The sequence below is a fragment of the Nicotiana tomentosiformis genome, chromosome 1 (genome assembly GCF_000390325.3).
Source record: "Nicotiana tomentosiformis chromosome 1, ASM39032v3, whole genome shotgun sequence".
In the NCBI taxonomy this organism is placed as follows: Eukaryota; Viridiplantae; Streptophyta; class Magnoliopsida; order Solanales; family Solanaceae; genus Nicotiana; species Nicotiana tomentosiformis.
This window is the reverse complement of record NC_090812.1, coordinates 31,900,703-31,972,629: the sequence shown is the minus strand read 5'-3', so window position 1 is coordinate 31,972,629 and position 71,927 is coordinate 31,900,703. Positions and strand designations below refer to the sequence as shown.

Here is a 71,927-nt window from a genome sequence, read left to right as displayed (position 1 = left end):
AGTCGCTGAAGATGCATTTCAGCCGCATATCAAATTATGTGGCTGCAGAATCCTAGTCCCTGCAAGCTGAAGCAATCTGCGAACCGCATATGGAATTGTGCGGCCGCAGAACCTCCCGTGGGGCATTTTTGTCACCGAATTTTGGGCCACTAAAAATAGACGAGAATCACATTTTTAGGTCAAGCTTCAAAGTTTGAGATGCTGTAGCCGTTGTATTTTGCTATTTTAGGAAGTTTGTGACTATTTTGGGATTTAAACATCATATTTTATCATTTTAATCTTAGATTATGAGTTTAATTAGTATTTCTTTTTTGTTTTCTTCACTTTTCACTATTAGTAGCTAGGCTCTTACTAGGGTTGTGGCCCAATCCTAGCGTGTAAACCTTATGGGTATTTAATTTAATGTTTGATTATGATTGGGTGTGATTATTTAGCCTTTTTTATGCTTTAATTTTAGAATTAATGGTTGCAAACATTGTTTCAAGCCTTTTTGACTTGGTCTTTACTTGAGAAAGAGGGACCTAGTCTAGGATAACTTGGCAAACAAGAAATAGGGCTAATTAAGGTTTTGATTAGACTAATTAAAGGGTTTAAACTAGATATAGTGAGAACCCGGCTTGAGCTCATATCAACTTTTTAGCTTGATACCCATTTGGGCTTGAGAAAGCCAAATAGGGCAAAATTACTCTATGACCGAGAGGTATTGAGTGGGTAACTTTGAGTTGAGAGATATAATTCATCCCTATCAATAAAATAAGTATTAACGTATTTAACCCATTAGGAGAACACCTAGGTTAAGGTCGCATCCCTAGGATTTTTAACCAATTGGAAAAACAACAAAAATAATCTTTCGCTTTCTAGTTTCTTCTCTTTAGCTTTAAATTGTTAGAGTTAATTTAGAAGTAGAAATCAAAACCCTTTGTTTATAAGTGCAATTTAGTTGTTCTATTTGCTCTCGTCAAGTGTGTACCCCTAACACCCATATTAAACTCCCTGTGGAAATCGACTCAAACTCTTGTTGGGTACTATCTTCCAACGACCGTTTCCACTCACTATTGAGTGCGGATTGGACGTGGATCAATTTTTGGCACCATTGTCGGGGAGTTAAAACGGTGTTAGCTATATATTTGAGATTGTTTTTGGAATGTATTCTTTCCCTTTCATGTTACTAACTTGTGTGAGAAATTATAGGTACAAACATGGCGAACAATGATCTCGGAAATTTGCCCTTGGGGGGAATTTGACGGCGAGAAGGAGCAAGTAGAAGAGGTACCTCTTGAGACTCAAGCCAGCCGGAGAGGCCGATTACCTCATGACAACGTGCCCGTTCCACCCCTACCTCCACCACGAGTGGCTCCACACCAGATATTGCCTAACGAAGGTTATGCTAGTGCAATAGTCCCTCCCTGTATTAGCACGGGCAACTTCCAAATAACCAATGTGATGCTCACTTTAAAATGCTTACAAACATTTGAAGGGCTTTGTGGATACATGTTTGGGGGGGGGGGGGGGAGGGAAAGCAAACTAATGTTTCCGAGGATGCAATGAGGCTAAGGCTCTTTCCCTTCTTTTTATAGGGGAATGCTTTAGATTGGTTGGAACGATTGTCGAACCATTCAATTCACACTTGGGATGAGTTGGCGGAAAAGTTCATTGTAAAGTTTTTCTCTCCCGGGCACTTGGCTACACTTCGGGATGAGATCTTTGCATTCAAGCATGAGTCTAATGAGCCACGACACGAAATATGGGAGAGCTATAGAACAATGGTTAAAGAATGTCCCAACAATGAAATGACAGAAAACATGAATCAACAAACCTTCTATCGTGGGATTAACACAACCAACCAATGTGTAGTGAATCAACTAGCCCGTGGAAATTTTATGGCTACGCCTTATGCGGAGGCGTGTGAAAGTTTGGATGAGATGGCGGAAACGTCGTCGTCTTAGCAATCCCGGGCCAATGTTCCACAAGGGAAAGCCATTGCCAAATTGACCACTACCATGACTAGAATCCACCTTCATAAAAAATTGCAAGACCATGGCCAAGCCGTTGCCAAATTGACCACTACCATGACTAAACTAGCAAAGGCCCAACTAAATCAAGTGCAAGCTCCTAAGCAAGTCAATGCTATGGAGGGAGTGAATATGATGGTGAACAAAAGGAGGACCAAGGGTCCACAAGTGCAAACTCGAGTGGATAACTATGTGCAAGATGATGGTGTTTTTGAGCAAGATAATTCTTATAATGAACAAGAGGAGGAAGTGCAATATGTGAACAATTGTTAAGGGCAAAGAAACAACTTCCAAGGCCCAAAACAACAACAATGGCGACCACAAAACAATCATGGCAATTGGAATTCTAACAATCAAGGGAGTTGGCATAACAACAACAATCAAGGAAATTGGAGTGGAAACAACCAAGGAAATTGGGGAGGCAACAATCACTGTGGATAGAGTAACAATCAAGGCAACCAAGGGTCGGATTTTCAAAGTCCCCCGATGTACCAACCACCGAGCAATCCACCTTCTTATCTTTCCCATGGTTCGAGTTCTTTAAACAATGAGATAAGACGTATTGAAAGTATGTTCAAGTAAATGATGGAAAAGAATGCTGTTTTGGATGCCCAACTTGCCTCTCACAACACATCAATACGCAACTTAGAAATTCAAATGGGGCAAATCTCTCAAGCTTTAAATTCTTGTCCTAAGGGGGCACTACCAAGTGACACAGTGGTAAACCCAAAGGGTGGTAACAATACGAGGACTGCCATGGTGGTTATCACAAGAAGTGGAAGAGGCGGGAATGCACCCACCTCAAGTGGAAGGCGACTTGTTGATGATAAGAAAGTGATGCAAGAAGAAGAGATCCCGAACAATGTTGTTCAACCTAATGAGGAAGTTCAGATTGATATTGATGATAGTGTGGAAGAGACTCAAGAGGAGGTGAACCCATTTAGGGAACATATTATTGACATATCGGAGCCGATAATACAAAAAGCTAAGGCATCATTGCCTAAGCCTCCACCTCCAAACCCTCAAAGACTTGCCAAGAAAAATGGTGAGAATCAATTCAAGAAGTTCATTCAAATGATGAAGAGTCTTTAAATTAATGTGCCATTGGTCGAAGCTTTGGAACAAATGTCCGGTTATGCAAAGTTTATGAAGGATCTTGTGACAAAGAAGCGGTCAATGAATTTTGAGACCATCAAAGTCACTCATCAAGTGAGTGCAATTGTGCATTTAATGGCTCCTAAGTTGGAGGATCCCGGCGCTTTCACGATTCCTTGTACAATTGAACTGTCGAGTTTTCTAAAGCTCTTTATGATCTTGGGGCAAGTATAAATTTGATGCCCTATTCGGTTTTCAAGACTCTATGAATTGGGAAACCAAGACCCACCTATATGAGATTGCAAATGGCTGATCGTACAATGAAATGGCCGTTGGGTGTGATTGAAGATGTTTTGGTCTGGGTTGATAAATTCATTCTTCCAGTGGATTTTGTCATTCTAGATTGTGAGGTCGATTATGAAGTGCCAATTATTCTTCGGAGTTTCCTTGATATGGGTAAGGCTCTTTGTGATATTGAAGCTGGAGAACTCACTTTTCGGGTTGGTGATGAAAAAATGGTATTCCATGTGTGCAAATCCATGTGACAAACAAATAGCAATGGGGTATGTTCTTTTGTTTATTTGGTGACTGATGTTATTGTTGATGAAACAAGTGCTATAATCAATGTTGGTGATATGTTAGAGGCCGTTTTGCTCAACTTTGATGATGACGAGATGGATGGCTTTATGGAATGTGTGTACTCTTTGCAAGGAATGGGGTCGTACAACTATGCACCCCGAAAATTATCCTTGGATCTTGAAAATATGAAGACTCCTCCTACAAAGCCTTCTATTGAAGAGCCACCTACCTTGGAGTTGAAGCCATTGCCTCCACATCTTCGGTATGAATTTCTTGGCCCTTATTCTACTTTAACGGTTATTCTATCCTCCTGTTTGACTAATGTGCAGGTAGATTCCACATTGGCGGTGCTACAAAAGAGGAAGAAAGCTATTGGGTGGACCTTAGCTAATATTCGGGGGATAAGCCCCACCTTTTGCATGCATAAGATCAAATTGGAGGATGGAGCTAAACCATCTATTAAACATCAAAGGAGACTCAATGAGGCTATGCAAAAAGTTGTCAAGAAGGAGATTATCAAGTGGTTGGATGCCGGGATGTCTACCCTATCTCTGATAGTTCATGGACTTCTCCGGTTCAATGTGTACCAAAGAAGGGGGCATGACGGTGGTCACCAATGGAAACAATGAATTGATTCCTACAAGAATGGTGACCGGTTGGAGCGTGTGTATGGACTATCACAAGATCAACAAAGTCATACGGAAGGATCATTTTCCACTTCACTTCTTAGATCAAATGCTTGATAGATTGACCGTCCGTGCTTTCTATTGCTTTCTTGATGGGTACTCGGGCTACAACCAAATTCTCATTGCTCCAAAAGATCAAGAGAAAATAACCTTTACATGTCCCTATGTTACTTTTGCTTCAAGCAGATGCCATTTGGTTTGTGCAATGCACCGACGACTTTTCAAAGATGTATGATGGCTATTTTTACGGACATGGTGTAGGACTACCTTGAAGTTTTTATGGATAACTTCTCGGTGGTTGGAGATTCTTTTGATGATTGTCTTGACAATTTGGACAAAGTGTTGGCTAGACGTGAAGAAACTAATTTGGTGCTAATATGCTAAAAAGACCATGAATAGTGCCAAAGTCAATTATACCGTTACAGAGAAATAGCTCATTGCTATTGTGTTTGCAATTAAGAAGTTTCGCCCGTACTTGATGGGTGCAAAAGTATACTGAATATCCCTATACAACAATATCTATTAAAGGGAAAACGAAATAAAACTAGATAGAGGGTGACTCCTAGGCCTGCGGACGTCGGCAGGTATACCTTGAAGTCTTTAAATTCGAGCTCGACTCACTGGTGTCTAGGCTGGTAAGGGGTACCTGGATCTACACAAAAAGATGTGCAGAAGCGTAGTATGAGTATACCACAACGGTACCCAGTAAGTGTCAAGTCTATCCTCGGTAGCGTATTGACGAGGTTAGGTCAAGACTCTATTGGAATAAATAAGAAAATTGAACAGATATATGACAATGTAATAATGATAAACAATGGAAATGAAACAATGAAGAAATATACCAAGAATAGCAACACTGAACTAAGGCAATTAAGGCATCACAGAAGAAAACAAGGAATAATATGCCAAGGAAACAATGCAACCAAAATACGAGTGATGTAAGAGAAAGGTATCAACAAGAATCACTATCGAGGTACCGCCTCGTAGTCTCATTTAACAAAAATAAATCACAATCTTTCCTTATATCACCGCGGGAGCCTTGCATTTAGCTTTGAAAATTATTTTTTCGAAATAGCTACCCGCATTTTAGCCTACCTTATCACACCGCGTGGCTTCAAGTAGTTTCCCTACTAGCAACACACGTATCAAGCCCACCTTATCTCACCGCATGTGTTTCAACCCCAATCTTTATACCACCGAATGTGTATCAATATCACAATATATCACAAATCGTACCTCAAATGCCCAATATCACAACTTGCCAAAGAATTCAACAATAATAGTGTTTCCACAATAAATAGCTCATGATTCAACCTCAATATGCACAAGAGTCTCAACAATAGCAACCGAAAGTGAATAACTCAACAAAAGGGTATTTTAACAACTTTACAACTTTGTCTCAATATAAATCACGGCCTTTATAACTTCAACACCAAATTTTAACAATAAGATATTTCAAGAAATAACAACTTCAAGTGAAAGAACTCAACGGTTAAACAATGAATAAGAAATGGAGAGAACAATAACTTCAACTAAACATGTAAAGACAATTAGCAAGTAGGAGATAGGATAAGTATTAACGATGTCAAGTAAAGCATGTGAAGATAGATTTATGACGATGAATATAACATATTATGGCAACTTAATTAAAGGCATGAAAGGAAACTACATAGCTAAAATCGGTCAATTACCACATTTATCCTGTGTACATACTCGTCGCCTTGCGTGCAAGCTTCCACATATCACAATTTACACAAAACAACACCAATCCTAAGGGGTGATTCCCCCACACAAAGTTAGGCAAGACACTTACCTCAAAACATGCTAACTCAATCCACTAGTAAGCCTTTTTCGCGATTATCCAACTCTGAACGGCTCGAATCTAGCCAAAACAACTTCATACCATAAATACAAACTATAGGAAGCTATTCCAAACAATAAAGTTGCAATCTTTAAAGAGAAACAAAAAGTCAACTCAAAAGGTTAACCCCGATCTTACGTCTCGGAACCTGACCAAAATTACAAAAGCCGAACACTCATTCGATAACGAGTCCAACCATACAAGAATTACACAAATCCAACTTTGAATCGCCTTTCAAATCCCCAAACTTTAGTCTAAGAAGTTTCACAATTTTCCCCCAAATTTTCCAACTCAAATCACTAATTAGATGACAAAAATGAAGATGGATTCTTGTATAATAGTCAAATCAGAGTTAGAATCACTTATCCCGATGATTTCGTAGAAAATTCCTCGAAACATCACCACAAACCGAGCTCTTTAGGTCCAAAAGATGAAAAATGAGATAAAACCCTCGTTTTGAAATTTTAATATTGCTGCCCAGTTGTCCTCTATCGCGATCGCGGACAAAGATTCGTGATCGCGTAGAATAATTCTCCCCAGCTCAATAAAACCTTATTCGCGATCGCGTGAAGCCAGTCGCGAACGCTATGACCAGCTTCCTCCACCTACGCAACCACATCCCAGGCCACGCAAACGCGATGAACAAAGCATGCCTCAGCCCTAGCCCCACCTTCCTTATACGCGAACGCGATATACCTCACGCGTTCGTGATGACCAAGCTCAGCAAACTTCGCGATCGCACCCTTGCCTTCGCGAACGCGAAGAGAAAAATCCTAACAGTCCCTGAGGACTCTACGCGATCGCATGAGAACCTTCGTGAATGCGTAGAAGGAAACCGGAACAGAAAAGCAGTAGCTTCAGCAATCAACCAAGTCCAAAAATGATCCGATTCACACCCGAGGCCCCCGGGACCCCATCCGAATATACCAACAAGTTCCAAAACACATAATGGACCTACCCAAGGCCTAAAATCACATCAAACAACATCGATTCTACGAATAGCAACCCAAATCAAGCCTATTAAAACTATGAACATCCGACTTCCAAAACCAACGTCGATTCATACCAAAACACGATTGACCTCAAATTTTGCATACAGATCATAAAATGATGTGACAGACCTATTCCAACTTCCTAAATCAGAATCTAACCCCGATATCAACAAAGTCAACTCCCAGTCAAACTTCGCAACCCTTCAAACTTTCAACTTCCTAACTTTCATCAATTCAAGCCGAAACGACCTACGGACCACCAAAATCAATATCCGGACACGCTCCTAAGTCCAAAATCACCATACGGAGCTATTGGAACCGTCAAAACTCCATTCCCAAGTCGTCTACACAAAAGTCAAAGAGTTATCCTGGTGTCTATTAACCTTTTCCAAGACATCCTAAACCAAGTCAGTACCCAATAGCCTCGCCTCACCCGGCTCAAGCCAACCTACTGGAGTCCAACACCGCCTCCCATACAAGGGCTCATACGGAGCCATCTGATTACTCGATTGGTAGTTGTTATTGTAGGCAAACTCCGCAAGTGGCAAGAATTGATCTCAAGAACCGATCCCAAGAACCCCTGAACTCCATAACACAGGCACGAAGCATATCTTCCAATATCTTAATAGTGCGCTTGGACTGTCCGTCCGTCTAAGTGTGGAATGATGTACTCAACTCAATGCCTAACTCACACTATATGGCCTTCTAGAATCGCGATGAAAACTACGTACCCCGGTCAGAGATAATGGATACTGGCACGCCATGAAGTCGGACAATCTCGCGGATATAGACCTAAGCTAGCTGCTTTGAAGAATAAGTAGTCACTATTGGAATGAAATGAGCTGACTTGGTCAACTTATCCACAATCACCCATACTGTGTCAAACTTCTTCCGAGTCCGTGGGAGCCCAACAACGAAATCCATGGTAACCCGCTCCCATTTCCACTCGGGAATCTCAAGCCTCTGAAGCAACCCACCTAGTCGTTGATGCTCATACTTCACCTGCTGACACTTTAGACATCGAGCTACATACTCCACTATGTCTTTCTTTATCCTCCTCCACCAATAGTGATGCATCAAGTCCTGATACATCTTAGCGGCACCCGGAAGAATGGAGTACCACAAACTGTGGCCTCCTGAAGAATCAAATCACGCAAACTATCCACATTGGGCATACATAGCCGGCCTTGCATCCGTAATACACTGTCATCCCTAATAGTAACCTCCTTGGCATCGCCGTGCTGAACCGTGTCCTTGAGGACAAGCAAATGGGGGTCGTCATACTGACGCTCTCTGATACGATCATATAGAGAATAACGAGAAACCACGCAGGACAAAACTCAACTTGGCTCTGAAACAACCAATCTAACAAATTGGTTGGCCAAGGCCTAAACATTCAATGCTAATGGCCTCTCTGCTGCCGGTAGATATGCTAAATTTTCCAAGCTCTCCGCCTTTCGAGTCAAGGCATCGACCACCATATTGGCCTTTCTGGGATGATATAGAATAGTGATATCATAGTCCTTAAGAAACTCTAACCATCTTCATTGCCGCAAGTTAAGATCTTTCTGTTTGAACAGATGATGCAGGCTCCGGTGGTCGGTGTAGACTTCACAAGGGACACCGTATAAATAGTGCCACCAAATTCTCAAGGCATGAACAATAGCTGCTAATTCCAAGTCATGGACAGGATAATTCTTCTAATGTACCTTTAGTTGTCTAGACGCATAGGCAATCACCCTACTATCTTGCATCAACACCGCGCCGAGGTACGCATCACAATACACCGTGTAAGACCCCGAACCCCTAGGCAACACTAATACTGGGGTTGTAGTCAAAGCAGTATTGAGATTTTGAAAGCTCTCCTCACACTTCTCGGTCCATCTGAACGGAGCACCTTCTGGGTCAATCTAGTCATATGCGCAGCAATAGATGAGAAGCCCTCTACGAAACGATGGTAATACAATGCCAAACAAAGAAAACTCCGAATCTCAGTAGTTGATGATGGTTTGGGCCAACTCTGAACTGCTTCAATCTTCTTCAGATATACCTTAATCCCCTCACTCGACACCACATGACCCAAAACACCACGGAATCAAGCTAGAATTCACACTTTGAAAATTTTTCATACAACTTCTTTTCTCTCAAGGTATGAAGCACAATCCTCAAATGCTCCCGGCTATGGGAGTACACCAGGATGTCATCAATAAATACAATGATAAATGAGTCAAGATAGGGCTGGAATACATTATTCATTAAGTGCATGAATGTTGTTGGGGCATTGGTCAGCCCGAATAACATCACAAGAAACTCGTAGTGACCATACTGAGTCCTAAAAGCAGTCTTCAGAATATCTGGATCCCGAATCTTTAGTTGATGATAGCCTGACTACAAATCAATCTTTGAGAACACTCTGGAACCCTGTAGTTGATAAAATAGGTCATCAATGCATGAAAATGGATACATGTTCTTCATTGTAACCTTGTTCAACTGCCGATTATCAATACACATGGGCATAGAACCATCATTCTTCTTTACAAACAAGACCGGAGCACCCCAAAGGTGACACACTAGGCCGAATGAAACCCTTATCAAGCAACTCTTGCAAGTTCTCCTTTAACTCATTTAACTCCGTTGGGGCCATACGATATGGTAAAATAGAAATGGGCTGAGTGTTTGATAACATGTCAATACCAAAATCAATATCCTTATCGGGCGGCGTGCCCGTAAGATCCTCCCGAAATACATCTGGATAGTCTCTCACTACTGGAACTGACTCAACGGTAGGGGTATCAACACTGACATCTCCCACAAAGACTAGATATACATCATACCCCTTCTCAACCATCTGATGTGCCTTAAGGAAGGACACAACCCTGCTAGGAACATAATCCAAAGTACCCCTCCACTCCAACCGCAGCAAACCTGGCATAGCCAAAGTCACCATCTTGGCATGACAATCAAGAATAGCATGATAGGGTGACCCACGTCCAATCTGCACTCAATAGTGAGTGGAAACGATCGTTGGAAGAATAGTACCCAACAAGAGTTAAGGTTGATTTCCACAGAGAGTTTAATATGGGTGTTACGGGTACACACTTGACGAGGGCAAATGGAACAACTAAATTTCACTTCCAAACAAAGGGTTTTTATTTCTACTTCTAAATTAACAAAGGGCTTTTTTTTAATTCTTGCTTCCAATACGTAGTTGTACAGATCTCCTCCTCCTTTTTTCCCTTCATTTTCTTCTCTTATTCTGGATTGGCGTCTCTCTTGCTCTCTCCTCTGTGCTTTCGTAGGTTGCTTAATTTTCAACAAAGGTTCTCTATATTTTTTTCAATTAATATTTGCTCTTCATTTTATTTTTGGATTCTGGTGAGTATTTTTCTCTTCTTCCTTTTGTTACTTCATAGTAATAAGTCTTTGATGAATGTGTTAATCTTTCTATTTGTTTTTCTGTTCTTTTGAATTATTTCTTGCTGGGGTTGTATCTGATTCTGTCCTTTCCTTCTCCGGACTCTCTATCTTCCTCTCCAATTCCGACTTATTCTCATTTCAAAATTTGGGGAAATGCCCAAATAAAAGGTATTTATATGTTAGGGTGCTTGCAATTCTTGTGATCAGATGATCTGTTTGCTCTTTTGCTATTCGTTAATCTTTCGTATTCCCCAAAATTGCCAGAATCAAGAACATCCATTATTGTACTTTTCTGAAATCCCGTTATTCGTTTTTTCTCTCTTGATTTCTCTGTTTTTTTTTTAAAGAAAAAGAGGGTTTATGTTCTTCCGATAAAAATAATTTGCGGATTTGGGATTTCTTGTTCAATTTTAAATTCTTTGAACCAATTTTTGATTGATTTAATTAACTTAATTTTTGATCGAAGAGCTTTTCTTGAACTGTTTTTCTTGGAAAATTTTTCTGGGTATTATTGATTTGGTTCAAAGATCTGATCTTTAATCAAGAATTCAACATCTCCACCAATAATTTTCCACTTACCATTTTTGCCCCTACATATTCCTCCCTCCTCACTTTCCCTTCTTGTTCCCTTCTCCTGCTTCTTCAAGAACATTTTGTCTTTGGTCTCTACTATTTCCACTTCCTCCGTAACCTAGCTTTTGGTACAAAGATTAAAACTTTAGCCCTTTCAGCCAGTCGTCGCAATTCATTACTGCTGGCCAGATTTCAGTTAACTTCAAGGGTTGCAATCCAGGTTCTATTGTTCCTCTCATGTCTTGATATTTTGATAGTTTGATATTTTAGCGTAATTGTATCTCCTTGCCTGCCTATTTTGTTCTTGAATATTTAGTTAGTATTTGCCCTAGCATTGTCAAATTAATTGCATTAGTGATAGCTTTGCCTACTTATTTATATTGTTATCTACTTGTTTACATCTTTATTTTGATCTTTATTTCATATATCCCCTAGTAGTTCTGCTCTAGTTTTGCACATTTTCTTTTTGAACTTTAGTTGTTGATTATAGTCCCCTTTAGCTCTTTTATTGTATTTCTTCACCTATTTCTATGTCCTTTAGTTGTAGATTATAGTTTCCTTTAGTTCCTTTAGTTTATTTCTTCACCTATTTTTCTGACCTTTAGTTGTAGATTATAGTTCCCATTAGTTTTTTTATTTTATTTCTTCACCTGTTTTGCGATTTTTAGTGATAGATTATATTTTGGAATTTATTTTATTTTTGTCGCTTGTTTTCGGGATATAGTGGCTTTGATGAACGGCGATAGGGTAAGGTCTTGTCCTCGGGGGTGTCAGCGAGGGGGGGGGTGTGGGGGGTAAGAGGGCTAAGGGAGCTACTAGGTTGAGAGTGGGGTCTTGGAACATAGGGACTTTGACTGGAAAATCTGTAGAGTTAGTAAAGATTCTCGAAAAAAAGAAGATTAATATAGCTTGTGTACAGGAGACTAGGTGGGTAGGAGATAAGGTGCAGGATGTGGACAAGTTCAAACTATGGTATTCTGGGAGGGTGGGGGGCAAAAACGGGGTAGGTATCTTGGTTGATAAGAACTTCGGGAACTAGTGGTGGAGGTTAGGAGGGTGAATGATAGACTGATGACTATTAAGCCAGTTGTTAGAGGTTTTATTTTGAACATAATCAGTGCGTACACACCCCAAGCAGGCTTGGATGAGGAAGTCAAGAGGCATTTCTGGGAGGATTTGGATGAGATGGTGCGTGGTATCTCGCATACCGAGAAGCTTTTCATAGGATATTTCAAAGGCCACATCGGAGCGACGTCTGGGGGGTATGATGATGTCCATGTTGGCTTTGGTTTTGGAGATAAAAACGGAGGAGGAATGTCTTTGCTGGAATTTGCTAGAGCATTTGATTTGGTGATAGCAAACTCGAGTTTCCTGAAAAAGAGGGAGCACTTGGTCACCTTTCGGAGTTCGGTGGCCGAGACTCAGATTGATTATTTACTCTGCAGAAAGTCCGATAGAGGTCTTTGCACGGATTATAAGGTCTTTCCGAGTGAGAACCTCTCGACCCTTCATAGGCTCCTCGTCATGGACCTTGAGATCATGAGGAAGAGGAGGAAGAGGGCAATGTATAGCCAATATAGGATCAAGTGGGAAGCCTTGACGGAAGCTAAAGCACAGGAGTTGAGGGTCAAGTTGTTGACTATGGGGGCTTGGAGGAGTAGTGGGGACGCAATAGCTATGTGCACCATGACTGCGCAGTGAATTAGGGAAGCCGCGAGAGAGGTATTAGGGGTTTCAAAGGGTTACTCTGGTGGTCACAGGGGAGACTGGTAGTGGAATGGAGAGGTTCAAGAAAAAGTGGAAACCAAGAAAGCAACGTATCTAAAGCTGGTAAAAAGTGTAGACGAGAAGGAGAAGAGGGCGAATAGGGAGAATTATAAGTTGGCTAAGAAAGAGGCAAAGCTAGCAGTTACAGCGGCCAAGACTGCAGCTTTTAGTCGTTTATATGAGGAACTCGAGGGACGAGGTGGGGATAAGAGGTTGTTCAGGTTAGCCAAGGCACGAGAAAGGAAGGCGCGTGACTTGGACCAAGTGAAGTGCATTAAGGACGAAGAATGTAAAGTTTTGTTGGATGAGAGGCTTATTCGTCGGAGATGGCAAACCTACTTCTATAGTCTCTTGAACGAGGAGGGGGACAAGAGTATTGTACTGGGTGATATGGAACTCTTCGGGAGTCATTGTGACTTTGGGTATTGTAGGCGAATTAGAGTTGATGAAGTTGGGGGGCTATGTGTAAGATGTGCAGGGGCAAAGTGCTTGGGCCGGATGAAATCCTGGGGGAGTTTTGGAAGAGTGCGGGCAAGGCAGACTTGGAGTGGCTGACTAGGTTATTTACTATCATTTTTAGAACGAAGAAGATTCACAAAAAGTGGAGGTGGAGCACGATAGTTCCTGTATACAAGAACAAAGGTGATATCCAAAATTGCAATAACTATCGGGGTATCAAGCTGCTTAGCCATACTATAAAAGTCTGGGAGAGAGTGGTAGATCTAAGGGTGAGGAGGAGTGTGTCTATTTTTGAGAACCAGTTTGGGTTTATGCCGAGGTGCTCAACTACAGAAGCCATCCACCTTGTTAGAAGATTGATGGAGCAGTATAGGGAGAGAAAGAAGGACTTGCATATGGTGTTCATCGACTTAGAAAAGGTGTACGATAAAGTTCCAAGAGAGGTATTATGGAGATGTTTAGAGGCTAGAGGTGTACCTAGTGCCTATGTTAGGCTGATAAAGGACATGTATGATGGAGCAAAAACTCGAGTGAGGACAGTGGGTGGGGACTCGGACCATTTTTTGATTATGATAGGGTTGCATCAACGGTCGACACTCAGCCCTTTTTTATTTGCTCTAGTGATGGACGTACTGACGCGCTACATCCAAGGGGAGGTGTCGTGCTGCATGCCATTTGCAGATGATATTATATTGATTGACGAGACGCGAGATGGTGTGAACGCGCAACTAGAGGTGTGGAGGCAGACCCTAGAGTCTAAAGATTTCAAGTTGAACAGGATCAAGACAGAATACTTGGAGTGTAAATTCAATGGCGAGACTCAAGGTGAGGAAGGGAATGAGAGGCTGAACTCGTAGGTCATCCCTAGGAAAGGAAGTTTTAAGCACCTTGGGTCTATTATTCAGGGGGATGGGGAGATTGATGAAGATGTCACACATCGTATTGGGGCAGGATGGATGAAATAGAAACTCGCTTCCGGTGTTTTGTGTGACAAGAAAGTGCCACCAAAACTTAAAGGTAAGTTCTACAGAGTGGTGGTCAGGCCAACGATGTTGTATGGGGTTGAATGTTGGCCAGTCAAGATCGCTCATGTCCAAAAGATGAAGGTAGCAGAGATAAGGATGTTGATATGGATGTGCGGGCACACTAGGTTAGATAGGATCAGAAATGAGGTTATTCGCGACAAGGTGGGTGTGGCCCCTATTGAGGACAAGATGCGGGAAGCGTGGCTTAGGTGGTTTGGTCATGTGAGGAGGAGGAGCACATACGCCCCGGTGAGGAGGTGTGAGAGGTTGACATTGGAGGGCCTATGGAGAGGTAGAGGTAGGCCAAATAAGAGGTGGGGAGAGGTGATTAGGCAAGACATGGCGCAGCTTAAGCTGACCGAGGACATGACCCTTGATAGGAAGGTATGAAGGTCGAGAATTAGGGTAGTTGAGTAGGTAGTCTAGAGTGTTTATAACAGTAGTATTGGCATGTAGTCTCGTTTTTTATTGGTAGTAGGGTTTTTATGACTAGCCATTGTTTCCTTTCATTGTTGATCACCTTACTATCTTGTTATTTTTATTCTGCTTTTATATGGATTTTTGATATTGTTCCTTCTTGTCTATATTTTCATTAATGTGGTGCTTATTCTTTCCTGAGCCGATGGTCTATTGGAAACAACCTTTCTATCCTCACAGGGTAGGGGTAAGGTCTGTGTATACACTACCCTCTCCAGACCTTACGGTGTGGGATAATACTAGGTATGTTGTTGTTGTTGTTGTTGTAAATTAACTCTAACAATTATAAGCTAAAGAGAAGAAACTAGAAAGCGAATGATTGTTTTTGTTGTTTTTCCAATTGGTTAAAAGCCTGGGGATGTGACCTTAACCTAGGTGTTCACCTAATGGGTTATATACATTAACGCTTGTTTTATTGATCGGGGTGAATTATAGCTCTCAACTCTAATTACCCGCTCAATACCTCTCGGTCATAGAGTGATTTTGTCCAATTTGGCTTTTTCAAGCCCAAATGGGTATCAAGCTAAATAGTTGATAAGAGCTCAATTCGGGTTCTCACTATATCTAGTTTAAACCCTTTAATTAGGCTAATCAAACCTTTAATTAGCCCAATTTTTTGTTTGCCAAGTTATCCTAGACTAGGTCCCTCTTTCTCAAGTAAATACCAAGTCAAAAAGGCTTGAACCAATATTTGCAATCATTAATTCTAAAATTAAAGCATACACAAGGCTAAATAATCAACACCCAATCATAAACAAATATTAAATTAAATACCTATAAGGTTTACACACTAAGGTTGGGTCACAACCCTAGTAAGAGCCTAGCTACTCATAGTGAAAAATGAAGAAAATAAAGAAGAAATACTAATTAAACTCATAATCTAAGATTAAAATGATAAAATATGATGTTCAAATCCCAAAATAGTCACAAACTTCCTAAATAGCAAAATACAACGGCTACAACAGCTCAAACTTCGAAACTTGACCTAAAAATGTGATTCTCGTCTATTTATAGTGGCCCAAAATGCGCTGACAAAAATGCCTCTCGGGATGTTCTGCGGCTGCACAATTCTATGTGCGGTCCGCAGATTGCTTCAGCTTGCAAGAACTAGGATTCTGCAATTGCATAATTTGATCTGCGGCTGCAATGCATCTTCTACGATCGCACAATTCTTGTGCGGTCTGCACTTCAGGCAAGGCTTCAAGTCTTGGTCATTTGCACACTCTCTGAACTTTGAATTCTTTGTTAGTGCAGACCTTGTTCTGCGACCGCACAATTCAAGTGCGGTCTGCATATTAGCTTAAAGTCTGTTGGGCTTCTCCACTTGTTCTGCGGCCGTAGAGGGAATTCAGCGGTCCACACTTTCTTCTGCGGCTGCAGAAATACCTCTGCGGACCGCACTTCTTACGTCCTACGCCCATTCTTGCCTTGTGAGTCAAAACACTCCTTTTTTAATCGAATTTCATCATGGGAGCCCAAATTTCCATCATTCCTGCAATTTGCACACTTTCATTAGTGTTGGGAACATAAATAAATACTTTTGGACTAAAACAGAAGCAAAAAGGTGCTAATAAGTTGTCAAAATTCACACTTATTAACTCTCCCAAACTCAAGTCTTTGCTTGTCCTTAAGCAAATAAATTAGTTCCCACCTCCTCAAAGTTAAAGGTCATTTCAGCGATTCAATGGTGAGCCATTCATACTCAGTTGGGACCAACAATTACCCACACTACTCATGCATTATCAACAAGGTGACAAGTCAACTATTCATTCACAAATAGTTCTAATTTGATATTTGAGCATCAAGAATTGACTTTACTCATCAAGGATTCTTGTTCTATCATATAGGTCATGGTAGACTCCAAACTCTTCCTCCCCTACCCTCCATTTTCCAAGCTCACTTAATAAGTTAGCACTCAATCTTAAGATTCATGAAAGGTTCACTCTTCTCTCACAAGAGAATGTCACAAGTACGGCTTCAAGTACTATAGGATTGCCCCTCATGTAGATCACCACTAATGTAAGCTCACTCGGTTTGAAATCAAGTAGGATTTCTTTCGAGTTGTGATGAAGGCTTTTGGATTAGGGTAGGATACCATATGGGTAAGTGGTTACACCTTTCCTTAAGCACTCTACATTTTCATTTCTCGGCTCATAATTACCAATTCTTAGAGGTATTTGCTTTTCATTGAGGGCTAGAGAAACTTGACATTACTCTTTCTTGTTCATTTCATTCTTTTTTCTCCCTTTTTGATGCTCATGTTAGGGATCGTTACCTCTTTTTGAATCCATCAACCCTTCTACTTATTCTTTTTTTTTTGCATTTTTCTTTTTAGTTCTTTTCTTTTCTTACCTTCTCTTTTCATAGAGATTATTTCTTTTCTCTTTTTGTGCCTTGATACCTTTTTCAAATTCCTCATCTCTCCCCCAAACTTATGCTTTAGCCACTTATTTCACAAGAGTGTTAAGGAAAGTTCGGGTGCCAAGAGAGGGTCACGACAAAACGGGTAAAGGCTTATAACATGGTTATCAAATGAGAAAGGTTAGAGGCTCAAAGGGGTTGACTAGGGATAACGACATTGGTTGGCAATAGAAATCTCAAACGGGCCAAGGAAAGCCTACAATCACTTCTCAAACCAAGCAAAACTTAAGATTTTGCCTTGAAACATATTCGGGGTAAGTTCTAGACCATTCGCACGGATATTTGGACTAGCAACAATTCATCTCACCCCTCACGCAACTAGATTGTAAAAGAGGATAGAGTCGAGAGCCTACAACGACCACATTCAAGTTTAAAGATTACTGTGGTCCAATAAACCACTCGATGATCACCAAAGTCAACTCAAGAGTCACAAGGTCACTAACTAGAGCTATTGCTTTTAAAAATCTTGTCTCTAACCATAAGCACGTAGTTACGTATGTTAGTACCAAATAAGGCATGATTAACTCTTCGACAATGACTTGATTAGGCCTTTTTATTCACTACAACTACTACTACTACTACTACTACTACTACTACTACTACTACTACTACTACTACTACTACTATTACTATTACCTAAACATAAAAAACGGACTCATTCCCTTAAGAAGATTGTAACGCTATCCATCGTTGGGACGATTCACCCGGTTTATACAAAAACTACCTTTAGAAAGAACCGTGGCGTTAAAAAAATCAAAGGCTTATTATCTACGAAAGAATAAAAAAGAAGCTACTTAACAAACCAAAAACTAAGATGGAAAAAATAAAGAAGCTAATGAACAATAACTACTAAATATAGATAAATACAAACACAAAAAGAAAGAGACCAAATGTATCCAAAGTATATCAAATTATTACAGACCAAATATATCCAAAGTGTGTCAATGTATCAAATAAACTCCACCCCTGAATAAAAGCAAGCATTATCCCCAATTCTTGGCAAAATAAGAGTAAAATAAGAGAGGGTGAAGAAAACTCTCTAAGGATCCTTGGATATCTCAGTGTCCCCAGCAATGTCATCTCCCTCAGGATCAGCCAACTGTATCTCATCATCATCAAATCTAGGCGTGGCTAGGTTTTCGAACATTACACGCACTGCCTCAGCAGTGTCGACAGCAAGGTCTGGCTCCTCAGATTGGCCAGCTGGTGCTACCGGTGCAGATGGTGCTGAAGGATCCGGGGCGGACTGATGCGGGTCAATGAGCATATCAAAAGGAAGGTCTCCAGCTATGGCAAGTCTAGTCACCTCCTTTCGGATCTTGTCCACTGATTTCTTGCTTGCCTGGGACTTCCTCATCTTCTTCACTTCCTTTTCCAGCTCCTCAATAACTGACATGTGATGTACCAAGGTGTCCATGATTGTCTTCTGGTTCTCTAGAATCTTCTTCAGTGTCTCATCAATTTCAGAAGGAGCCTATGGTGCTTGAGTAGTGAACCGCACTGCAATAATACTAGACAAGTCAGACAACTTAGAAGTAGATGTCTACATCGAGTTGTTGAGACTCGCCAATGTCTGGGAGACTCATAGAGCAGATAGTGGAATTGTGGTCAAAGACACTGGCTTTAGAGCTGCTCTCGGAGTTGTGGTAGGAGCTGAGGATGATGGTATAGGCATAGTAGTGGCACTGGTAGAAGGCTCAACAGGGGTGGATGGAAGATCAGCTGTCTTAGAAACTACCACTGCTTGCTCATCAGACTGGTATGTGGTGGTAGAAGGATGAACTTTCTTCTTTGGGTTGCTCGCATCCATCAGTGAATACCAGTCGAATGGCTTCTTCGCCTTCACCTTGGTGTCAAAATCTCTTGGCTCTAACTTTGCATCAGTAAGGCACTCTATGATAGAGGTGAGATAAGGGTAGGCCGAGATATCCTTCCGTGCAATCACGAAAATGTTGGCCGACATCACAGCACCCACATTGAGTGAAATAGGAATGTGAGTCTCGTTCTTGCACGGATCCAATCTACCACAAACAAAGGTGTGCTACCCCTTCGCCTCAAAACTCAAAGTGCTCCACTGAATGGGAACCCCAGCGATAATCTATGGTGGTGGTGGCCCTGGTGGTGTTAATATCTCAACCAGCCAAGGTCAGACTCCTTCCTTCATTGCGTATTTTTCTAGATACTCCTATGGCTCTACATCCTAGAAGCCCAGGTATGCGTTTAGCGTATGCTGATCAAACCTCACCTTGATGTTGCGTGCTTTGGTCACTTTTTCCCCTTTTTTTATATGAGAAACATTGGCATAGAATTCTCGGACGAGGTATTCTTTGGCATCCTCCACTCTCTCGGTGAACCACAACCCTTTCATGCTCTGAATTGCCTCAAGATCATCGTGTTGTATGTCTCTAAATCTTTCAAAAGAAACTGTCTCTCAAGGGTCAATGACCTCACTGGCCACCACATACGAAAACTAGTAAAAGTGGCCAAGCTAACAAATCTATCCTCCCAAACCTCCTTCTTCTTTGATCTCTCCAGACCTGTAGTTGTACCATCTTCCCCTCTACCATCATTGCGGATCTCATGTATAGGTTGTGCCTCTGTGACTGGTATAGTTGATGTCTCAGAAGCCTGGCTAGCACTCTCCGATCCCTTAGAGGTGCTGTGAGATGAAGAAGGCTCATCCCTGAGCTGGTATCTCCCCTGTGGCCACGACTGTGTGGCCGTCTGCTTCTCCTAAACAGAGGTTGAGTTGCCCTCTGACACCTCCCTAGACAGGACATAGGAGCTAGACTTGGAGAGGTCTACACCTCTCCCTCTGTAGGCTGTGGTTTTCTTCCTGAATATCTTAGGCTGGCCAAGGAGCAAGGTAATTCTACCTCGACCCCGAGAAGATTCACCTCTACCCTTTGAAGTGTAGCCTCGGCCTCTTGATCGAACTATTGTCAGTATCAAAGCAAAGAAGATTGTTAATTGCAATTCATTGTTCAACGCATTCAGGACTTAATGTAGATAAGGGAGAAACAATTGGACACGGTGGGGTTATGCATGCAATACATGCCTGCAGGTAAAGGGATCTGTGATCTGCACATTTTTTATGTGCAGTCGCAGATGGGAGTTGCGGCCCGCAGAATTCTAATGTGCGGCCGCATAAGGGAAGTGCGGTCCACACATTTGCGTCCGCACTTCTGAGTCTAAAAAATGACGAATCTCTGATGATAGAGAATAGGCTGATCTGTAACCGCAAAGGGAAATCTGCGATCCGCACAATTTAACTTGTGACCGCAGATTCCTTCTTCACTGAATTGCCCAAATTCAATATTTGTGGACCGCACAAATTCAAGTGCGGCCGCAGATTTCAAAAAGTTACGAGCAAACTATTTTTTCTACTTAGGTTTTTCAATTTCTTCCACAAATAGGCATGGCAACATGGTAAAAACATGAAATTACACTAACTTAAAACCATTAGAGCATGTAATATGGTTACCCAGTAAGATCTACCCCACATTGACACATAATTAAACTCTAATACCAATTGGCCTAAAAAGAACTAAAAAACTAAAAATTAAACTAACACAAAAATTTTAACATGATATTGAAGCATACCAGATAGAGTGAGTGCAATGAATAATCAAGGTGGTTGGGTGTGAGGACAGTAAAAATCTCCAAGGAAACCAACAGAGCAACAATGTTTTGTTCAAAGAGGGAAAAGTATACAATGAGCCTTATTCTTCTATTTATACCAACTATTTTAAGAAGGGAAAATAGGCGAGTGCGGTCCGCACTCTGTCACCTGGGCGAACATTTTCAAAACTAAATCTGTTATCCGCACATTTTCAGGCGCGGTCGTTGATTCACGTGCGGTCGCAGATCGACTCTGCACTAACAAGCTCAAACTTCAAAGAGTTGATATTTTGATATTTTAAATCTGCGGTCCACCAAAAGAAATGTGCGGCCGCAATGCTCTTCTGCTATGGCACATAGAAATGTGCGGCCCGCACAAAAAAAGTGTGGTCCGCACAATCTTGAACACTAAGCCATATTTTTGTCCACCTTTCTTGTAAGTCACACTTATACCTACAGCACACTTCAAATCAAGTTAGAACACAAATAACACTTAACTACAAAAGAAAAAGGAAAAGAACACGGGTTGCCTCCCAAGAAGCGCCAGATTTAACGTCACGGCACAATGCAAAATACCCTCAAGTGAAATGAATGACCGCCACCACGTGGCTATCTCCAACCTTTCCCAAGTAGTGCTTCACCCGATGACCATTGACTCATAATACTTAATTATTTTTGTTCTTCAAGTAATGCACCAAAAGGTGTCATACCGAAAATTCAAAAGGACCACTCTACTTGGATTTTAGCTTCCCGTGAAACATCCTCAACCTTAAGTTGAACAACAATACAATATCGCCCACCTTGAACTCTTTATTCTAAATGTATTTGTAAGATATTTTATCTTTTCTTTGTACAAGAATGAACTCACATAAACATGGTACCGGAACTCATCTAATTCATTCAAATGTGAAACCTCAAGTTAGTGGCTACATCCCAATCAAGATTCAACTTCTTTAGAGCCCACATTGCCTTGTGCTCTAGTTCCACCGGAAAATGACAAGCTTTTCCGAATACCAACTAGTATGGTGACATTCCGATAGGTGTTTTATAAGCCGTCCGATAAGCCCATAATGCATTATCAAGCTTCTTGGACCAATCCATCCTATTAGCATTCACTGTTTTAGACAAGATACTCTTTATCTCCCAGTTGGAGACTTCCACTTGCCCACTAACTTGTGGGTGATAGGGAGTCGTGACTTTCTGAGTAACACCATACTTACTAAGTAAAGTGTCAAAAGCCGTGTTGCAAAAGTGTGACCCCCCATCGCTTATAATTGCACGTGGAGTACCAAACCTTGTGAAAATATTCTTTTTCAAGAAAGCCACTACACTTCTCGCCTCATTGTTGGGTAAAGCGACAGTCTCAACCCATTTGGACACATAATCCACCGCGACCAAGATGTAGGTGTTTCCACAAGAACTCACAAAAGGGCCCATGAAGTCAATGCCCCACACATCAAAAATATCAATCTCCAAAATGGTTGTGAAAGGTATTTCATTTTTCTTTGAGATTCCACCAGCCCGTTGACATTCATCGCATCTTTTCACTAACTCACTTGCATCCTTGTAAAGAGTGGGCCAAAAGAAACCACAACTAAGCACTTTGGTTGTCGTTCTTGCTCCACCATGATGACCACCATATGGCGAAGAATGACAAGCCTCAATAATATCACCTTGCTCTTGTTCCGGTACACATCTCCTAATCACCCCATCCGTACAAATCTGGAAAATGTATGGTTAATCCCAATAATAATCTTGACAATCCATTTTGAGCTTCTTCCTTTGGCTTGAAGAGAACTCATCCAGAATGATTCCACATACAAGAAAATTTGCTAAGTCTGCGAACCATGGCACCTCTTTCATTGAAATTGCCAAAAGTTGCTCATCGGGGAAGGAGACATTGATTTCAAGGCCATCATACGGCCTCCCCTCCTTCTCCAAATGAGAAAAGTGATCCGCCACTTAGTTTTCACTACATTTCCTATCTTGGATGTCAATATCAAATTCTTGTAATAAGAGCACCCATCCCATCAACCGAGATTTGGAGTCCTTTTTGCTCATAAGATAATGAAGCGTCGCATGATCCGTGTGAACAATAATGTAGAGCTTGTGACTTGGTATCACCGGATTTTGGGAGTTTATTCTGTTGAGTTGCAGAGTTCTTTTTATGATAGTGGTTAGTTAATTTGAAACTTTTATCATTATCTCAGTTAAATTCTGCATACATGTTAGGCTTACCTAGTTTTAGAGACTAAGTGTCATCACGACATCCTACTGAGGGAAATTGGGGTCGTGACACTAATACTCTTAAGAAAAACAAAAGGGTCTCCAAACAACAACTTATCGACTGCATATTTAATTATTATCACAGCTTTCTCAATTTGCAAAGTTGAAGACAAATGCGTGTTTTCCTTACTAGTATAATATGGCATACCAATTTGCAAAGGATTTGGGTATAGTTGAGGAAAACACGTATTCATACACTATAGCAATAAGTGCTTGTAAACGACGCCCATCACATGTGAAAACTGCCAAGATAAATCGTTTAGTGTCAAATTTGAATATTTAGAAAAAAGGAATTGAGAACCTAGCCTCCAAGAACACAAGGGAAAGAGAGTTTGTATAGTCCTATTAAAGAGGAGAAATTGAAACTCAAGCGTTTAGGAGACAGGGCGCTCTATCATACGATACTAATAGTCGAATTTGGTGTAGAAGATGAGAAAATTTACTTGGCGAAGAACAACTGGGGGAGGAATTGGTATTTAAAGGTTATGCAAAAATCAAACGAAGCATCGCCACTAACTTGACATTCCCCATTATACATAAAGATCGCAAGTAGTGTGCATTAGGGGTGGCATATGGGCCGGGTAGTGGACCGGTCTCATAGGTGAGGCCCGCAAGACCGGGACCGTTTGGGACCGGGACCGGCTGACAAGTGAGCCGGTTCAAGCGGTCCTAAACGGTCCTATCCGGGCCCAACGGATAATTTTAAATTTTTTTTGACCGTTTGGCCATTTAAAAACTAGCCGTTTGGTCTGCCAAAATAGCCGTTGGCTATTTGCAAAATAACCATTTAACCCCCCAAATTTTGTTTTAACCCCAAACTTTTTATAATTATACTTTTTTCCTATTTCAAATATAAATACCCCCTCATTCTTTTATTTTTCTCACAAAATCATCAATTTCTCTCAATCTCTCTCTAATATTCTTCTATAATTGCTTACTTAATTGTTACAATTTGTGCAAAATTGTTCGTCGATAATTATTTTTCAACAAGTTGTTCGTCAATTCGGTAAACTCGTTCCAACTCTTAAGTTTTAATATTATAGTTTTGTTTGTTTTATTTACTTTGCTTGATTAATTAAGATGGCTTATTCCTTTAAAAAAATATTTAGTAAAAATAAGGAAAAATCCAAGAGTGGTGAATCTAGTGGCCAATCTACTCCTCTTCCACTTCCCCCGGCTCCCCGGCCCAAACCTGTTACTCGTCCTACACCTCCTATTCTTGATAGCGATAATAGTTTATTATAATTTACTGAGAGTCAATTTTGCCATAATATTGCAGCCGGTGAACAATTAAACCATGAATATATGAATGCTCTTTATGGTAATACAACTATTGATGAAAATGATGATGAAGAAATAGATTTTGATGAAATGCAACCGGATGACGATACACCCACTAGTCCTGCTCCTGAAGTTAACCCAACTAATAATAATCCAAATGATCCCCCATCTGACCCTCCTGTTACTGCCCCTACTTTTTCTAGACAAACTTCTAAACGGGCAGAAACATCTCTTGTTTGGCCATTTTTTTACTCAACTAAGAGAAAAAAATAGGGCTAAGTGTAAAACTTGTGGCAAAGAGTTAGTTTTTAAATATGTTGGAAGTCGGGGAGGGACGGAAAGTTTGACTAGACACATATTGCTACTCCCTCAAAATAAAGCTAGCTATTATCGTATGGAAGCTTTGACCGAGGGGACAAATGCACCTAGTCAGGCTGACCTTAGTATCGGGTCAAATCAATTTCAACCGGAAATTAACACTATTACTGGTGGTGTTTTATATTATGGTCCAAAAAAAGATCGGGAAGAATTGGCAAAAATGATTACTGTTATGTGCTTACCCTATAGTTTTCCTTCTAACCCTCACTTTGTGCATTATATTAGAAAAGTTTATAATCCTACTTATAAGGTTTTCCTCGCACAACCATAAAGAGTGATATTTATAAATATAAACATGAATATGAACAATATTTGCGCCATTTATTTACTCATATAAATTATCGTATTGCTAGTACAACTGATATTAGTAGAAGTGGTAATGACTGTGATTACCTTACTGTTATCAGTCATTGGATTGATGAGGATTGGATAATGCAAAAGCGCATTATTGCTTATAGAATAATTAATTCACGTCACACATGGCAGTTTATTTCTAGCACGATTACGGATATTTGTAGATATTTTTGCATTAGTGATAAAATAATATTAGTTTCAATGGATAATGCTACTAGTAACACAAATGCTGTAGCCTTGCTTACCACTACACTAAGTCCTGCATTTAGTAACATTTTTCATGTTAGATGTACTTGTCATATTTATCATTTAATTGTGGGTGATGGTATGCAAATTTTAAATATTGAAATTGAAAAGTTTAAAATGGCTCTTAATTGGCTTTTTTATTCAAAACGTAGAAGTAGACTTAGAGAATTTTTTTAAAATATGCGATGAATTTGGCCTAAGAGAAAGAAAGGTTCCTAAACCTTGTCCAACTAAATGGAATTACATGTATGAAAGTTTAGTTGTTGCATATGAATATAGAAACCTCATAAACTCAACGTTTAATGCTCATGTAAGTGATGATGATGAGCACCTTACAAATGCGGATTGAGTTAATGTTAAAATGCTTGTAGATTTTTTAGAAAAATTTCATATTGCTACAAATGAATTTTCTGGGCAATATTATCCTACTATTTCTAACTGTTTAGTTTATATTGCAGAACTTGCAAATTTGTTTGATCATTTTTCAGAGGGTGGGGAAATTTATCAACTTGCTATTGATTCCATGAGAAAAAATTTAAAAAATATTTTTTCCCTATTCCCCCTATTTATGGTGTTGCTGCATTGTTAAATCCTACTATAAAATTAGGAGGTCCTCAATTTTGGTATGAAACTGTTTATAATGGTTTAGCACTTGAAGATGAGGAGTTGTCTAAACTTCCGAACGCAATAGCCTCAATTAAAATAAATGTTCAAACTATTTATAATGCTTATCAAGTTGCATTAGATCATGCTAGACCAAATGTTCCAACTCCTTCTTCTTCTAGTTCTCAATCATCTAAAAGAACTGCGGGAGTAAGAGCACTTAGTGCTTGGGCAGGGTTCAGGGGTTCTCAAGGTTCTAGTACTAGTGATTTTTCACAACTAAATGAGCTTGAAGTTTATTTGTCATAGGGAATTGAGGAAGTGAATTCCGACGGCTCCTTTAATATTTTGGAATGGTGGAAGGACAAAAAAAAACACTTTCCGATTCTTTCAAGGATGGCCCGATATATTTTAACTATTCAAGCTTCAACAGTGGCATCAGAGAGTGCTTTCAATCAAGTAAGACTTCAACTTGGTGATTATAGAGCGTCTATGAGTGAGAGCTTGGAAAAATCAGTACTTTTCAGAGATTGGATCCGTTCGGAAAGAAGAAATTTTGGACTTGCTGAATCACAACCAGAGGTAGACGAAGCTTACGAAGAAATGCTAGCTGAACTTGCGGAGGATGATGCTTCGCCTGGAAGCGGTGATGACCAAGCTTCATTTTCGCCACCACCAACGGAAATTCCTCCGGACCTTGAAGGATTTATGAAATTTGTAAGAGATACCATGTAAATTAATATGTAACTTGTATTTTGGCACATCTTGATTAGTTTTTTTCTCTTCTCAATGGTGGTATTAGCACCTTGTTGTGCTCATTCCATAGGGGGGAGGAAGACTAAGAAAGATATTGCCATGATGTTTTAATGCTATAATAAAAATATAACGCATTGCTTTGAATATCTCTTTACAATATTTTTGTCTTTTTATATATCTTAAGCTATACATATAGTATAGTATAATATATATATAATATATATATATATATATATATATATATATATATATATATATATATATATATATATATATATATACTATACTATATATACATCTTACTATATATATACTATACTATATGTATATTTGTTTCAAAATCCCTCCGTAACCAATATTAGACGCATCAGTCTCGATAATCTTTTGCCATGCAGGATTAGCAAGGGTCAAGCAAGGTAAAGATTTAACACGCTGCTTAATATTTTTAACCAAAGTAGTATGACTATTAGTCCAAGGGTTTTTATAATCCTTTTTTAGCCTATCATATAAGGGGGCTAAATCACGCGACAAATCTTTATAAAAAGGCGATATATAATTTAAACTTTTCAAAAATCTTTGTAACTGAGTTCTATCAGTAATAACATCAGGAAATTTTGAAGCAAAATCGATCGATCTTTGAATAGGAGTAATCTTTCCTTGACAAATATAATGTCCTAAAAATCGAATGTTAGTTTGGAATAAACTCATTTTTTGTTTTGAGATAACCAAACCATTTTGTATAACAATTCTTTTAAAAATATCTAAATGCTTAATATGCATTTCAAGTGTTTTGAAAAATACCAAAATGTCATCGATATAAACAATGATAAAGTCTAGATAGGGGTTGAAAATATCATTCATAATATTTTGGAATTCAGAAGGGGCATTCTTCAAACCAAAAGGCATAACATTCCATTCATATTGACCAAATGGAACATTAAAAGCAGTTCTATAAGTATGTTCTTTAAATATTTGAATTCGCCAATATCTAGATTTTAAATCAAAATTTGAAAATATATTTGCATCATATAATCTTGACAATAAATTTCTTTTATTGGGAATAGGATACCTAATCCACTTCAAATATTTATTCAAGGGTTTATGAATATTTAGTCCTTGGCCAATAGACTTGTGCGGCTGGACATTTCAGAGCCCAGCCGAGTTCTTGTATGTGTTGTAGCTCAGTCTTTACTATTTGAACAGATCAAGGCTCGCCAGTATGACGACCCACACTTAATGGTTCTTCGAGAAATGGTACTACGAGGTGGTGCCAAGGAAGTTACTATTGGTGCGGATGGTGTTTTGCGACTTCAGGATCGTCTGTGTGTTCCTAATGTGGATGAACTGAGGAAAAAGATCCTGGAGGAGGCACACATTTCTCGGTACTCTATTCATCCAGGTGCTACGAAGATGTATCGTGACTTGAGGCAGCATTATTGGTGGCGACGAATGAAAAAGGACATAGTTGAGTATGTAGCTAGGTGTCTAAATTGCCAGCAAGTTAAATATGAGCACCAGAGGCCAGGTGGCCTACTTCAACATATGACTATACCGGAATGGAAATGGGAACGCATCACTATGGACTTTGTAGTTGGGTTGCCGCGGACCTTGAGGAAGTTTGATGCAATTTGGGTGATTGTTGACAGGTTAACCAAGTCGGCACATTTTATTCCTGTTGTGACTACGTATACTTCAGAGAGGTTGGCCCAGATTTATATTCAGGAGATGGATCGGTTGCACGGTGTGCCAATTTCCATCATATCAGATAGAGGCCCTCAATTTACTTCACATTTCTAGAGAGCAGTACAGAGTGAATTAGGGACCCGTGTAGAGTTTAGCACATCCTTTCATCTGCAGACCGATGGGCAGTCAGAGCGGACAGTTTAGATTTTGGAGGATATGCTCAGGGCATATGTGATTGACTTTGGAGATCAGTGGGATCGTTTCCTCCCTTTGGCCAAGTTTGCTTATAATAACAGTTACCAATCGTCGATGCCATTCACCTATCGGGTGGTTTGAGCTCGGTGAGGCTAAGTTATATGGTACTGATTTGGTAAAAGATGCCTTGGAATAGATGAAGTTGATTCAGGAGCGACTTCGTACAACACGGTCCAGACAGAAGAGTTACGAGGATCAGAAAGTGCGTGATTTATCCTTTATGGTAGGTGAAAAAGTTCTCTTGAAGGTTTCGCCGATGAAGGAGATTATGAGATTCGGGAAGAAGGGCAAGTTGAGCCCAAGGTTTATAGGCCCATTTGAGGTGTTGAGACGAGTTGGGGAGGTTGCTTATGAGCTTGCATTGCCTCCCAATCTATCGGGAGTTCATCTGGTTTTCCATGTAACAATGCTCCGGAAGTATCCTGATCTCCTATCACATGTGTTGGACTTCAGCACAGTTCAGCTAGATAAGAGTTTAGGTTATGAAGAAGAGCCATTTGCCATTGTTGATAAACAAGTTCGCCAGTTGAGGTCCAAGAGAATTTCTGCAGTAAAGGTCCAGTGGAGGGGCCAACCAGTTGAGGAAGCAACTTGGGAGGCCAAGAAAGACATGCGGAGCAGATATCCACACTTATTCAGCACTCCAAGTACAATTCTAAACCCGTTCGAGGACGAACGTTTGTTTAAGAGGTGGAGAATGTAATGACCCAACCGGTCGGTTCGGTATTTTGAAGTGTTTGGGTTGAAACTGGAACACTTGGTTCCTTAAGTTGGCCTTAAAGTGCTAAGTTTGACTTCTGTCAACATTTTTGAGAAAACAACCCCGGAATAGAATTTTGACGATTCCAACAGCTCCGTATGGTTATTTTGGACTTAGGAATGTGTTCGGAATTTTATTTAGAAGTCCGTAGTTAAATTAGGCTTGAAATGGTTAAAATAGAAATTTAAGTTTGAAAGTTTGACCGCGGAGTTGACTTTTTGATATCAGAGTCGGAATCCAGTTCTGAAAATTTTCATAACTCCGTTATGTCATTTATGACTTGTGTGCAAAATTTGAGGTCAATCGGACTTGAATTGATAGGTTTCGGTACATAATGTAGAAGTTGGAAATCTTAAGTTTCATTAAGCTTGAATTGGAGGATGATTCGTTGTTTTAGCGTTGTTTGGTGTGATTTGAGGGTTTGACTAAATTCGTTTGATGTTTTGGGACTCGTTGGTATAATTGATCGAGGTCCCGAGGGGCTCGGGTGAGTTTCGGACGACTAACGGATCACTTTTGGCCTTTGGAACACTGCTGATAACTGCTGGTATCTTCTTATGGTATCCTTATACCCGATCGCGTAAGTTGGTCTGCAATCGCGTAGAGTAAGTTAGGCAGAGGTGGATTTGTTCTACGCGATCGCATGAATGGGGTTGCGATCGCATAGGGTTAATTTGGGCAGCTGGGAATTTGTTTACTGCGATCGTGTGGACACGTCCGCAATCACGTAGGATTGGCCAGTGTGTGTATCGTGATCGCGTGTCATTGTTTGCGATCACGTAAGGGAAATTTGATAGGAAGTTGGGGCACGCATTGTGCTACGCGATCACGTGAAGAGGGATGCGATCGCGTAGAGTTGGAACCTGGTGCATCGCGATCGCGTGGGACTTGATGCGATCGCGTAAGGTTAATGTTTGGGAAGAAACATTTGTGCTACGCGATCGCGTAAGGAAGTTCGCGATCGCGTAGAAGAAATCACTGGGAAGAGAGTTTAAGTTCTGAAAATGAGGTAAGTGTTCTTAACTCAATATTAGTTAAATTACCCGAATCCATCACTATTTTTATCATTTAATTAGTGAATTGAGTTGGAAAAGTTTGAAAACCCTCTCGAATAGATTTGAGGATTTGAGGGACGAATTGTTATCGGAATTTAGTGATTTTGGTATGGGTAGACTCGTGGTTGAGTGGGTGTTCATATTTCGTAACTTTCGCCGGATTCTGAGTCGTGGGTCCCACGGACGAATTTTTAATTAATTTCAGAATTTTTATTAAAAATGTAGTATTTTCTTATAAAACTGATTCCTATAAATTTTAGTGATTGTATGGAATTATTTTGGCTAGATTTGAGCCAGACAGAGTTGGGTAATCGTGGAAAGGGCCTTCTAGAGGATTGAATTGGCGCAAGACGAGGTAAGTCTCTTGTCTAATCTTGTGAGGGAGAAATTTTCCCATACGGATTAAATTGAATAATTGTTGCTAATTGTGGGGGCTACATACGCACGAGGTGACGAGAGTCCGTGCGTAGCTATTATTAATGCTAAAGTCTGGGTAGTTTAGGACTCAAAGCATAAATTACTCGTGTACATTGTATTCTTTATTTAATTAATATTAATGGATATATATATATATATATATATATATATATATATATATATATATATATATATATATATATATTGTGACTTGTTAGATAAAGATATTAAAGGATGAAAATCTCATATGCTTAATTTTCTGTTTAAATTAATTAATTGTTAAAAGAAATTATTCTCCTCCCGAATTTATCTTATAATAAATATACTCTCCTTCCGGAGGTACATAAGAAAATGTCCTCCTTTTTTGTGTACCAGACCGAATGCCTCGGCAGGATAGATGTATCTATGGATCGCGCCGCACGTCCCTCGGCAGTGTACACGACACTCTGGATCGGGCCGTACGTCCTCGACAGAAATCGTGCTTAATATTAATAATTACACTATACTTTAATAGTTATTTCAAGCTTGCGAAGCTAATTGATAAATTGGAGAATCCTTGAAATTTAATGAATTATTATTCTTGCTTGTTAAAGAATTAATTGTTATTCCTGTAAATGATATTTAATTGTTAAATTAGAAATTATTTGAATTGAAGGAATTTAATTAATATATTGAGAATTGTTGCATTTGAAGGAATTTGATTATTTTCGCTGATTAAATAAAATATTTTAAATTCTGCAAATCATGTTGATTTAAATATCCTAGTTGTATTTCAATTATTATTATTGACCCATAGTGAGTGTCAAAGTCGGCCATCTCGTCTCTACCACTTCGAGATTAGGCTTGATACTTACTGGGTACACGTTGTTTACGTACTCATACTACACTTGCTGCACTTTTTGTGCAGGACCTGAGGCAAGTACTAGTGGGGGACCTATCGTCTTACACTCACGTTATCCAGGGGCATAGTGGTGAGTTGCCTTTCTGATCCGTTCTGCAGCTACTAGTATCTCTTCTTGTATTTTTTTTATTCTGTCTATTTTTATTTCAGACAGTATTTGAGGTTTTGTATAATTTACTAGATGCTCATATACTTGTGACACCAGGTTTTGGAACACACATTGGTAGAATTTGATATATATATATTTTTTTTGGTTTTAAATTTTAACAATGTATGCTTAATTTATTAGTTGGCTTGCCTAACTGTAGTGTTGGGCACCATCACGACCTATAGGTGAAATTGGATCGTGACAGTTTCTTTTTTCTTGAATTACAGATAATTATTTGATACAACTTAAGTTATTGATTTAATTCAATAGGTTCTGCTCACTGTTTTTAAAAGTAATATTCTCATACTTTTAAGAATTTTATGAGATTTTACTATGTTGAAATGTCGTATTTTGAACCTCATTCATATGGGCCTATTTTCGCTAATATATTATGATAATAATATGTTTAAATTAGTTTCAAATAATAATTGCTAGTAGGTTAGCTTAGTTATTTTTGAATAAGTGGCAACCTCCCTAGGGAGGTGCTACAGTCTTAGCTTAATATTTATATTTGATTTTCTTTGTTTATAGGTGTTTGGTTCTTTAGAAATTGAAGGTGATAGAATCTAGTTGAGAGCAGATGTCAGTGGTGCCTATTAGCTGGCTTATGGGTATTGATTTTTACAAAAAAAAAAAAAGATGGTATAGTAATTTGTTCCCATTAGAAGTACTGATACATTGTCTATATGCGAGTAAGTTTCATACATTAGATATTTTTGAAATATAGTATTAAAATGATTAAGTCCAGCCAGACTGCTTAGCTTTTTATCTTTCCGTGTGTTTCACTTTAAAGTTTGAGAAATAAAGATACTTGCATAAATTTTCTTTAATAAAATTTACTTTTATAATAATTGTATTTTTTTTACAGGATACTTTCACACGAATCTTGGAGGAGTTCATTCAAAATCAGTCGATTGATGATAACTATGGAATACTTATCACTAGTGATGTTAAAAGTCTCAAGTCTCAGATAAATTCCCTCTTAGCATCTAGTGCATTTCCCGTGTCCCGTTCTCCAGCATCTGATGATAACTAAGGACTAATTTCTTTTATTAGTTTGTCTTGGATGGTAGCTGGATGTTGAATATTAAATGTTGAATTTTTTTGCGTTCTTGTTCTACTTTCTGTTTAGTTGGATATTGTTTATGAAATGGATTGAATTAGGTGTTGTTTATGAAATAAATTGGATTGCATGTTGAATTTGGTATTTGAATGCTTAATTGTATTTAGTCTTGTATTATTGGTTGTACTTTCTGTTTGGCAGGTAGTATGGTTCTAAAAATAAATTTGGCCATGAAAATATTTTTCAGATTTCCCAGGGATTTCTCACAGACTCAGTGAGAATTTTGTGCATATTTTTTTTCAGAATTTTAATATTTCCCACTGATCATCATGGGAATATTCATATGTTTATTTTTAGGTTAACGAATATTTCCCACTGCTTCCATGTGTAAAGTAAAAAATATCTAAATTAGTTTTAATACATCCCACAGATTCAGTGAGAAACTTAAGAAAATTAAATTATTATATTATCTTACTTCTCCCACAACGTTCATTGGAAAATACACCGATTCTTTCGTGGGAAAAGTCTATATTTCTAGTAGTGTATTAAAAAGCAATCCAGGCTCTACTGTAATTTTGTGGAGGGACGAAGGCTGATTTCTTGGGTTTTATGTTTGTCTTGGAGCATTTAAGAATGCTTTTAAATCTGGTTGTAGACCATTCATTAGCCTAGATAGTTGTTGGTTAAAGGAAAATTATGGAGGGAACCTGTTGAGTGCAATGGTTATTGACCCAAATGATTGTTTTTTTTCAATAGCATATGCAGTCATAGCTGAAGCTGAAAGTAGAGAAAGTTGGAGCTGGTTTCTTGTTAACCTGGGAGCGGATTTAGAGATTCAGAACAACCATCACATATCATTCATGTCAGACAGACAGAAGTATTTCTGTGTTTCTTTATATTTTATTCATTGTTCTTTTTTCTTCAATGTTTCATAATATTTTTGAAGGGGTTGATTGGAGTTGTCAAGCATTTGTACCCTAATGCTGAACACGAGAATTGTGCTAGGCATATGTATCAGAATTTCAGACAAAAACACAAAGGTAAGAATTTGAAAGACTTAGTTTGGAGTGCGGCAAAAACGAGTAATGAAGTCTTGTTTAAGAAGTTTCTAGATGAACTGACAAATGAGGACAAAGAGGCTAGAGAATGGTTCAATCACCCTGATATACCATTCAATACTTGGCCTCGAGCATTGTTTAAATGCCATAGCAAATGTGACATCTTGTTGAACAATTTGTGTGAAAGCTTCAACAGGTAATTAAGAATTTGCATTTCCTTATACACTTTTATTTTTAATAATATACTAAGTTATAGATATTGCGATTACCCAAAAGGTCATCTTATGTTTTAGAACTCAAATTTACACTCTTAAACCTTAAAAATCTCATTTTTATCCTCCTCGATTTACGTACGCAGTCCGGGCATATTTTCGAAAAGCTTTTATGTTGAAAACAAGAATTTTTGCCTTAAAAGTTAATTTTAGTTGACTTCGGTCAACATTTTTGGTAAATGGGCCCCGATCTATATTTTGACGGTCCCGGTGGGTCCGTGTCAAATTATGGGACCTGGACGTATGCCCGGAATCGAATTCCGAGGTCCATAGCTTGAGTTATGAATTTTTGATGAAAATTAAAAGTTTGAAAATTATTTATTTTTAAGAATTGATTGATATTTGGCATTGTTAGTATCGAGTCCGTATTTTAGTTTCGGAGCCCGGTATAGGTTCATTATGATATTTAAGACTTGTCTGTGAAATTTGGTGAGAAACATAGTTGATTTGACGTGATTCGGACGTCCAGTTGAGAAAATAGAAATTTTAAAGTGTTCTTGAGAATTTCATTTGATTTGGTGCTAAATTCGTAGTTCTAGGTGTTATTTTGGATATTTGATCGCGCAAGCAAGTTCGTATGATGTTTTTAGACTTGTGAGCATGTTTGGTTTGGAGCCCCGAGGGCTCGGGTGAGTTTCGGATAGGCCACGGGATATTTTGGACTTTGAAAATCTCGTATTTTGCTGCAGCAGGTGTTCTGGCATGTCCTTCTTCGCGTTCGCGAAGGTACTCTCGCGAACGCGAAGAGTAAACTGGGCAGCTGAAGTTTTTTTCTTCACGAACGCGAAGGCTTTGTCGCGAACGCGAAGCGATGGAGGCGTTACCCTTCGCGAACGCGACCAGCTCCTCGCGAACGCGTAGTGTTAGGCACACCTGGGGGAGGGTTGGTCGTTCCTTCATTGCGAACGCGAGCAATGCCTCGCGAACGCGAAGGCCAAGGGGAGTAACCATCGCGAACGCGAGCAGGATCTCGCGAACGCGAGCAGGATCTCGCGAACGCGAAGGCTTGGCAGCCAGTACCCTTCGCGAACGCGACAGTGGCCTCGCGAACGCGATACACACTGTCACCCAGTGCATAAAACAGAATCAAACACGTGTTTAAGCCATTTTTTCAATATTTTTCAAGAACCAAACGGGTAGAGGTAATTTTCATGAGTCATTTTCTTCCCCAAAGTGTTGGTAAGTGATTCTAATCCATTTTCTTTCAATTACCCATTACATTTCTTGAATTATCAACCTAAAATCTAGAGTTTTCATTGTAGAATTAGGGGTTAGGGTAGAAACTAGGAATTTCGATAATTTGGGGATTTAGACCTCCATTTGAGGTCGGATTCCAAAACTAATTATATATTCGAACTGGAGAGTGAATGGGTAAATAAATTTTGGTCCGAACCTCGGGTTTTGACCAAGCGGGCCCGGGGTCGATTTTTTGACTTTTTGGAGAAAACTTTGAGAAATTTAATTTATGCAATATAATTGATTCTTTTAGCAGTATTTGATATTATTGAGTCATTTTTTAATAGATACGAGTGGTTTGGAGGTGAAGCCCAAAGGAAAAGCTGTGATTGAGAATTAAGTGGCCTTCGGAGCGAGGTAAGTGTTGTGTCTAACCCTGACTTGAGGGAATTAGGAATCTTAGATTACTTGCTAAGTGAAATTCATCTGAGCGGCGTATATGTGAGGTGACGAGTACTTATGCGCCGTCAATTTACCTGTTTTCCATGTTTCTCTATTTTTTCTTATATTGTCTCATTCCTATGCCTAATTGCTACGTGTTATACTAGTGTTGTTCAATTTATCGTTCTTATCATGTTTACGAATTTTCTGGTGATAATTGAGTTTTTATTTCAAAGTTGAGATTGATATTATGGAATCAAATGTTGAAGTAAGGTTTGTACTTGTTATTCTATCTCCCTGTTGTTATTTATGCATTGCATTATAGTAAGGGAGGGTATTAATGCACGAAGGGTAATGCCGTGCCATATTGTGAGTATTAATGCACGAAGGGTGATGTCGTGCCATATTGTGAGTGTTAATGTACGAAGGGTGATGCCGTGCCATATTGTGAGTGTTAATGCACGAAGGGTGATGTCGTGCCATGATATGAGAGTTAATGCACTAAGGGTGATGTCGTGCCGTTTCTATTAATTTTATGGTGAGATTAAGAGTAAAAGCACAAAGGGTGATGTCGTGCATTTTTTCTTACTGTATTCACTATTCCTGTTGATTCATGGTATATTGACTACTCCGCTGATCATTCTGTTGTAGTTCTTTATCTTGTATTCCGCTCAGTATGTTCCCCTCCCGACATTTTCTGTTTAGTTCTTTATTTCTGTTATTTGTATATACACTGTTAAATTGTACAGGTTGATTTGTAGGTGCCTTGCCTTAACCTCGTCACTACTTCGTCGAGGTTAGGCTCGACACTTACCAGTACATGGGTTCGGTTGTACTGATATTGCACTCTTCACATTCTGTGCAGATTTTAATACCGGATCGGGTTGATCGAGATTTTACTATTGGTCCGTTGTCCGGAGACTCAAGGTAGATCTGTCGGCGTTCACAGTTTATCTTTTCTGTTCTACTGTTTCTTTCATTCAGACAGTTGTATTTCTTTTAGACTATTACCTGTAGTAAATTTTAGAATGCTCGTGAATTGTGACTCCAGAACCGGGTGGTAATAATTAATACAGTTTTATAATATTTCGCACTTATTATATTTCATCTTATTTAATTATTGTTAATTAGTGAATGAGAATATGGAATTGGTTTAATGATTCTCTAATGTTGGTTTGTCTAGCAAGTGAAATATTAGGCGCCATCACGGTCCCGTCAGTGAAAACATTTCGGGTCGTGACACATATTTTTTTAGATATATACTTGATGCTAGAGATAAGGCCAAATGATCAAGAACAAGTTGATGAGGAGGTTGTTCAAAAAAAAAGAGTGGATTGAGAGATACCAAGGGCCAATATGCCCTAAGATAGAAAAAAGCTGTTGAAAATTAGGATGGAGGCAACAAAGTTTCAACCTGATTTTTCAGGAGGCCCTAGGGTCTTAGTTGAAGAGAGCTGAGAAGAAGAAACCTCAACGAATATCTAAGAAGGATACTGTACAAGTTAGTTGCTCTATTTGCAAAGTGATTGGGCATAATGCTAGAGGCCATAGTAACTATGCAAAAACAGCTTCCTCTAGCTTTCCAAACCAACAACCACCTTCTCCAAATCCAAGTCAAGACCCTGCTCCAACCCAAAACGAAGACCCTGCTCCAAACCAAAACCAAAAAGAAAGGATAGATGTGGACCTCATCTTAACAAATCATTCAACTATAGAGGTAAAGTAGTTTCAAACCTTTCATGGTCCTTTATATGTGGTTTCTCATGGTGTTGTATTGTTTTATAGGATGTTGCTGAACAAGATGTTGTCAGGAGAGCTGTACATGGTCATAAAATTGTGCAAGGTGACAGTGACGCTGTGAAAGTATCAAAAAGAGGCAGGGAAGTCAAGAAGAAAGTTATGCAAGATTATGTGCAAGTTGTGGTGAAGAAAAAGTGTAGACTCTCAAAGACAGAATAGGGATGTTTGTCTAAAATTTCTTGTCTTTTGTAAATGGCATACACTTAAACTGGCACAATATACGTCTGCTTTTTCTTTTGGTTGATGCTAAGGGTGGCATGTGGACCGGTTAGGACCGGGCCCGGCCCAAGACCGCAAGCTTAAATGGGTGGTGGGCCTAAACGGTCCTAACCGGATAGGACCGGGACCGTGGGGAGGTGGGCTGGATAGTGGGCCGGTTCAAGCGATCCTAAATGGGTCTATCCGGGCCCAACGGCTAATTTTTTTTTTTAAAAAAATCTGCCACATTATAGCCGTTTTACCTGCCAAAATAGTCGTTGGCTATTTATAAAATAACTTATAGATCTTAAGATGTATATATAGTATAATATAGTATATATATATATATATATATATATATATATATATATATATATATATATATTATAACGCATTGCTTTGAATATTTCTTTACAATATTTTTGTCTTTAAATTTGAATTAAAAAATTTACGTCACAATTCTATAATATAATTTACAAGGAATTGCCTTAGATATTTTTATTACGATTTTTTTTTTTCTAACTTCTATAAATTTTTGAAAAAAATAGAAAGTATCTGTTGGGCCCATTTAGGCCCGCTTGGCCCCACTTAGGCCCGGAATCGGCCCACTTAACCAGGGACCATTAGTTCGTAGTCCCGATCAAGGGCCGGTTCTAACAAGAAGCCCGCGAAGCTCGAAATTATTTAGGACCGGGCCCTGCTCAGATGCCAGCCTTAGTTGATGCACATTTTATTTGTTGTATTACTTAGTAAGTAATATTTTGTTTAGTGGTGTTGCTCATTGCTCCTTCTGCAAAAGCAATTCTATATTTTTAATAAAAGTTTTTTTTAGTTCCCAGGAATGTTTTACTTTAAGATATTCACTATTAGGTACTTCCTTAAAATTAAATAATTGTGACAGGATAGTCATGGGATCTCTGAAGCACCTACCAATTATCACAAATAGGATAATTACCCAAGGAGAGAGGTCCCCGAATAACCGAATAACTGAAGAGAAAATAACATGATAATTCTTCCGCATTCATGAAGTTGTATAGTTTGTCGGTAAGCAGAAAGCTGAGAAGTATCGAATTTGGGGGATGTTTTAATTTGTGGATATGGATATTGGGTCGGGTCGGATTGGGTCTTGCATATTTTAATTGAGTTATAATTTATTAGGCTGAATTTAAAAAATTAAGAAATGGTAGAATACGAAAAGATTACCGGAGAATTATCTTTGCCGGTAACTATGACTTTTTGAGCAAAGTTGTGAAAGTTTTATGATTTTTGTGTGAAAAAATAAAGTTATATGACTTTAGTGAAAAAATGTCATAGTTATATGATCATTTGTGAAATTTACTCCACTTAATAATTACTTGAAGTGTCTAAATGGTAAATGGGTTAGTTAAGGTGTTTGTTTGATAGTTAAGGATAACTTAAATAGGCTATTTATGTATTTCGCCTTTTTGTTCTTATAAATATAAAGTTAGTTCTATACTTACCGGCGAAAGCATTTCAAGCTGCGTTGACCATGTTGATAGAGCTCATATTCATTTCTAGAATGATATGATATTCCAAAAACCATGGTTATAAGACTTCAAGATTAAAAGAACGGAAAATAGTAAGATCAAAATACTTCCTTTTGACACACCAATAATGTTTTGGCCAAATGCATAAGCAACCCTTTAAACTTGTCCGATTCTTTCATTTCGACACATTCTTAACAGGGTACTCAACTCGCTCAAAGAGTGTAGAATACTGTCAGCAAAATATGTCTAATTGATATATTTTAAAGGAGTTAGGGTACTAGCTTAACTTCAAGTGTCTAAATAAAATAATCGGACAGGTTTAGGGGACTGCGCATGTATTTGGTCTAAGCTCTTTGTTGAATGCGCGATGATAATTTCACTCAATGGTCGCAGCCCGCAGGTTCCAAAATTTTCAAAGCATTAAATGTATTTCATTACACAGATACCAGTTCATTTTATTTTTTTTTGGAATTATGATAATTATCTACCTAAATTACCTTTAATTTTTAAATTGAAAATTCAATAATTACCCATTCTTATATCCCGATCATGATTTAAAAGAATGCAATATCTGTTCATTAGCAATAAAAATATCAAAGTATATTTTTATTAACTCCTCTACCACATCGCCTTAAAAATTTTAAAACCCAATAATTAATCATTCTTAAATCCTCATCATGTTTTAAAAGTGCAATATCTTCTAATTAGGGATAAAACCTCAAAGTATATTTTCGTCTACTTTTTTTTAACCATGCAGGCACGTAACAGCATATTTTAATGATCAATGCATAAAATACACCAGGGTAAAATAATCGTGAAGGATAATATAGCTTTTTGTTATAAATAAAAATAAAACATTAGCTTAGTCGTTTACTAGTAAATCAGTAAAGTGTAGGAGAATGTATAACGTCATAGGCAGGACTTAAACAGTTAAACCAAACTTTGTGGGACATTGATTTTCAAGTGAAAAAGAGAAAAGAAAAGAATAACTTATTTCCTACTCTAGTTAACTCAATTGACTTGTAATATCAACCCCCCCCCCCCCCCCCCCCCGGTCCTTGTTTTCTGCCTTCATGCCGTGGCGCCACTTAGATGACAAACTTACAGAGTTTTTCGACCTAAAATGTTGCGTAAAGCGTTTTTCTTGCTCGGTGATCGGTTAATGAAGTCAGTCTAAATCCCCGACTGGTCTCATTCCGTGTTAAAGCGTCAAGAGCAACAACTACCTTTCTGCCGTAATCCCATTTTCTCGGGGATTAGAATTAAAATATTTTTCTGAAAAATAGTTTAATAACTAAGAGGTCACAATTGAAATATCAAACTAACAGCTGTTGAGATTGTGAAAACTCGTATGGTGGACGGAGCTGAGAATAATCAAGGATACAATAATCGGAGCTGGAAACTTAGCTTTCCAAGGATATTTCCTAACACAGTCTATGAATTAGGCGAAACATCTCGCCCCTGTGAACAAAAGGAAGAGTTTGGTGTTAAGGTGGCTCAAAGAAAAGGAGGGACTTAATTCTTTACAGCTACATGAACATAGGGAAATTTGACACTGTCAAATCGCATGAATACAAAGTGGAAGAAGTTTTGACTTTCAATAGGCAGTAGGAAAAAGTGATTTACGATTCAAACTGCTTTTACTCCAACAGCAAGTGTTTCAAGCTTAAAATTGTCAACAGGTCTATGCAATATCACCAGTTGCTATTGTTTCAACAGTTGGAAGCATTTCATTTTATGCATACAAAGGTCTCTCCTGTAAGGTTTCCCTTGCAACTTCACATGTTGCATTTTAACTCACTGAATGCCTGTCATCCTAAAGAGAGAATGACCAAGAGACTATGCGTCAAGGACAGTAAAATGGTTAACTTTTCATCGAAATTTTTTGCTCATGAACATTGTAAGCCAGTTGGAATTTAGATCAAATTATACACAAGCAAATACAGAAACAAAGCATGTGCGCCAAAGCTAAGGCTGTTATAATATCCGAGCTAATGCAGGTTTTTGGTAAATCATGATCCACTCGTCAGAGTCTGCAAAATATGTATCAGCATATGTGCAACATACAAGTATCTTCTCCTCGTATGAGGTGTATACTATACACTGCAGAAATGTGCAAATTGGTAAAGTTCATTAACCCTAGATAGTAAATGTTATTTTTCTAAGTAATCAGAACCGCTAAATAGTAAATATTTTTGCTCTGCTAAATCCCTAGATAGACACTGAGATATGAATATTGCCAAAAAAGGAATTAGGAGCCTAACACCAAACAGCACCACGAGAGGAGCCGCAAAAAATAGAGGGTGGGAGAGATCATCAGAATCTTCACTGGTCTATAACACTGTTGGGGCTTTTGTTAGTGTTTTTCTGTTCCGTTTTCCTATCATAGTTTTCTGAGGTACTATCGAACACTATAATCTCGCTAAATATGTCGCACTTCTTTACCCAATGTTTAAATTTGCACATCTGGACAGTAATTCCTGTGAAAATCCAAAATAAGTAATGTTATAAAAACTGTACTGCAGAAATACCACATATTCCGTCAGAGATCAAGAAGCAGGGGGGAGCGGGGGTAGGGGGCTTTCTCATTTTCCAAATGTGAATTTGAGGTCAAATGAAGGACCATGCAATTAACAATAAATGAAAATTCTGCAAAATCTTTGATATGTTAAGAGGACACAGAGGTTTCAGGCATGGTAGGATAATGTAGCATTTAAAAAGCTGTTACCGACAGTATATTTTGTCCTAAAGCCCACATCTGTTATTATTCTCAAAGACACATCACGGCACCAGAACCAGGGTCATACTGATGCTATCTTCCCTATTTGCTTTAGATAATCATGTGGGAGGAGAGAAAAATAAGTAAATGGAGAGAAGGAAAAACATCCAAAACTGAATAAATATATCCAGGAAACACTTAGCAGCATATTTTGAAAAACAAAAGAGAGAAGAAAATCAGAAACCAATGGCCAAGATGGAACAAAAATAGCTTAATCATTCACAGTAATAAAATAGAACATTCTAATAGACAGTTCGACAAAAAATAGTCACTGCAAAGTTGAGCCTAACGCATTACGCATTCTACAGAGAAAAAACTCACATGTAAAGTAAAATTGGTTCTGAATCTTGCTCAATCTGTCAACTCTCAAGTTATGATCACATTAAATATAAAGTCATTTTTTATTTAAGAAAATAATCTAATTTCACTTTTTAACCTGGATTAGGTTGATTTCATTGTCTAATCCAATTTGCATTAATCCTCATTTGGTTACAATTGAAGGTTGATTATTACTTACAGACTTGGAAGTTAGAAGGATCTTTTCTAGACATTCATTAATATAAGATTAATTAATTACACATTCATTAATATAGATTAATTACAGACTCCTCATTTAATTACACAGTATAACGACTTCATAATGTATGCTACACAATGAACATACGTTATTGATGCACTCAAAATTCAAGTACATATAAACACAGGGGCGGAGCTAGAGCCTCGGTAACGGGTTCGGCTGAACCCAGTAGTTTTTGTGCAAACTGTATATTTGTCTTAAGAAATCCATTGAATAGATACAAATTTTTACTTTAGAACCCAGTAACATAAAAAGGCTAGAATTTCAAACCGAATAACTTCAAATCCTAGATCCGCCTCTCTATAAACATATGATGGTTTGTATACTAGCTTTGATATTGATGCATTTATATCAAGCACTTATAACAGTATGCTGGTTTATGCACTAACTTTGATCATTATTAAGTTTTCTCAAAAGATGTCTTCAAGAAAAACCAGATGTAGTCTGTACTTCAACAAAGTTGATCTCTGGAAAACTAGATCTTTTTTCCCAACTTGCATCGTAGGATTAAGAAAATAGAATATAACTTCTCCGAAATCTCATGAGTTCAGAAACGCTACCTTTTAAATTTCCACATTAAAAGATAGTAAAGAAACGGAACAACCCATCTTAATTTTCTCCGAGTAAAATATAGACAATAGTGGTACAAGTTGTGATGTTTTGCATATTCAGATGCAATATATATTTGTACAGGGTATGCTATTTACTACCCATGCATCAAGTGTCTCACTCTCACCCAAAAGCAATAACTAACTTTATAACTAAAAACAATTACCCAAAAGCAAGATAGTAGAACTAATATGGGTCACCTATGTTGCTGGTGATGGGACAAGATAGGCATGAAAAGCTAAAATCTATTGAGAGTGCATTTATATGTATTATATTTTAGTATATAGAGACTGATAAAAAGAAACAACCTGATATCTTGTTGAGTTGAGGTTGTTCTCAGCCTTCTGTTTTTCAATCAGCTGGCTTGTCATTTCACCAATCAACTTCAGATGCACAACCTAAAAAGAATTTTCAGTCCAGAATCACCAACTGGTCCACTAACTTTTTTAGTGAAGTAGTTCATTGGATGGCATCAAGTAGATGAAATGAGTGGTTCACCAACATATTTTGTTAAACAAAAAAGATTAGGTGACAGAAATAATTACAGCGACCATTCTCTGAAAAATTGACATTTTAAAGGATTGTGTAAGTTATTGGTTTCTAAATCAACTGCAGCGCATATGTATGAGAAGCACTTGGAGAAGTTATTCAAATACCATGGGTGTACACTGTTTCGCATGGTTTGGTCCATTTATGAAGAAGGTAAGATAAGAAGTGGAACAAGAATTTTAGGGACATGGGGTAACTTCTGACATTTTGATAGAACTAACAATTGAAAAAGGGGATGTAAGGTCAGGCGCAATATGGTTGCTTGAGATCAGGAGATCAAGTGACACCGTATCATTAATATAGAAAGAGTTAAAACATACACAGGAAGTTGGAATTGACCCATTGACATTGTAGGTTCACATAAAATGTAAACATCTACAAACATTTTAGAAAGATATATCAACTGCAAGACATCAGCAGACCCACTTTTAACGAATAAGAGTAGTCTACACTGATATAGAGCCAGAGACCACAAAGCCTATCTGAATATAACATCCACGACATAATTTACAAAAATGATAAACTCCCGTGCAGCTTCACTCACTTATTACTAACATAGAGAGGAAACGTACAACCATTCTTCCACCAAGCGACATTAGGGCAAAAGATACAGCTAAAAGGTATATTCTTCTGAGATAGAAATATACTTGATCAAAGGAGTTGACAGCAGTACCTGAAGTAGCTTCTCTACAGAGGAAGGATAGAGGAACTGACTCAACCTTCCTTTTTCATCATTCAAACACCCTTCGACCTAACAGTAGCATCTTGAATTAGAATGATAGTAGAGAAGAATGGTTTGTCAGATATAAGAAATTAAATTAAAAAAACAAATTCATGCAACACAAAGCTATTTTTTAACACCAGATAAAGCATAGAAGACCTTCAATATATAATCTGCTGAAGAATAGCTATGGAGCCACTCAGAGGCAATTCGAGTGTAGCAACTGGATGTATCTGTAAGCAATTTCTCCTCAAACATGTGATAGTAAGTTCCTTTTTTTGGCCCATCATTTTCCACGAAAAAGGTAGAGAGGCCCTGTAGCAGGCTCCTGTCAATTGGTTCCTCCCTTCGGTCTTGACTTATCTACATGTGGCATACTATAAATCACTAACTGCATAGTTGGAATCAACAACAAACTTGACATGCTACTTTAACAGTACCAGTAAAAGTGCAGCATCAAAAACTTTGGGAAGGAGATCATTGCAAACCTGAAATGGACAAATGAAAAATCAGTATATTACGAAGTTTTTGCATCTACAAAGAGTTAAAAGAGTGATAATTTCTTATAAAATATACAGAGACATTTACCCCATTCTGGAAACAGGTAAGGGCAATCTCTTTAAGAGGTGCAGATCTTTTCTGTTCGGTGCATTTTTTATCAAGGTAAAGGAAAAACCCTCCAAGACACTTTAACATTGCTTTGTAATTTGTCCAGATACGTAAGAATTCAGCTAACAGAGAGGTACCACTCTTATCTTTCAGAGAAGGCAGAACCTAGAAGCAAAGTAAAAAGTGATATTCAACACAGGGCATTAGCAAGTGCTAGTAAAAGAAGATGCTAATAATAGATAAACCCACATTCATTGCATTGCTTTCCTGCCAATGCAATTGAAAACTACTAAAATTGGATATGTTTTTCAGCTTAGCCTGCAATGCATGGCCAAAATTCAAGAGAGAAGGACCAATATGTTTTCCTTTTGCAAAAATAACCTCTGATCCTGAACTCATCATTGAGAACAAAAAGGTTTTAAATATTTTGGCACTCTCTCCATTACATACTGAAGAAAATGTAGTACAGGTCAAAGTATACAGAGGTAAGGAATTTACTCAAATCACATTATTTTAACAGAGGTCGACTGCGTCAATGAGCACCTTAGATCACTTATTAAACCCTACCACTGAGTGTACTCTTAAACATAAGCTTATGCTAATCAAATGAAACAGTGTTATTTGAACAGCTGAAGGTCTGATATTAATTCTTTTATTATTTCTTTGGTAAAAAAAAGTTTTTCTTAGCCAAGTCATCTTTGTAACTACAGAATCTTGGTTGCATTTAGTTATAACATTAGCAAGAAAATTCAATTTGTGAAGCATTTCATATCCAAATTAACCTGCAAGTAGAAATGAGTTGTACATCATCTGCATTCTACCCGTTTAAATGTGAGTGAAACCTATTACATAATTATATGAAAGACAATAATACATAACCCAAATGAACGACGATAATTTTTACATCGGCTAAATTCAGCAGATATAGTTAAGACAACATTGAAATGAAAATTTTGTTTAGAGAAAATATGATCCCGCTGCTGGTCCGTAAATTCTCACCTTCAAGTATATACTCTCATCCAAGGTAGCATGATACCTATTAAGAAGTTCTGCTGATAAATCAAATGGGGGAGGTTGAACGCACAAGAGATAAACACAGCTATCAAGGGTTAAAGAAGCAAATTGCATGGGAATATAATAACACACTAAAGCTTCTGGGACTATATAGCTTCCGAGGAATTAAACAAACAGGACAAGTACAACGTCAGAATCAGAAATAATAAAAGTTAAACCTCCTTCTCTGTAGTTCTTTCTTTGTGATTCACACTCCTTTTTCTTCTTTTTTTTTTGTGTGTGTGTGTGTGTGTGTGTTTGGGGGGGGGGGGGGGGGGGGCAGGGCTAATCAAAACCAACATTCACTTCCGGAAGTAATGCTAGCACATTACTTGGCACATTAGTCAAAGGATCATAGTCTTAGATCTAATTATTTCTGGTAGAACTCCAGCGTAACTAAAGAATATAATAGAAAATTTGACTTTCATGATAGTTTCAAGTTAAATGACAGTTGCAAAAGCTGAAAACAAATCTTTTGTTACGTCTTGACTTATCTACATGTAATAGCTACGTCTTGACTTATTTTTGCATCTCTGCTTTCACATGCCATGAAAATTAAAATGGTAATCCAGACGTAAAACAGCAATATTATTTTGATTAAACCTGTATGCATTTAGTTGAACAAGCCATTGTTGTTGTTGTACTCTCATAATTACCATCACATTTTTATGCAAACAGATTCTGTTAACTATAAAACAAATTAGAAAACCAACAAGGAAATACAAATAGATCCTAGAATGTCAACCTATACGTCCAAATTCATTGACATAAAAGAGAGAAAATATTCATCTTTGGTAATTAAAATATCCCAGCAGAGTTCATCAAACTAAAACCAAGAAACGAAAATATTTGAACCATCATTAGCTGATTAAACCATCAGTTGCTGGTAACTAAGAAATCTTTTTGCAATTGAGCTACCGAAATCTAACGCTGCATTTGGTTGGAGTAGAGGCTGGAGGACTGAAAATTTAAGGCTCGTAGTCATTGTATGGCAAGGAAGTAAAGGAGAAAACGTGAAGTAAATGGGATTAGGCACCTCACAATCTCAGCTTTTCCAATCCATCCAATATTGGACCGAAAGAAGGAAGCTTATCACTTTTGCTTCCTGTAACCATACCAAACAACTAAAAGTAATTTACCAATAAATCAAACATCTTCTTTCTCCCAATATCTCCCCTCAAAATGGTCTTCACGGCTTTGGTCTAGTGGTAAGAGCATAACTTGTAATGGGTGTTAGGTGCACGTCATGGGTACTAACCTTGCCGCAGATGACGCCTGGTATTTAAGTGGATAAAGTAAAGGGGCAGGCCCATTTATTCACCGAGTTTTGAACTATCCACCACTTCCCTCGGGGATTCTCAGTTATTCAAAAAAAAAAGTATCTCCCCTCAAAATATAATGTAATACTACTAGCAATAATGAATGGGGCAAAAGGCAAAGCAAGCATAACAAAATTGAAGGATACTCATAATATCTCATGTATTCTTCAGACGTGAACAGCTTACAGGCAGGGTAACCATCCAAAATAAACTTCACTTTCTTAATACCCTCCTCCAACGTCTTCATGCTCTCTTCCAGCTTCCCTCTGTTACTCATTCTCTCAATTCTTCAACCTACTCTTCCAATTTCTACAAATCAACAAAACAACCACAACATTCAACTAAAACAAAATATGTAAAGCCCTAAAAAGTACAAAAGAGCACGCACAGGGTACTACATCGACACTTATCACCCTACACGATCATTCATTCATCAGTCCAGATACACATTCAACACAAATAATTGTATATGCTGGTATTTCACAATTCAACGTGCTATATAAACCTATACATACAACTGTATTATATCTATACATCAGTTTATACGACCATCACTGTACACATGTAATTTTTGGTTTAAAAAATTCACTAAAAATACAATGAACGATGAATCCGTGAAAATTTAAAAGTACATAACTAAAACAGAGAGGATTTTTGCCGAATCAGTGTCTTACCGATTAGGGTTTATCAGAGGAAATGGGAGGAATTTTTGTACTTTCCAGCAACGTCTGTTTCTATGTGATGAATGCATGAAAACTGGGGAAAAAGCGAAATATAAGTAAAGTTGAAAGCTGCCTCAAAAGCTGAATTTTCCAGTTGTATATCCGACGGTGTCGTTTTATTAGTTTCATTCTCTGTTTTATGTTCTTTTTATATTTGGCATCCTCATAATTATGGGATTTCATTGGGACATCCGGCGCATGCTTAAAATCTGTAATTAGATTATGATTTTGTTACACCTTAAATGAAGCAAGAATTATTCAAATAGATTATCATGTTATCTCTACTCTATTGAGTACTAATTATGATTATACCTGTATTAATGCATATAATGTACGTGCAGCATTTCTACTAAGTATAACTTATTATGGTAAAATGTATTTTAGTAAGAGTACGTGTGTGAAGAGTAAAGAAAACTGAAAAGATTAAGATTTTTTTTTAAAAGGAAAGAACCCCGAATAAATGGAAAGTCGAAACTGAAAAATTGTTTTATGATGGTTTGATTTAATTTACAGATTCGACAAATTGAAGAAATTAACTCAACCAAATCATGTGTACCACTAAAGATCGTACACAACTGCAAGTAAGTAGGCGTTTGGACATAAAAAAAAAAAATGAAACGAAAAGCATTATTTACTTGAAAAGGAGGTAAAAATCACTTTTTCAAATTTGAAACTCATCTTCAAAAAATCAATGAAATATATAACCAAACACTATTTTAAAGATGAGTTTCGGAAAAAATATACATGGACAAACGGTTCCTAAGTAAATTGTTTTCGTATGTTTTTGAGATATTTTATTAAGTACTTATAAATAGAGTTATGAATCTTAGGTTGAGTTTGAATTGGGTATAATACTAGTTCTATATAAATCTTCTTATGCTTTTACCCCTTCTATCTTGTCACGGGATTTCATCCAAAAACACCTAGCTTACCTAGTGTAACGAGGGAGGCTACATCAATATAGTTCTTAAACGATAATCGTAGCAATAAGAGAACAAGAATGAGACTTGTAAGAACAGTGAAGACTTCGATTCCACCTTCCATTCTGGTCCATAAATGAAAGAAGAAAACAAGATTTTGGTACAAAACCGCCAGAACAGAGAAAGGAACCAGATTTTATCAACAGCTACGATTACAATTCATTTGCAAAGAGCTAACAGTACAAGGATGGACACTTCCTTAAAGAACTACATCGTCTTCCGGCTTGACTTTGTCTAATAATCTTGATTCCACTAGCAAGTGCGCATATGTACGTTGTGCTTCTTTTAGCTCCTTCCGAAGCTTATTAACCTGCAACAAACATACGATAATTTTCCATTTGAAATCAGGTACTGCCTTCAACTACTGATGATTGAATAATTGACTTGCAACAATGAAATTTACTAAGGCAAAACGTTATTTAATTATTATTTAATTACCTTCACATGAAGTTCTTCCTCCCTCTTCTCACAATCCGAGCACCTGGGACAAGAACAAAGTAGTTGCACATTAACAAAATTACAGGGATACACGATGGTGCTGCAAACATAATCTCTCTCTCTCACACACACACACACTCACTCTCTCACACGCACACATATATATGTATTTGACTTGATTGTAATTGTATTTTATATATTTCTATGAGATAACACATAAATACCCCCTATAACTTGTTCCCTTTTTTCAACTACACATTTCAACTTTGCAGGGGACCTATTATCCCCCCCCCCCTCTAAATTTGTCTGAAACAGAATTATTACCACCTTGAGAGACCAAAACTGGATCATCCTCATGGCACTGAGACCAGAATTATTCCACCCTTATCTTCTCCTGCTTCCGATCATCTTCTACATTGATTTTTCTGCAATTGTCTTCTTCACACTTCAATGTTGACCAAATATTTGAAGACCAATCCTTAATTCTCTCACCTTTTCCTAGAAAAACATACCCTTTTTATCCTTTTTTTTACTGGGCAAACACCATCATTGCGGTGAAAGAAATAGTCTATAATTCTCAAATGCTTAGGACCTTGACCAAAGCTCGTCATGGTCGCCACCATACCCACTGCTTCTTGCTGATGGGTATTGTGTTTTTTGGTATGAACTTGTAGTTCGAAGCAATGGGTTCTCTTAATTGGATACAGTGTTAAATGGAAAATGGTCTGTGCGTTAAATGAATGGGACTTTGGGGAGAGTGGGTATTGCTTGGTCTTTGTGCTTAAGAACTTGATGAGACCGTTAATATGTACTGATGTCACATACTGGCATGTTATGGAAGTTGAATTGTTATCTTCAAATGATTTGTTTAAGACATAATCAAGTGTACTCTCTCTAATAGCTTAATTTTTTAGATGAAACAGTCACACACTTCAACAAGGTGTTAGAGCAAGGCAGGGGTCCTGAGTTTGAATCTCACTGCTACCATCAGCAAAAAAAAAGGAAAAAGGAGAACAGGTCCATATTTGCCCATGAACTTCGCAAAATGGTTTAAATTTGCCACCCATAATAGTTTGGAGTCAGATCTACCCTTGTCATTATAAAAATGGGCTAGATTTGCCCAACTAGTGAGGTCAGATCTATCCTTGCCATTACAAAAATGGGCTAGATTTGCCTTAATTAACTAACAGGAAAGGCTTTCCAAGTATGTGAGCCTTTTTTACAAGGAAAAATATCAAATTTGCCCCTGAACTTTGTGAAATGGTCCAAATTTTATTTTTCTCAGCCACTGTGCTTCATCCATCTAAATCGATCACCACCATAATAATTGATTCTTTCCACTTTCAAGAATACCACCTGAAAACCACAGTTACTCCACCACTTCACCCTAAGACAAGTGTAGAAAGAACAAACGAAAATTCCACTTAGAAACTACTCCATTCAGGCGATCCCTCTGCCACCCTCATCTTTACCACTTCCCCCATTATCATTTACCTCCTCTAGAAAACCACTAGCTCATAACCATTACAACTCCACCTTGACTGCCATAATATTGCTGCAAATGATTTAGGAGCTGAATATTGTGTACCTGAGTTTGTTTTAGCATTAGGGGATCAATATGGAGATTTGTCCTCGTTATTGGTTGGTTATCTAAGAAGGATTGGGGATAGAATTGTGTCGATAGAGTTCCGGCAAAGGTAGGAATTCAATTTGATGGTGCAATTGATCATTGTTTGAGTTGCATTTGAGTTGATTTGAGGCTTGATGGTGGTTAATTTGAGCTTGGGGATAGAGACCTCGCCGTTGGAGGTTCTGAGAGTTGAAGAAGACGACGTTACTGGCACCGGAACTGTGACCTTTTTCTTCAAAGTGCGGGGGAGAATCTGGAGCATTTCACATAGTTCAAGAGTAAACTTGACCCTTTTCCCTCGTAAAAAAGGCCCACGTGCTGGAAATCCTTTGTCGCTATCTAGCTCATTCTGTAATAGCAAGGGCAGATCTAACCTCGACTATTAATGGAAGGCAAATCTGAACCATTTTGCAAAGTTCAAGGGAAAATTCGGACCTTTGCCCAAAAATAAGAATTCACGTGTCTGGCCCATAAACAATAATCGAACCCAGACGTTAGGGGCGTGGAGGAAATAATTAAGTAAATAAAGTGTGCTTTCTCTAACAACTTAAGCTTTTAAATGAGATTGTAAGACACTTCAATTAGCAAAGCGTGGTTTTTCATGGCTTGGTACATCCAAGTTTTCCTACTACTGTCTTAAACATCTCATTGCACAAGGAATTATCTTCTAACATTCTTTGCTTATCTATGAAAAATGCTAGAGGAGAATTTCTCACTGGAAATTAAATTTAAAAAAGAGAGAGAGAGGTCACAATTATTGGAACAGAATTCGGAGTGTAAAGGTTTTAAGTGCAAAGACAGGAAAAAAAAGGGGCAAAAGCTAGAGGAAAAAGTCAAGAGCCCGTGCCATAAGGAGAAAAAGCTGACAGAATGAGCATGAGAGTGAGCTGGAAGCCAAGTGCCTGTAAAATATGGAAGTTTCTTTGGAACTAACTGGGTGTGCATTTTTTTTTTGAAGGAAGCTTTGTGTGTGTGTATGTGTGTGTGTGTGTGTGTGTGTGTGAGAGAGAGAGAGAGAGAGAGAGAGAGAGAATGGTGCGTGAAGACGTGAAGCGGATGGCCGTTAATCACGTGATGAAATGGAAGTGATTAAGCACAAAGTTACTGGAAATGACTTTTTCCGACAGGACTATTGATATACTTCTAACCCAAACCAGATTTTGAAAAAGGAGAGAGAAAGAAGAGGAACACCAAACTTTTGGCCTTTATTTTTCAACTTTTCACACACCTCAGTGGAGGTGCATACAAATTCTTTGCCATGTCAGTGCTCAAGGGTGCAAAAATCCACTCCGGACAAGCACAGGAGAGTTATAGGTCGCCTCGGCCAAAATTGAAAGGGGAATTTATGTATTATCCCTTTTTCTATAATGTGTGGGAGAAAAGAGAAGTTGTCAGACTACATAACTTGCTTGTCATCCTTGCATTTCCTTCTTGAAAAAAGGCAAAAGCATAATTTGGAACTTGCATTAGATGGCAGACTCATTAATGAAGTATATACTTACTGGGCACGGAGCTTTTGATTCTCTTGAATAAAGTGGGCAGCCTCTTGATCTCGTAAGCCACTTGAAGTGGGAGTCTACAACAGTCAAAAGACATGCAGATATTGAAAAGAGAAAAGAAATAACAGTAGAATACTTTCTTATAAATGCCCAGTTCATTATGTCTCATCTTTGCAACCAATCTATCATAGTTCTGTAGGCAAAGTAACTTATATGCAAATCAGCAATTAAGGCCAATAACAAGATCTTGACAAAAAGATTGAGGAGAAAATCCACATTAACCTGTACTCATTATTTACCAATTCAAGACCACTTAAATTCTGTTAATACAATGAGGAAAGTAGTTGAAAACTTTAAAATAGGCAAGGAGCAATGCACCCGCAGAAAAAAGCTCTTCTAACACAAAAGCACGAGGTATTTTCTTTCAGATAGTATGTAGCTTTTTTTCCAGATAACCGGAAATACCAAAGGGCTAGTGGCGCACAGTTCAAAACTTGGTGGGTAATAGACCAGCCCCTCTACCCTTTTCCACTAAAATATCCGGCTTTTGCCTGTATTATGGCTCAAGCCGACGACTTGCACATCATGCACTGTGCTTTTACCACTAGACCAACGCCTTGGAGGCCTCTGGCAGTAAGTAGGTTTTGGCATGTCAAAATAATTACAAAGAATAAAGATAAAGGAACTTAGCATTTATACGAAAAAAAATTACTAATTAACATCTTCCTTCATAGTCCCTTTTTAACAAGTATTCGTAGTCCTTTAACAAGGCCATTCACAGCAGGGGAAGCTACTTCTTAAACTTAACATAAGATCCAAGAGTAAGAACTTCAGCTAATCAAGTCTATTATTCTACAGATAACATGCAAGCGATATGGTAAGTAGATTTATCCCTTCTTCAAGCTATAGCGCACAATCAACATGCAGTCAAATGCCAAAAGCAAACTAGGTCTGGCGGAGAAACAAGATGTGGGAATATCCCTAAACAAAAATCTTTCACAAGCCAAATCCAAAGTTCCAATTTCTGATTTCAAGATACCTAGGGATAGTGATGCCATGTTTTTTATGAATGCAATTAAGGCAAAATGGATTAAAAACAGTTATCCATCCATATTATCCACTAAAAAATGGGTTGAATAATGAACTTTTTAAAAATAGGTCAAATATGGATAAGATCCATATTATCTACTAAAAGAATGGATAGCCAATGGGTTTATCCTTTACATTTGCAACAACTCAAATTGGGGGTTCCTCAAGTTTGGGAGACTAGGAATTCTCCCAAAAGTGATTATATTCAAGAAGCCATGAATAATATGGAACCGGTTAACCTATTTTCTATCTGTATTAGATATGGGTCGGGTCGGATAATTTGTCCGATTTGTATTTCCCATTTTCGACCCGACCATATCTGACCCGACCCGCCTGTTTGCCACCCCTAGATGCAATTGTACAAATCAATACTAGTGGAAGGAGAGCATAATCAATAATACATACCAGAATTTCTTGACTTTGCCCGTCACCAGTTAAATCAACTACTAGTCCAGCTGTCCGTTTCAAGCTTTCATGTTCTATTGGACGATCAACTTCTTTCCTTTTTGAAGCTCCTGAGGTTCACAGTAGACAGTATTGTTGTCAATGGTTGAAAAAGGTTATACATAGAATTCTAATGTCAAAAGTAAAAGATGGTGATTCATCTAATGTCAAAAAGTAAAAGATGGTGATTCATATATCCAAGCAGGCAACCATACACAATTGCACGAGTGTTTTGGCGGAATTGCCACTCCTACCTCAAAACTAATGACTTCATAGAACTAAATCATTGACATCCTACAGAAATGACAAATGGAAAAAGAGATCCATTGTACCAGAGCATGTGATCATCCTTTCTTTCTCCTCAGTAATCAAAACCTGATTTTATGCCGGCACATTGGAGATACAACGTTAATATGGTGAAGGAAAACATAAACCAATACTTGTATTCCCCTAACACTACGATGGAAAGGAGATATCTCTTCATAGCTGGAGAAAAATCATTTTGTGTTGTAGTAGGGAGCATGCAAAGGTACATATGGACTGAAAGGAGGAGGAATTTTGTTAACAAAATAGACACAGGGTGAAGAATCCTGCTGTGGATATGATGCGAGATATTGTAACAATTTGGGAAATAAAAGGGGATGTCTAAAAAAGGGCAAAATCCAAAGCAACTTTATGAATATTTGGTTCCTCTAAATTTCAATGACCTTGTCAGATACGTCAGAATATTGGTTTCAAGAAGGTAGAGAAGAAACTTCATAGTTGTACCAGAGGTCACAAAAATGGAGGTTGGACAGATATAGCTGGAATGTTTCAGAGATTTGTTGAGAAGAGTGGTGGCCCCGTACCACCTATGACAATGAGCTATGCTGAGGTGAAGAAACAGGAAGAATAGCCCAACTGTAAAACCAGAGCATGGAGGAAAGATGGTTAAGAAAACTATTGAGATGAACAAGAGATATATAGAACAATGCCTGGTCGGACCTAAGTGTGTGGCCTAGCGGTCAATGAGATGGGATGAAAATCATGGGAGATCAAGGTTCAAATCCCAGTAGAGGCAAAAAAATTAAGTGACTTCTTCCCACCTGCCTAAATCTTGGTGAGCAAGTTAAACGGTACATATGCTAGTGGGAGGTAGCAGATACCCGATAGAACGGTTGAGGTGCACGTAAACTGGCTCGAACATTACCATTAACAACAAAAAACATTGCATGTATGGAGCTTTGGCGAGTGGACGTCCAAAATACCAGGCTGCTCTAGATATTAGTGATTGGGCTAGGAGATAGAGAACTCACTTAGAAACTAAGGTGAAGATGATGATTGGGATTTCTTTTCTCTTTGAAATTCTTTCTTTCCGTTCTACTTAGATGGATCAACATGATCTCCCGACAGAACATAAAGGAGACGACAACACCCGTGCGCGAGAATATGGTCATTAAACATGAAAATTAAGGTCATCTATACATGATGTTCGACAATTACTTAGCTTAATCCAAAGTTCAAAATTAAAAAAGAACAAAGTTTTTCATGTAATGCGCTGTCAAAATAGGTATGCAAAGAAACAGAAAAGTCGGATACCATTGCTCGAAAGAGAGGCCTCAAAAGTAAAGCTAGATTGCCAAAAGAGGAAAAAGAAAAGCTCCATTCTGGTTATCAAGGCCGTTAAAAATCCTCTCAACCATGAAATACTAAGCGCATGATCTTGGATAACTCCATTATAGAGGTGAGACATAGCTCTCATTGACACATTACCTTGTCTAGAGTTATTTTGAAAGACTGGTGTTACAGTTCCGCGTACTGTAATGTTTGAACCAACAGCACTAGAGGAGTGTTTACCCAAGAAAACAGGTTTATATGAACCATGTTGTTGCCTAGATTCCGATGAAGCCTGAGGAGTTATTGGTCCAACAGCACTAAAGGAGTTTTTACCCAAGAGAACAGGTTTATATGTGCCATGTTGTTGTCTAGATTCAGATGAAGCCTGAGGAGTTATCGGTCCTTGAGGTTTTTTCTTTGGGTGGTAACCAATGAGCCCGCAGTGATAATCCCTGTCAAAGGATGAGCATTAAGTGAGGAAAATATTTAGGTAGTTGATTATGAAAAACTTAGCTCTGTCTTTCCCATCTAATCCATGAATATACAGGGAAAAAACTGCATCATTTCTGGCAAACAAGAAATTGATGACTATGCAAGCTAAAAGCATCTTTTCTATTTCCTAGATACCTGCCAAGTAAATGCTGCCTGAATCTATGCAGATAAGATAAAAAATCTAATTGGCCAATGCTTGCAACTTACCTCCAATCAACAACAGAAACAGTTCATTAGCCTTTTCTTAATTTCAAGCAATTACTTACCAGTACTCCCATGTCATCTCCTTTAGGCGTACTTCAAGCTTTTGAAAAAGAGGGGTTTTCTCGAAGTCCTGCTTATTATGAGTTGGCTGAATAAAGTTTGCTTCTAAAACACCTGGAAGGCGAAGGAAATCATTAATTAACCTCTCTAGCCGGGTTAAGGGGAAAGTCATACAAGCATAAAGAACAGTGAAACAATGCAAAGATGTTCAGAGGCTTCTTACCAACAACTCCTCTGCCTCTACTATCAGAGTACCTTACAACATGCCAAAATGGCTGCAAAGTTACAAAGATGTAAGACTTTAGGAGTTAGGAGAAGGTCAGTAAAAAATGTTTATCTATTGAATCAGTTCATAGAAGAATAATCCAACAAAACTTAGGTCACTGCTAACCCAGAAAACAATCCTTACAGGATGGAGCAGGTAAAGTAAAGAACAAACCAGAAGAAGAAAAGAAGTGGAAATTCTTAAATAAAACATATCTACAGCTAGATTTTTAAATGCTTGATTCACTTTCCTCGAAAAGAAGGCCATCAACTTTACAGCGCCAACCTGCCTTCTAAACGTATATCATGAAGGAGAATAATGCAACATGGACGATAAAGAGTCCTCAAGTCCCAACTAATGTAACGTGAATAACGAGTCCTCAAGTCTCAATAATGTAATCGCATTTGAAGCTTACCACCTTTGCAAGCTTTTTAGTTTTGTATTCTTTCCTATATTTGACCGGTAAAGTGATTGCCAAGCAAGTGAAACAGAAGGTAAACTGTACAATCAACCAGATTAATATCACCCATCTTTAAAGCAGTTTTCATATTATTCATGACATTAAAAATCTCGAGGATAATGGGCAAACTCCAAGATCCGTCCTCATAATCCAGTTTTCGAACCTCACTAGCTACTCAAGCATTTGGATGTAGGTGGTGCATACTTAGAAAGTGTTATACTCCTTATAGCTCATGAACATTCATTTCTTTTTGTTGTGTTTTGCACCTGCTATGTTACCTAACAAGGAAACTATCTCATGATCCGTCAGTTTTTCTAAATTTGGAATTATTTGACGCTAATCCAGCTACCTTCAAGGTTTGGGGATAAGTACAAACAAAGCCAATTTTTCTCAGAAGTTCAAAATCACAAATTCTTAAAAATATAAAGCAACACGAGAAGCTAGTTACCAGTATCAAACGATTTTTGTGGTAGACATTGAACCCATGAATGTTCACCACTGGAGCTTCCTTTAGGAAGCCAATTGTAGTAATGACTGAACCCTGTGACCACCAAAAGAAAGGAAACATTTGGAGAAGTTCTGGAAATATAGGAACTTAATATGTTACTAGCAAACTTTTGGAAAGCAAAAGTAATTTGATAAAACTTTAATACCTATCAAAAAAATCAAAAAAACCTATGCGTACAATTTTAAGGAGAAATTATGTCTACTGTGCAAAAAGTGTCAAACTATAAGCAAGCATATAATGGTCTAACAAATCAAGAAAACTGAAATGTTCAGATCCATCTAATCAGTGTGAAAAGGTGTAACAAGTGCTCCTTCCCTCTTAGCATACTCAAAACACACTTTCTGGTTTTCAAAATTCCAAAATGTTTGACACTCTTTGAATAATATTTTGCTCCTGATATAATTTTACAAGTTAAAGCTCATATAGCAATCCAAAATTATTAATTTAAAGCATCATATAATGTATTCCTGATCAAACGAACTTGTCAAAAAACATTTAATATTTACCAGTGATTTTAAAAGCAACAAGGTCCATGGGGCTTGAAACGAGAAGTGAAGCGCACAATATGTGGAATATTAAGAAATGTCAAACATATTGATTAGTACTGTAATAATTAAATTGCAACTAAAATGACTAATTTCATTCCAATATATAATAATGGCAATGTTAACCAAGTTCTCAAGGTTGAGATACAAAAAACGGCCTTTGTTCTTTGGAATCACTTTGCACCAATGTTTCAGTTCAAACTTCTCGGAAATGCATGGTCTCACCAATGAAGTCATAACCCCTCGCTTCGCTTTTAACAACATCGACATTTACTTGTACTACCACCAAGATTACATACAAAAGGAATAAATTCTTAATCTTCATAACTGGTCAACTGTTGCCTCATGAAAAGGGATGGAGTGTGTAAAATATATTATATAATATATCACACCAAAAATTACCACTCACATTAAAGGCAAACTCCGATACATACCTCATTGAATCCAACAGTTTGAGGCTTATACATGATAAATTCGGGATACTTGAGATCCTTAGCAATGTTATGGCATTCAACAATCCGTCCACGCAACAGAATACAGAAGTTGTCTGGGATCCGCAAGTACAACACTGATAAATATGCCTGTTCAGTATGGGAACACCAAGAAGATAATGACCAGTAATCCTCTGATTTAAAAATGGAAGTATCAAGTGGAAACTACAAGGAAGATAACTTACACGTAGTGAGTAACGAAGACGGTTAGCAAGATGCAGGTCACTTGCTGAAATACGAGAGCCACTCTTCTCTTTATCGTTTGCATCCCCTGAAAGACGAATATCCTGCAGTTAGAGAAATAGAAGTCAAAATACAGCTATAGTTCATGAAACAATCAGAAATACGAAATCTTAAATAGGTAGTCAAACCAAACCTCAGGATCTGCCTCAAAGTCAAGCTCCATTTTCCCTTCATCATTAAACCACAAATTGTAGACAATCACCTTTGTGCCATGATCACCAATGTCATCAAACTGCAAATTAGATAAGGGAGGGAGCCAAAGTCAATATTGGTAAAAGTTTTGGAATAGCCTCACGGGATTGTAAATGCAACACAGCAAGCTTTAATAGGAAAGAGGGAATTGCCAGGGAATAAAGATGAGAACTATATTTGGTTTGACAACTTCAGTAGGTACTAGCCAAGTTTCGGTGGCTAAATTTGAATGTCTGGAAAACCGCGTGTTTTTTTTTGAGAAGGTTATTTTGAAAATCACGTGAATTTTAAAGCTGTTTGACAACTTTATGTCACCAAAACCTGCTGCTAAGTCTCAACTTTGGAGCAGTAAATTTTTTTATTTTTTTATTTTAATTTTTGATAGGATAAGTAAATAACCTTGGAGCAGTAAATTACTGCATGCTGGAAAATTCAAAATGAAAGTTAACTAATCGTAGGCTAAACGGACAACCATGACAAAACAAAAAAAGACAACCAGAAAAGGAAATTTAACTACTCAAAAACAATTTCAAGTACTTGGAAAAAGATTAAACAATTTCAACTATAAAACAACTATGCCTCAATCCCAAACAAGTTAGTGCCGACTATATGAATCCTCATTAACCACAATTTCAACTATAAAATCAGCTAAAAACAACTTAAACCTTTCCACTCGTGACACTCACGGACTAGCTAGATTTGAGAATCCGCATCATTATTTAATGCATGAGGCATGAATCAATTTGCCTATTCACACACACCATCATGCATCGTTTTGAAAATGGAAGTGCTATAAAAGGAATTAAGGAAAATGGAATAATCCCTATATAAGGTCTTTTCTGTAGAGGAAAAGATTACCCAGTCTAACTTGTACTTGACAAAGAAGGAGACTGTTTTCCTCATTACTTGGTTCAGGTGGCTAAAAGTGGGGTTGAAAGAAGTTTCAAATGCTATTTATTTATCAAAGTAATACTGGAAGTATGTCTGTCATCAGCACCACAGTTAGATCAGAATATCAGTAGACAAAGCAGCATTATCATTTTTAAATAACAATTTGAAGACAAGTTAGAAACAAAATCCAATGCTTTATGTTGAGCCCAACTTTTTTCCAGCTATGCAGACACTCCAGAATGGACTTTTGGCATGCAAGATTTGGAATACTATACCAATGGTTATTTGGTAGACAATTTGGACAGAAAGACACAACAGAGTTTTTGAAGGCAAATGGAGGAATATACATAGCCTTAAGCACAGATTTACTTTTTGGTGCAACCTTGTCTATGAAAATGATGTTGATTCCTTGTTTGGAATGACCGTGGACTTGTTGAATCTGTAACTTTTGACGTACTACCTTAGAGCTGTCTATATCTTTTATAAAATTTACCCTCATAAAAAAAATTAATGCCTTTATATCTCCATGAATATTTTTCAGGTACAGTTAAATACTCAGGTATACTTCCAATGATGGTGAATAAAATATGAATATAACTGACACTTCAAAGGAGGACTTGGCAGATGAGTCTAATATAGATCATCACCACAGAGTAATTCGTAGGTTGACAACATATTTAAGAATGAAGAAAGAAGTTAGATTTATATCTATAATTGCTTCTCTTTCTTTCTTTTTTTTTTTTTTTTTTTGGTTTGTATTCCCCAGTAAGATGCAAGGAGGAGAGCTCACATGAAGAAGGAAAGAAAAGAGTTTTATTATAAAAAGGTAAAAAAAAAAAAACGACAGAAAGAAGGCAACAACCTTGAAAGCCACCAAAACTTACTTGCTTAAGAAGCTCTGCTTCTGTTGCAAATGGAGACCAGCGCAACAACAAGGAGAGATTACTCACAAAATGCTGTTCACCATGTAATGAGTTCCATTTTCCAGCTGCTGAACTGAACTCAAAGTCAATCTGCATCACCAGAACGAATACTTTAAGGCATACAGCATGAAGGTTGGAAGGAGAAAAAAAAAAGCGAGAACTACAAGTCACCAGCAGTAACTGATGTTTGGTTACTGTTATTTAACAACTTATGACATGGGCAGACCCAGGTAGCACCACCCCCACCCCCCTTCTATGTATGAATGTATCTGATTTTGTCCTTTTTCATTTTTCTTTCAGGGAATTAGGCGGAGTTATCTAATAATGAGACATGCATAAGAAAAATTTGGAGACCCAAATTAAGCAAGAGACCATCAGATAAAGGTAGAAGTCAACATCAAAGTCATAATTGATACAACACCCGATAACGCTAATATATCACAAGAAGCAAATTATAAAAACCACCTAAAGGATAAGGAAAAAAGCTACTCTGTTAATAACTTTACATGCTAAAATTAGAGTAGTGGCAATGTTACTGTTTTTTATGGAGAGAAAGCACATATCCATCTGATGTTAAATGAAATAGGAGGAGTTTGACATATTAGTTTGACTTTTTGTACCATATTTGTAAAAGAAGAACAAGATACTGTAGCTAAGAAGTTAAAGGGTGATTGGGAAACCACCATATCATGGTTTGAGCTATTAAGACTATTTAAACTCAATTGCACACTTAGTCAAGGAAAGGGAAAAAGGCTCACCAAAGGAACCACTATTCTGTCAAGGCCTGCTCGAGACAGAAATGTCTGAGATAGAAGCCCAATGCTTTGTGTCAATTTCCTGGTCACAATAGCAACATATAAAAGATTAGATGGGGTTACCTGAGCATAGACCAGTGCCTGGGTCAGCAACTGATGTCACAAAAGAAATAACCTTCCACGTCTTCTAGTTTAAATTGTGTTTTACTTTTTCTTTTTTCTTTGGGGGAGGGGGGGGTTGGTAGTTGTTAGGCTAGGCCTAGAGATTTCAAGGCAATGCCCCCTCCTTGAAGCTATATGCATTAGACAGATTGCACATTTTTTAAGGTGGAGACAACTCTGCTAGAACAGGAAACTAAAGCAGCTTAAAGGAAAAAGGATAGAGAAACGCATAATATGAAAAGAAACTGTTGTTAGCTCTTCTACATGCAAAAAACTAATGTTCATGAAGGTTCACAGAAGTCCTCACTCGACATCTAAATTGTGAGTCTCTAGAAGTACAGTATAATCAAGTAGGTCAAAAAATAACATTTCTCCATTCAACTTTAATTGCACATGCTCCTCAAAATGGAAACCAAGCACCTCAAATTATATTTACAAAAACCTTTGAAGTCCTCCGCAAGATTCTCCTATAGGCTATAGTAAGCAAAGATCAACATTGATAACCTAGAAAGATAACTAATAGATCTGCAAGATCATGTGACATTCTAGGACAGTTTTTGATTAAGTAATGATTTTATCAATCAGCATCCAGAGGATGCAAGCAAAATACAAAGGAGTTGATCTCCTGACGATATGATCAACATCTCTGAGATAATGCTGTGCCTCTAAACAAAACATAAGAAGCTACCAAACCCCAAAAAAAAAAATTACATTGTTTACATAAGGACTTGGGCAAAGCATGTTTCAGTCTATGGCTTTCAAAAGAATTAATTTTTAAACATGGCAATTTGTTTTCTATAATAAAAAGTCACTTTGGCAATACCGAAAATGAGCTGATTCTACTCGATTTCCATCGGCATTGTATTTTCTATACACATGTATACATACATACATGTATACATACATACATACATACATACATACATACATATATATATATATATATATATATATATATATATATATATATATATATATGTGTGTGTGTGTGTGTGTGTGTGTGTGTACGTATATATTAAATACAATATCGATAGTTCTCTACAAACCTTCAAAGCTAGACTAATAGCATTTAGACAAAAAGTAGGAGTTTGTGTGTATACATACAAACTCAAAAGCAGATAAACCAATCTTAATCTGTGAAATGCTTCTCTTCCCCTCAACTATCCAGCTTTTGGGAGAGGGAACTCATTAGAAGTCCACCAGAATAAAACCTTCATTTTTCATGCACAACATACCTATCACAGAGAAGCAACTTCTATAGTTGATTTTTCTGAGTTTGGCATGTCAAGATACATACAACAAACAAATATGTATACGAGGAGATTTCCATACTATCTTGTTTGGACCAGCATGACCAGTTCACACCTATTTTTCCATTATCACCAACAAGCAATCATAACCATGTAGACATAAAAGGGACTCTCACAAAATACAAAAACCACGCCTCAGTCCCGAAAAAGTTGGGGGAGTCTCACAAAATACAAGTCAAAGAAATCATCAAGGCTCTTTAGAACTGCTAACAGACTTGTAGTTGTTTTCATCAGAGAAAAAGGAAAAGAACTAATCAAACAGAAAGGGAGAAAAAAGTAAAGATCAACCAGCACATGCAAGAATTAACTACCACACCTGTTCTTTGTGCAGCGGCTAAAGACAATAACATCTGCCCCAAGTCTCATTGAACTGGTCTTAAAACCATTTCCATCTAAAATGCTGAAAGTTAGCAATTCACAAGACATGACACAGAAAAGGACACCATGATAATTAACATGCATACACTGTCCAATAGCTGAAATTGACTTCTTATCCGAAAATCCAAAACTCATACAACGACGTATGGCTTCTGGGTCCATTCCACCGCCATCATCTGGAACAAAGATTAGAAAGAATTACATTATCATATTCTAACCTTTTTCTTCAACTGAAACCAGAGCAATCAAAGCATCAGTATGAATTGCTATTCACTAAACAAGAAAGAAATGGAATACCTTGAACCAATAAAGCTGAACTTCCATTCCTTGGATTCAAGGTTTTATCTACAATAACAAAGGTGGCTCCATTTTGTATCTAACCAGTGGAAGAAACAAGGGTGCAAAATAGAACGTGAAAGCATTAGCATGAAGGTTTGGACAAAAGGGTTACAGTATCTCAACATTGCTGATACCTTAAAAGGCACATTATCATCAGGGCCAGGGAATCCCAGAATAAATTTTATTCAGCAATACAAACTATTCCTAGCCCAGATTTTGAACATATACATATCCCATGTCATGAAGAACACATCCAGAGGCCTGGAACATTTTACATTGTCCAGTGTATTACTCCCATTAGATTAAATCTTATTTTTTAATTTTATCCTTTTTTCGACGACGGTGGTGTCCGGGTCAGCTTGCGCGCATAAATTAGATCTTCTTCATATTTCACTGTCAAAGAAAAGTTTACCTATTTCCTTGAATTGCATTTTTTTATTGTTCCAACAACTCTAAATAATATATAAATTTTATTACTTTATACTATTCCAAACGTCTGTGACATTTCACTAACGACTCCATTTCTTCACATTTCAAACTATTAAGCATCTACCGAACTTTTGAAAAGAATTAGCTCCTAATGTATCCAGTCCAATATAAGGAGCACCTATTTTACATTATTAATCAAGTCAATAAGAAGTTTTTCTATTTTTACATTGTGCTCTCCTTTCTGATAAATAAGTTAGTTTTTATTAAGAACAAAGAGTGGTAACCCAGCATCCAAGAAAGAGCGTTATAGAAAAGAACTAGCTCCTACTCTACAGACAGGGATTTGCTATGTGCTCCAAAAATACACCGAAAGAAATATGTTCTCTATGTGTGGCATTGAATATTCGTTCCCCAAAAAAGCCTTCCTGTTTCATTCCTTCCAGATTGCCCAAAATATGGCATATGGAAAGGCCTCAGCCATTCTGCTCATACTTTGCAGCATTCTCAGAAGTTTCCAGCATTTCAAGAACTCGAAGCCTGCTTCTGCCCTGTTATACCTAATAGATCCTACTATATGAGTACTATAAAGCTTTATTTCACCAGAGTATAAATTTATAAGAGTATCGACTAATTAAGTTCTCTCAATAAGGTGGACTCCTCACCATCTCCCTCTATTTCTCCACCTACCTCCACTTGTTTCCTTCTCCTTTATATCTATCTTTACCCTACTTGTTCTGCGACTTCTTCTTCAGCCTTCTGTAACTTTTTCTTTCTTTTCATGTATTATAGATACCATAATTATTCATAGTGAACAATCGTCTCTCCATGTTTATCATTTTTGGAAATTTTCAGCTATCACCGATGATAATTATGTGCCCCTAAAATAGGTATAGCCCACCAAAAGTGGAAGACAGCTGGTGCTATACAGAAAGTAAAAGAAAAAGGAGAATAAGCTTGAAAAGAGGCTTACCTCATCAACAGCATTGTCAAGAAGCTCCGCCAAGGCTTTAGACACCATAAAACAATAATAACTAAGTTCAAACTCGGGTAATAGCATTTGCAATACATGTAAAACCTATCACAATGTAAGTATATGAAAACAAAAAATCAACCAGCAATTGCACATACCACCAAATGCCCATTTATGGGAAGTGGCGTTTGAGTGAAGGAACTTGGGGTGAATGTGAAGGAAACTGGAGCCCTCTGTAATGCCACAAATTAGATGGCAACAATCTTAGATAAAAAAACACATACTACTTGAATTACAGTTAGAATTAAGCCATAAGGCAATACTGAAGGGTAAGCAAAATCAAGAAAAGAAATTGACCAACTACTCAGCAGAACTCACTTAGCAGTCATGGTTCATCAAGTAGTTGTAAGTAACTTTATATGGTCCTTTTACCCAAATGAACATAATGATCATTTGCTAAAAGTAAATTTAAAAAGGTAAAATTAAGTACTTCAAAGTATAATACTTTTAAGGGTGGACTTAGTAGTAAGCCCCTCATCATAATTTCCAGCTCTCCAGAACTGGCGAGAGAGGGGTGCTGGACATATTTGTGATGTAGAACAAAGACTTGAATCATCTATTGGAGACTGATCTTGACCCAAGACAGTGGTGCCACTCTGCTCAGTAGTTGCAGAATCTTGCCTTCCACAACTGCTTGAGGTATTTTGGCATGGCAAGGGGTCAGCTTCACAGTATTCCATTTGTGGTATTGAACTTTCAACCAATCCTGGTTCCAACTTAACAGCCTTAGTCTCCACACCTCCAAGATTGTTACTACACAAGCCAACCATATTTGTAGAATTCATCCCAGGACTGATAAGAAATTAAATAAAGGGAAAGTAAGTACAAATAAATAGGCTAAAATAGATTAGAGAACTAGAGGGGCAAACATGATAGAACTTTGAAGAAGAGTGAAAGCACAAAAGGAACATTGTCTCACGGAAGCAGATAAGCAAGACCAGCGATAACTTAGGGCTCATTTGGTTTGAAACAAGGTTATCCTGGGACTATAATCCCACATCCAATATGGGATAGATAATACCAAGACTTTGTATAAAATATTATACGGGTATTAGCTAATACCAATAACCAACACTGGATAAATGTAATCACACGACCATTTTTACGCCAAATCATATAATTTAACCTTAGCAGTTAAAAATTAAGGTGAAAACCACATCAATTGGCCAGGTGTGTGGCCCAGTGGTCAATGAAGTGTGATGAAAACCCCAAAGTCTCAAGTTCAAATCCAGTGGAGGCTAAAACACTATGTGACTTCTTCCCATCTGTACAAACTTGGGGGACACAGTTACCTAGTACTTGTCCACCGCTGTTATCCCAAAAAAAAAAACATATCACTTGGTTAAGTGATAAATGTGTTGGTTTAATGTTAACACTGGGTGCAAGTAAGTCTAATGTACATCTCCTAGGGTAAGAAAAACTCAATAATAATAATGGCAACGAAATCAAACTTCTTGAAGATAACGCCAAACCTGATGAAAGGAATTCAATATCAAACTTTAGTTTTCATAGCACTAACGGTCCTTTTTGTGTCCCCACAACTGCTTCATATCGGACACAACAGCAAGTTCTAAGTCTTCAAAATTTACTCTTCAATTTCTTGCATCCACATTCAACCTCCTCATTTATTTTCCCCTCTCCAGCTCAGAAAATCGAAAAGGACTCTGAACTTTAATTTTGCAGAAAATTCATAAGTGACTGCTTGGTTCAATTACAGCAGCCAATGAGAACAAAATAAATAAATTAAGATATGGTGGGTGTTAATCTGAACGAAGGAATGAGGGATCTAAATTAGCAAGAAAAATTGGAAATCTTGTCGAAGAGGGGAAAGAATTCAAGAAACAGTATTGAGAGGGAATCTGGGGTTAGATTTCAAAAGGGTTGAGGACTATACGGCAAAAGAAAGAAACACTTTGGGTCCCTCCCTTTTGGTTCCTGTGATTTAAAGCTCCAAGAGCTAGGGCTGAAGATAGACAGGACCTCTTGACTCACACCAATAAATAGTACTCCGTCTTTCAATTAGATTATTTTCTTATTAGTCCTTTTCAAAAACAATATATATTTTTATTTTATTTATTTTATATTAATAAAAAAATTTATAACCGCATAAATATTATACCCCACAAAACTTTTACCCCTTAAATTTTTAAGACCACAAGTTTCAAAAGTTTTTTTTTTTTTTAAACTACGTACCAAATCTTTTTTTCTTAAACTTTGTGTCGAGTCAAACTACTCATCTAAATTAAATGAAGGCAGCACTAAACATTAAATTCGCTGAAGCGGCTAAGGTTCAGTACGTTGTGATTCTCTAATTATTATTACCCATTGAAGTTGTCTTAATTCAATGGGGTAGAGGAAGGCCTAAGAAGACAGGGGTGAGGTGATTATGTAGGAGATGGCTTTACTCCAACTTACCAAGTACATGACCCTCGATATATAGATGTGGAGGTCGAAAATTAGGGTAGTGGTTTGATAGACAGTCTAGAGTTTGCATTGTCTTACTAGTAGTAGTTATACTAGTTGGGTACCTTCCTAGTCCTAGTCCCTTCTTTATATACTGTATGTCGGTATTAGCAGTGAGATTGGCATTATTCTTGTTGTTTTATTTTCTTGGATCTCTGTCATTATTCGTTATATTATTTATTTACACTGTCTTATTACATTATTGTTGTTATTGTTTCTCTATTGCTCCATTTTTTTTACGTTCTTGAGCTGAGAGTCTTTCGGAAACAGCCTCTCTACCTTCATAGGTAGAGGTAAGGTCTACGTACACACTCCCCTCCCTAGACCCCACTTGTGGGATTATACTCGTTTGTTGTTGTTGTTGTTGTTGAATCATGATTTGAAGGTTCCATTAGGTTCGTATTATGATTTTGGAATTGGGCGTATGTTCGAGTTAAGTATCGGGTGGTCTCGGAGCATTTCGACGCTTATTATGGGAAGTTAGGATTTTGAAAGTTTAAGTAAATCTTAAGTTTGATTTGAAATGGACTTTGGTGTTATCGATGTCCGTTTGAGGTTCTGAGCCTTGGAATTTGTGACTTCTACGCAAAATTTGGCGTCATTCGGGAATGTTTTGGTATGATTCGGACACGTTCGTCGAAGTTTGGAATGTTTGAAAGCTTAAAGAAAGGTTTCGATCGTCAATTCGTATTTTTGATGTTGTTTGGCGTGATTTGAGGCTTCGACTGAGTACACATCTTGTTTTTGGGATGTGTTGGTATGTTTGAATGGGGTCCCCGGGGCCTCGGGTGCGAATCGGATTGGAAATGGATCGAGTTTGGACTTGGAAGGATTGCTAAGATCTAGTGCAATCGCACTTGCATTGAAAGGGCCGCAGGTGCGAGCTTGCAGAAGCGGCCAAAGAGGTCGCAGAAGCGGAGGGGAGTGAGGTTGGCTGGATTCGCAGGTGCAAGAAATTTACCGCACTTGTGAGCTCGCAGGTACGGGCACTGGAGTGCAGAAGCGGAATGGGGCCTGGGATGAAGACACGCAGAAGCGGACCCTTGTCCGCAAAAGCGAAGTGCTGAAGGCAGTGGGGTGTTCGCAGATACGATGGTTGGACCAGAGATGCGGTCAATTGGCCGCAGGTGCGATGATCGTTGTGTAGAAGGCTTTGTTAAGCACGTGGGTTTGGCTCATTTTCACTTCATTTATTCCATGAGAGCCAATTTTGGAGCGATTTTGGTGCGCCATCTTTGTCTTCAATTCTGAGGTAAGTGATTCCTACAACTTGTGAGTTAAATACTTAGTTTATATATGCATTTAAATGTGAAAATTAGTAGACATTTGAGATTTTGGTAGAAAACCTAGAAATTGATATTTTTAAATTTTGACCACTAAATTGGACATGGAATTTGGAATAAATTATATATTTGAGTTCGTGGCGTTATGGGTAAAGTTTATCTTCGAAAATTTTTAGAATCTGGGCACGTGGGCTCTAGGGTTAAATTTATCGACTTTTCTAGCGGAGTTGGGAATTGTTATAAATTGTTAAATTGTAATCATTGGAGTATATTTTGATTGATTTGCATGTTGTTTGACTAGCTTCGGATCGTTTGGCTTGAATTGAAGAGTTAGAGTGGCGTTGGAGCCAGTTTTGGAACTTCGAAGCGAGGTAAGTCTCATGTCTAACCTTATGAGAGGGAAACTACCCCTAGGTGATGTAATTGTTGTGTGATACTAGTTATGCGTGATACGTAGCACGAGTTGACGAGAGTCTGTACATAACTGAAGCATGTACATATCGGGGTAGACTTAGAACCTTATCATGTAATATTTGAATTATTTGAACTTATTATGCTAGCTTAATTACTTGGACTTATAATTGAGATTGATTTAGAGATAAATATATGTATAGTAGGCCGAGCCTTTTCACATTCAGTTGTTGGCTAGTTATTTGAGAAACGGTAAAGTTTATATTCACTTTGTGTTCGTGTACTGTATTGTAAGCACGTGTCTCGTAATTCGATAACTTTCTTCCTTTTTTGTGGAGCGGACCGAACGCCTTGGTAGTATAATAGATGCATCTATGGTTCGTGCCGCTCAACCCTCGGCAATGTACACATTATTCTAGATTGAACCGAACTACCTCAGCATAATCGTGCGTTACATTGCTGGTAGTCTGAACATGCACGAGATTGTCTTTCCATTGATGCCCGGCATTGAACGTAGCTCTTCTTATCCGTTTGTTACTAGTACTTGATACATTTGAGCTGATGAGGTAAAATACAAGACTGAGAAATTCATACTTTAAAAGAAATATTTAGAAGATTAGGTAACTTATAGATTTACCCCATGTGCCTCACATCTGCTTATTGCTTTATTATATTGCTTTGTTGGACCTCTAGTAAGTGTCGATGTCGACCCTTCGTCACTACTTCTCCGGGGTTATGCTAGATACTTGTTTGGCACGCGTTGATTTATGTACTCATGCTGCACTTATGCACTAAATGTGCAGGATCTGATAGGTTATTTTGGTGATCATCTTGGTGCACAGGGGCACTGTTGAGGAGACTTTATGTGAGCTGCATTCCAAGCTACGCATCGCAGTCCACAGAGTCTCCATCGCACTATTTATTTTATCATGTCTCATTTACATCCTAGACATAGGTTGTATTATTATTGTACTCCCTAATAAATGCTCATGCACTTGTGACACCGGATTTGGGGGGTGTTCTAGAACTTGTTATAGATTGTTTTACACTGATTCACTTTTACTTACTATTTTAACGAAACAGTGTGTAACTACGGTTTATTTTAATGCACTAACCTCGTTATCCAAGAATGACTTATGATTTTTAAAATGATAAAATGAATAATTAAGTGTTTGATTGCCTAACGACGATGTTGGGCGCCATCATGACCTATAGTGGATTTTGGGTCGTGACAGATTGGTATCATAGCTCTTGGTTCATTTCGGTCTCATGAGTCATGAGCAAGTCTAGTAGAGTCTTGCGAATTGGTACAGAGACGTTTGTACTTATCTTCGAGAGGCTACATGGCTGTTACTAGGGGTGTTCAAAACCAAATCGAAACCGAAAACCGAACTGAAACCGAAGCTTAATGGCTTATTGGTATCAGTTTAACGGTTTAACGGATGGGGAACAGATTGAATTTTTTTTATTAACGGCTTTTCGGTTTGGGGGCGGATTATTCAATTTTCTTAGCGGATAATCCGTTAACCCGTTAAGATATATATATATATATATATATATATATATATATATATATATATATATATATATATATATATATATATATATATATATATATATATATATATATATTAAAGATCAAAAACCCTTCCACTTCTTCCAGTACTCTATCTCTAAGTTCTAACGCCTAATTCCTAAATAATCAGAATCCTTACGTACTATGCATCAGAAGATCCTAGGCTTGGCTTAGCTTAGCTTATTCTCCCACCCTACAACAAGATTGTTTAAGTTGATGTCTATGGTTCACCTCTGCTTCTATTTTTTAAAACTAATGCATGTTGTCTATGTTTAATAG

At 37.9% G+C, this 71,927-nt stretch overlaps 4 protein-coding genes and 1 long non-coding RNA gene across 7 annotated transcripts; 3 read left to right on the top strand and 2 right to left on the bottom strand.

Moving 5' to 3' along the window:
• The first annotated feature begins 12,286 nt into the window (after positions 1-12,286).
• LOC104085766 (uncharacterized) lies at positions 12,287-13,537 on the top strand. The gene is made up of 2 exons (XM_009589889.2): positions 12,287-12,841; positions 12,989-13,537. Exons 1-2 carry the CDS (start codon positions 12,287-12,289, stop codon positions 13,535-13,537), a joined length of 1,104 nt encoding a protein of 367 aa, XP_009588184.2.
• A 263-nt stretch (positions 13,538-13,800) lies between these two features.
• On the top strand, positions 13,801-14,298 carry LOC138905287 (secreted RxLR effector protein 78-like). Its single transcript, XM_070193796.1, has one exon. It carries the CDS (start codon positions 13,801-13,803, stop codon positions 14,296-14,298), a length of 498 nt encoding a protein of 165 aa, XP_070049897.1.
• Positions 14,299-34,083: 19,785 nt separating this feature from the next.
• LOC108945800 (uncharacterized) lies at positions 34,084-38,135 on the top strand. Its single transcript, XR_011409429.1, has 3 exons — positions 34,084-34,425; positions 37,374-37,835; positions 37,904-38,135. It is a non-coding gene; the product is annotated as an uncharacterized lncRNA (long non-coding RNA).
• A 3,430-nt stretch (positions 38,136-41,565) lies between these two features.
• Positions 41,566-48,653, bottom strand: LOC104100028 (cullin-1-like). Of its 2 annotated transcripts, XM_009607185.4 has the most exons (9): positions 48,515-48,653; positions 47,987-48,149; positions 46,468-46,567; positions 45,448-45,633; positions 45,300-45,347; positions 45,019-45,222; positions 44,812-44,889; positions 43,898-43,987; positions 41,566-42,104 (listed from the first exon to the last, which is right to left on the bottom strand). In XM_009607185.4, the coding sequence occupies exons 2-9, from the start codon at positions 48,115-48,117 to the stop codon at positions 42,066-42,068; spliced, it is 876 nt and encodes a 291-aa protein (XP_009605480.1). In that variant the 5' UTR covers positions 48,118-48,149; positions 48,515-48,653; the 3' UTR covers positions 41,566-42,065. The 2 variants fall into 2 exon arrangements, with proteins under 2 accessions (XP_009605480.1, XP_009605482.1); XM_009607187.4 differs by lacking the exon at positions 47,987-48,149 and having other exon boundaries at positions 42,000-42,104; positions 46,468-46,504; positions 48,515-48,636.
• A 916-nt stretch (positions 48,654-49,569) lies between these two features.
• LOC104100029 (protein MICRORCHIDIA 6-like) lies at positions 49,570-67,887 on the bottom strand. Of its 2 annotated transcripts, none has more exons than XM_009607189.4 (20): positions 67,388-67,887; positions 66,361-66,707; positions 66,014-66,088; positions 65,856-65,890; positions 64,415-64,493; positions 64,204-64,293; positions 64,056-64,131; positions 62,271-62,349; positions 61,474-61,602; positions 59,640-59,738; positions 59,449-59,550; positions 59,207-59,353; positions 58,168-58,260; positions 57,218-57,269; positions 56,997-57,108; positions 56,395-56,690; positions 54,604-54,713; positions 53,113-53,186; positions 49,981-50,023; positions 49,570-49,852 (listed from the first exon to the last, which is right to left on the bottom strand). In XM_009607189.4, exons 2-20 carry the CDS (start codon positions 66,698-66,700, stop codon positions 49,742-49,744), a joined length of 2,142 nt encoding a protein of 713 aa, XP_009605484.1. In that variant the 5' UTR covers positions 66,701-66,707; positions 67,388-67,887; the 3' UTR covers positions 49,570-49,741. The 2 variants fall into 2 exon arrangements, with proteins under 2 accessions (XP_009605484.1, XP_009605485.1); XM_009607190.4 differs by having other exon boundaries at positions 56,479-56,690.
• Positions 67,888-71,927: the final 4,040 nt, after the last annotated feature.

Excerpts from the sequence above, each read along its gene's own strand:
- LOC104100029 (XM_009607189.4), bottom strand. The coding sequence starts at position 66,700 with ATGAATTCTACAAATATGGTTGGCTTGTGTAGTAACAATCTTGGAGGT. Across the intron at positions 64,494-65,855 it reads TTGACAATGCTGTTGATGAG|ATACAAAATGGAGCCACCTT; the intron begins GTAAGCCTCTTT and ends TCCACTGGTTAG. Across the intron at positions 64,132-64,203 it reads AATTTCAGCTATTGGACAGT|ATGGAAATGGTTTTAAGACC; the intron begins GTATGCATGTTA and ends TCAGCATTTTAG.
- LOC104085766 (XM_009589889.2), top strand. The coding sequence starts at position 12,287 with ATGACTATTAAGCCAGTTGTTAGAGGTTTTATTTTGAACATAATCAGT. Across the intron at positions 12,842-12,988 it reads CTAAAGCACAGGAGTTGAGG|TGGAATGGAGAGGTTCAAGA; the intron begins GTCAAGTTGTTG and ends GGAGACTGGTAG.
- LOC104100028 (XM_009607185.4), bottom strand. The coding sequence starts at position 48,117 with ATGAGTAACAGAGGGAAGCTGGAAGAGAGCATGAAGACGTTGGAGGAG. Across the intron at positions 45,634-46,467 it reads ATGAGAGTATATACTTGAAG|GTTCTGCCTTCTCTGAAAGA; the intron begins GTGAGAATTTAC and ends CTTTGCTTCTAG. Across the intron at positions 45,223-45,299 it reads TTGATGCTGCACTTTTACTG|ATAAGTCAAGACCGAAGGGA; the intron begins GTACTGTTAAAG and ends TGCCACATGTAG.
- LOC138905287 (XM_070193796.1), top strand. The coding sequence starts at position 13,801 with ATGGAGCAGTATAGGGAGAGAAAGAAGGACTTGCATATGGTGTTCATC.